Consider the following 72,089-nt stretch of genomic DNA (forward strand, 5'->3'; position numbering starts at 1 on the left):
GACATTGACGAACCCCTATCACAATATCCCGATGTGTTCAGTGGGATGGGCACGCTGCCCTACCGCGCCAAAATCTTACTCAGGCCTGATGCCATGCCTGTGATCCATGCACCACGCCGGGTGCCGGCTCCTCTGAAGGACCATTTAAAGGCGCAGCTGCGGGAGCTCCAAGACCAGGGTATAATCTCTAAAGTAACGGAACCGACTGACTGGGTCAGGTCTGTGTGAAGAAGCCCTCTGGAGAAGTGCACATATGTATAGATCCCAAGGATCTTAACCGAAACATAATGTGGGAACACTACCCGATCCCAAAGCGGGAGGAGCTAACCAGTGAGATAGCACATGCCAAATTATTCATGAAGCTAGATACATCGCGTGGCTTCTGGCAGATACAACTGGACGAGTCCAGCAGGAAGCTCTGCATGTTGAATACACCTTTCAGAAGGTACTGTTACAACCGCATGCCGTTTGGTATTGTTTCAGCCTCTGAAATCTTTCACAGGATAATGGAACAGATGTGAGAGGGCATTGAGGGTGTACGGGTTTATGTTGATGATGTCATTATATGGTCCACGACCCCAGAGGAACACATATCTCGTCTCCAACAAGTCTTTAGACGCATACATGCCAACGGCCTCAAGTTGAACAAGGCCAAATGCTCCTTTGGCATGTCATCAATCAAGTTTTTGGGTGATCAAATATCCCAGCAAGGTGTGCAACCGAACGCGGACAAAGTCAAGGCCATCAACACCATGAAGACCCCGGAAGACAAAAAGGCAGTACTCCGCTTCCTGGGTATGGTCAGCTTCTTGGGAAAGTTCATTCCCAACCTCGCATCACACACCACAGCTCTCAGGCATCTGTGGAAGAAGTCCACCACCTTCCAGTGGCTACCCACACATCAAGCAGAGTGGCTCGAGTTAAAGGCAAAGCTCACCACTGCTCCGGTATTAGGGTGTTTTGACCCAGAGCGTGAGACAGAAATCTCCATGGACGCCAGCTAGGACGGCATTGGTGTGGTGCTCCTCCAGAAGGATGACTCCTTGTCCTGAGCTCCAGTGGTCTATGCGTCTAGGGCCATGACTCCTATTGAGCAGAGGCATGCTCAGATAGAGAAAGAGTGCCTGGGCCCCCTCACTGGCATTGTAAAGTTCCATGACTACATCTACAATCTACCAACCTTCACAGCAGAGACTGACCACAGACCCCTCGTCCATATCATTCATAAGGACTTGAATGACATGACACCCAGGCTTTAGCGCATTCTCCTTCGACTCTGCAGGTATGATTTTGAATTGGTCTGCACACTGGGAAAGGGGCTAATCATTGCGGATGCCCTGTCTCGCGCCATCACCTCGCCCTGTAAACAGGTTAACTTCATCCGCCAAATTGAGGCACAGGTGCAGCTGTGTGCCAGCAACCACCCGGCCTCAGATGAACGACTCGTCAACATTCGAGAAGAGACCGTCAAGAACCCTCTTCTGCAGCGGGTCATACATCACCTTGCAAATGGTTGGCAGAAAGGGCAATGCCCCCAGTTATCTAATGTCAAGGATGACCTAACAGTTGTCGAGGGGATGCTCCTCAAGCTGGATCGTATCGTTATTCCTCGCAGCCTCCAGATCTTAGTGCTCAAACAGATCCACGAGGGACATCTCGGTATCGAGAAATGCAGGTGCAGGGCCCGACAGGCTGTCTATTGGCCTGGCATCAACCAGGACATATCCAACATGGTCCTCAATTGTGCGACTTGCCAGCGCTTCCACCCTGCTCAGCCCAAAGAAACACTCCAGCAACACGAGATTGTGACCTCTCCGTTGTCAAAGGTGGGAATCGACCTTTTTCATGCCAATGGGCGTGACTATGTGCTTATAATTGACTACTTCTCGAGTTACCCCAAAGTGGTGAAACTGTCCGACCTCACATCAAGGACTGCCATCAAGGCCTGCCATCAAGGACTGTCATCAAGGCCTGTCATCAAGACCTGTCATCAAGGACTGTCATCAAGGCCTGTCATCAAGGCCTGTCATCAAGGACTGCCATCAAGGCCTGTCATCAAGGACTGTCATCAAGGCCTGTCATCAAGGACTGCCATCAAGGACTGCCATCAAGGACTGTCATCAAGGACTGTCATCAAGGCCTGTCATCAAGGCCTGTCATCAAGGACTGTCATCAAGGCCTGCAAGGAGACATTTGCCAGACATGGTATTCCGCTCACAGGCATGAGCAAAAACGGTCCCTGCTTCTACAGCCAAGAGAGGTCCAACTTCGCAAAGCTATACCAGTTCTAGCACATTACCTTGAGCCTGCTTTACCTGCAATCTAATATGGAGGTCGAGAAAGGGGTCCATATCGTGAAGCAACTGCTCTGCAAGGCTGCGGACTCAGCTTCTGACTTTAACCTTGCTCTCCTGGTGTACAGGGCAACCCGTCTGTCCACCGGTATGTCTCCGGCACAACTCCTTATGAATCGTGACCTGCGGACGACTGTTCCGGCCATTCATTTACCAGACCTGGATCACCGCCCAGTGCTGCAAAAGGTGCAGCAACTCAGAAACCGGTAAAAGCTGGCCTACGATGCTCATGCTACTGATTTGCCTGTGCTCTCTCTGGAAGATGCTGTTCGCATCAAGTTGCCTGGTGGAGGCTGGTCAGCTCCAGATGTTGTTGTTTGACGGCTGCTCCCAGGTCGTTCGTGGTTTGCATGGCTGATGGATCCATTGTCAGGTGCAACAGAAGGGCACTGTGCAGACTGTCTGCCCACCCCCGGATCACACGTTCCCAGCTGTCGTTATGCCTTTTCCGGACACCGCACTCCATGAGGCCACCAATCTGGCTGCCATCCCGCCTGTCAAGGCACCATCGTCCCCACCTCCACCTCTCAGGCGGTCGACAAGGATTCAACGCCAACCCCAGAGATTGGACTTATAAATACTTCCTTTGTACATATTGTTCTGTATCTGCACGCTAGACACCTTATATGTACATATGCATTCACTCACCATTTGCTGTAAATAGTTATATCTGTAAATATGTCGTATGTGCTCTAAGCAACTGACAATTCTTTTTAAAAAAGGGGGTATGTCATAATATGCACCCATGCACATCATGAGGTAAAAACAGGTAGTGACAGACATCCAGGTTAGCCAATCAACATACAGAACAGAACACAACCAATCACCAGACAGGCCAGTGGGGGGCTTCCAACTATAAAACACACGAGGCATCAGCACTCTACCTCTTTCCACTGGTGACAACTGTAGTGACAGTCAGGGTGTATATATCAGTCAGCACCTTCTACACATGGATCAGAGCTAGTCTGGTCTAGTTAGTTAGAGTTGGTACACATCGAGTAGTAGAGAGTCAACCCACAGGCAGCTGTGTGCATTGTTACAGAAGTTCAATAAATCGTATTGAACCAACGCCTATGTTTGGTGTACGTTTTACAGTTCATCTGCATCCTGTTGCAGTCCGTGTTACCCCAGGGTGAATAACACAACATACACCTTGTGCACGTGTGAAAAGTATGAGAATTCATGTTCTCCCAAGTGCAGGACAGCCCCCACCTGTTCCATAAAAACTCCTAGTTCCCTAGCCATGCCAGTCTTTTTCCCTGCTCTGGTGTTCGATCGATTGGTGAGTGGGTCCTGCACTCAGTTAAAGTCGCCCTCCATAATCAGTCAGAGTGTGTTAATGTCAGGGATTTCCGCCACGGTCTTCTTTATGAATTCTGTGTCATCCCAGTTGGGAGCGTTGTTGCACGTTTTACTTGAGTGTATCACGCGTTTATTGGAGTGTATTAACACGCCTCCGTTTAAAGGCCGTGTGCTTAACACTGCTACAGCTCTGTGTGTGTAATTTCAGCTCGGAGTCGCCAGGTGTCGTATATAGACACCTCACAAGTATCTCAAGGTCAGGTTCAAAGTAATAAAACTATACACCGATTAGTAAGTTTCAACGATCAATATTTATTATACAAATATAATAAATACGCATGCACACGCTAAAGGCTAATACCTATTTCTACTATTAAACGACTAAATACTTATCTAAGTGGGAACCAGCGAGGTCAGGGGACAAGGCCTTTGTTCCTTTCTGGGCTACACCTTCTGTTCGTTACTAGTCGAATACTGTATAAGTAATGCTGGGTTCACGTAGCGAGCGTCGTTTTGGGACTTACTGAACGGTGGCTGGTGCTCAACGGCTGGTGATGGAAGACAGGATCAATGGCTGGAGTCGGAGTCAGGATACAACAGCAGATCTGGGTCGAAGTCAAAACAGCAGTCCAAGCCGGAGCACAAAAACAGACAGAACCATGTGCGGGGTCTACCTTTATAGGTCCTCCAATGTCCGTGCCTTTTCGGGGCGGTCTTTACCTGCCATGTATCGATTGGATCATTTCCCAATCGATGTCTCACAAATCCCCCAATCTGAGGGTCTCTTCTCGATGGGTGAGGCGGTCTCTAGGGTCTTTTGTGATGGATACTTCTGGTGCCGTTTCGTCTGGGCGTCCCCTCAAAGTATCCATTCAAACCCAAATGTTGCTATTGTGTGTGCCCAGATCTGGATTGCCTCATTACTATGCAAAGCGTTTTGCTATTTACACCTTTGGTTGAGATCTTCCACCTGGCCATAAACTAGTTTTGCTACGTGCAGAATGCTAATTAGCTTTTGCAGACTGCTTGTCCTGGCTAAACTGTTTTCTCCATTTTGTTAGCCCAGTGTCCATCTTAGGTGGCTACAGCGTGCACATTTACCAGTACGACCAGTGCCCCTTCCATAACACCGCTGACCATGGTGTATCCTCCCCTTGGGTCCATAACTGTCTTCGTTTCTGTAAACCTCGTCCTCTTGCTAATTAATATTGTTACTCCCCTTGCCTTCGCTCTGTGACATGAATGGTACGTCTGTCCCACCCAGCCCTTCCTTACCAGCAGTCGACCCGTCTCCCTCAGGTACGTCTCTTGCAAGCAGATTATGTCGGCTTTTAAGCTTCTTAAGTGGGCGAAGACCCTGGATATTTTCACCAGGCCGTTGAGACCCCTTACGTTCCTGGTAATAATCCTGGTGGGGGGGGGGGGGTTTGACCCCCGGTCCTGCGGGATAACCTATACTTACCTGATGGATGCATACCTGCCCTCCGGGGTTTCCCTTTATTAGGGGGACGTCCAAAATGGCCGCGGTCGCGGCTCTCACCATGAGGTCAGGGCCCAGTGCTCCGAGGTTTCCCTTTGTCCAGGGGGCACCCAACATGGCCGACAATTATTTATATGCCACATGGATGTGCCCCTGCACTCAGGGGTCTCCCTTCGCCCTGATGCCCTCCCAAGTGGCTGTTTGTGGTGCCATCTTGGTTCCTCGCCCTGCTCCATGCCTGCCGAGGCCTGCGTCCATTCTGGTTTCTCTACCTCAACCTTTCTTTTGCTTTTTTTTGTTCTGCGCTCCCCCGACTCCTCTCCCTCCCCCTAGCCCCGGTCCCTCTTTCCCCCCACAGGTTCTTCCCTCCCTTCTGTCCCGTCCCCATCCCCTCTTTGTGCCAGGGTCTCCCTCTCCCCTGAGAGGTGCGCCGCGGCCCTCCTTTCTTTCTGCCCTCCCATGTTGGCCGTCCTCACTAGTACGCTGGTTACACTCCCAACACTTACCTGGCTCTGGCCCAGCTTCATCCTCCTCCTTATCTCGCCCTCCTGTCTGCTTTTCTCACTCTCGCTCCCCTTGCTCTGATCCCCCTCATCACATTGAGGGAAGGGAAGAGCCCAGAAACGAGGCAGGACAATCCTGGGTAAAACAAAAACATATGCAAACAGTTTGTGATATTATTGTCTTTGTTTGCAGTCTGACCTCCGCTCTTTGTTTCAATCCATTTTTCCACCCCTGCAGCTTTCATCATTGTTGCGATTGTTCCTCCCCCAATGTGTTCGATTTAACAAACTCATCAGCCTCCGCTGGGGTGTTAAAGTACAGTTCCTTTCCGTTGAATGTTACCCAGAGTCTTGCCGGGAATAACATCCCAAATCGCAGCCCACTTTTGTAGAGTGCTGATTTTGCTCTGTTGAACTCAGCCCTCTTTTTTGCCAGATTGCCCCAGTGCCCTAGTACACCCTTATCGCATTCCCTTCCACATGGACGATTTTGGCTGATGGGCCCATCTTAAGATTTTTTTCCTGTCCTGGAAACGATGCAGCTTCACGATAATCGCTCTGGCTGCTCCCCGGCTTTGGGCTTGGGTCGAAGCGACCTATGCACACTGTCCATTTCTGGGGGGGGTTAGAAAGCCCTTCCTCCCCACTAGCTTGCCCAGCATTTGGGCAGGCCCACTATTCTGACGTTCTACCATCTGGACCTGTTTTCCTGGTCCTCTACTTTCCCTCTTAGGCTCCCCTGGGTTGCCACCAACCTTCTCACCTCAGTTTCCAGAGCAACAATCCTGTCACTCTGGTCTGAGACGGCCTTCTCCAACTCCAGGATTGTTTTCTCCTGCGCCTCTACCTTCCTTCCCAGGCCTTCTATGGTTCGCTGCGCTTTGTACGTCGCCTCCAACATCACCTCCTTCATCATCGTGTAGAGCTCCGTCCTGATCGCTTCCTTCATGGCATTTAATTCCCTTTCCAGCACGCTTCTCCATTCTTTCCCCGGCGCAGGCGTGGGGGGAGATGGTCGCCGCGTCCTGTTCCTGCTCCGCTATTCAGTTCGCCAGCTTTTCCCCTTCCTGGTTCGCCTGAACCTATGTCTCGTGTCGTGTGGCTGCCTGTCTGCGCGCCCGCAGCTCGTGCTCCTTTCCTGCGCTGCTGCTCCTAATATCTGTCCGTAGCCTCTGTTTATTATTACCAGGCATATTCCTTTTATGTGTCTTTCGCCTTTAGCTAGATTTTGGTGGGCTTTTTAAGCTGAAATTCTCAATAAATTGCCTCTGTTGGGATTGTTTGGGAGGCGAGCCACTCGGTGTGCGCCCGCTCAGCACATCGCCGCCACCGGAAGTCCTTTATCCCTATCCTTGCAACTTTTTCTTATGCAGCTGTTTACCCAACTCCCTTTTGAATCTGCTTCTGCCACCTTTATGATGCCTTCAACAATCGAATAATCTTATACGCTGATAATAAAAATTATGTTCCAGTGTCATACCAAATTGTGCTATCACCAACTTAGCCAATAGGGCGCCATAAGGACAGGACTGTCAACAATCTTGTGTCAGAAAAACATCATTAGGCCAGTTGCCCGTTTTGTCGTTACTGTTTGTTAGCAGGATGTGGACTGACTGAGGGACATAAAGTGCCCCTCTTGAGGTGCCCAAGAAAGTAGTAGTGGGCGTTCTCCCATAACTACTGCTGTTGCTTTGTGGTGTCTATTAGCATGTTAGTCTGCTTCCTTAAGAGCAAAACAGGTAGTGAGGGACTAGGGACAGACTGCATTAGGATGACTGAAGGACATAATGTATAAGATTAAATGTCTGCAGGTGGGGTGAGGGACTTATCGAATAATTATTTGTGGATGTAAGTGAACCAGTTGGAGTTTAGCTTAATCCACGGTCGTTTTTATTTGGTTAACAACCCTCCTGTCAGTGGAAACAGTTTCCCCTTTACTGTGTCAAAACTCTTCATAATTTTGAACACCTCCTAGTGAATCTCCCCTTCTCATTTTTAAGCTCCATCCCAGTCTCTTTGGTTTCACCACCTAAACAAGGCCATGTATTTGGGCGGAAATTTGTTGAAGCCCAGGCTTCAGGCATGAACAGTTGTGACATGAACGTAAGGCAAGCCCGAACAGTGAAAATCAAGGTGGCCTTAATTTGAACCTTGGGCCTCATCTACATAATCTGGATGACCTGTCAGCTCTTGTCAACACTTCCTCATGCAGAGCATCCATTTTTGCTTGAAGCTTGCAAGCCAGTAGGGGAGATCTTTGTCAGGTGACCAAAAGCTTAGACGAAGATGTACATTTTAAGGTGTATCTTAAAATAGGAGAGAGAGGCGGAGAAGGCGAGAGAGGGAATTTCAGAGCATAGGGCCGAGGCAGCCGAAGATATGGAGCAATGAAAATCCTCAAGATATCTTGAAGGATTGTAAACTGCCACGGGGGCTGAAATTGCTGATCTCAGCGAAGGTGCTGGCGAGATTAAAGAGCCAATGTTGACGAAACTAATGGGAGGTATGTGAGGGGTATACCTGGAAAAATGTATCAATAGTTAACTTGTCGCTACAACTTAGTCTTATCTATAGAGTGTCTGTATTACACTAGCTAAATATTTAACCAACAAATAAATCTCCCCAGCCCTCAGTCTCTGCTATTTAAGGTAGTTGAGGGGAAGTCTGACGACAGACTGGGGCATGGTCTAGGACGCACAAACAGTGATTTTATTTGTGTGTTGCTTGTTGATCATTTATACTTCAGGCTAAGTAGGTCAGAACAGCAGATTTATTCTCCGAAGAGTAAAACAGTGTTCGCCACATGTTGAAAAACCTGAATCACACCATGGTATTTAGTTAAAGCAGAAACGTTAATGTTAAAACATCACGCAAGGAAGAGATCCCTTCTCCTAAAGTGTTTGCATATGGTTGGAGTTAGAAAAGAGAAAGACTGCCAGGGGAATGGTGAGGGCTGAGAAATGAGCTTCAAGGGATTAGGTTACTGATTGAATATGGGTCACAATTTGCTACAGGGCAGGATTGAAAGGCATATTAAGTAAACATGACTCATTGCTCCCCTAGTGGCATGCTCCATAAGTGCACGCTCCATTGTGGTACACAGCTCTGGTGAATAGAAACACAGAGTCATATAGAACAGTGGAACAAAAAGAGGCTATTGGGTCCGTCAAATCTGTACTGGCTCTTTTCAAAAGCAATCCAATTAGTTCTACTTCACAGCTCTTTACCACAAACTCTGCAAGTTTTCTCCTTTAAGTTTTTATCTAGTTTGCTTTTTAAAGCTACGGGGCGGGATGCTCCGGGCGGGATTCTCTCAGCCCGCGCCGGTTGGCAGAATCCCCGTTCCCGCCGGTTTTTGGCACGATGCCAGTCCGACGCAATTTCACGATTCTCCGAGGAAGCCAAAACGGCACGGTCGTGATCGGCGGCGCGCAGCCCAGAGGGGGTCCGTTTAGGGATTCTCCGGGGCCCCGGCGATTCTACGGCCAGGATGGGCCGAAGTCCAGACGGCATTACCCCAGGTCACGCCGCCGCCGTTCTAATCTGCTTTTAAAAATCGTGAGCGAGTCGTGCTGGCTCATGCTCCTAAGGCAGAAGGTGAGGGGGTCGGTGTGGGGAGACCTACGGGTGGCGGGACAGGCACGGCTGTGGCTGGGGGCAAGGGTGTGACGGGGGGAGGGGGAGGCCTCCAGGTTCGGGGGGGGGGGCGCGTGGGGAGGACAGCCCCGCTGGCCGGTAATGGCCCGCTATGGCAGCTCACTGCCTAAGCCACGCCCGCCATTACGGCGGCCTGGCTGATGGGCACCGACCCTGGGTGCTGGCTGAGGGCGAGCCCCCGGCCATGTGTGTGGGTTCCAGAATCCCACCCTACAGGGGGGTGGGGGGGGGGGCGGGCCACCTAGCTGGTGGCATCCACCGTTGGGTAGGTATAGGGCCACACCCATGGCATCCCCCAGTGAGGGCACTGCCATCCATCAGTGGCGCTATCAGGAGGGATGGGCAACAGGAGTCGGGGCACAGAGGGTGCGGCCAGGGTGGGTGTGCATGCATGTGGGTGGCGGAAGCATCGCACAACTGGCCAACCAGAGCGGGCATGAAGCCCATGTCATAGGGTTGTCGAGGGGGCCATGCACCATGGTTAAACCCATTGTCTACCCCCCTCACCCCCTGCAGATCACAATGTTTGGGCACCAGCCAGCAATGTTGGCAGCCATAGTGGGGGCCACTGCCCTGCATGCAGCCCTGGGGCAGAGTCGGCGCAGGCGGCTCAGAGAGGTGGCGGCTGCAGCAGAGGGACAGGCTGCAGGGGGACAGGTGGCAACCGCTCAGGCTGCAGGGCCGCCCGCCCGACAGGCGCAGGAGGAGGAGGAAGACAACAACGAGGGCGAGGCACAGGATGAGGATACCGATGTGGATGGGAGGGGGACGAGGAGGAAGAGGAGGAGGATGTGGAGGAGGAGGTGCCACGGCGCCGGAGGCGGCCAACGAGGCCTCGTGTCTACCGGCATCGCATGTCCTTCAAGGACCTACCGGACAGGGCATGCAGGAGGAGACTCTGGATGAGCTGGGAGACCGCCGCCCATATCAGCCACCTAATGGCACACTTGGCATCGCATGGAACAGGGGGAGGACATGCTATCCTGGTGGCTGTCAAGGTTACGGTGACACTGAACCTCTATGCACGGGGTCGTTCACGTCGCTGAGTGGGGACCTGTCCGGCATCTCCCAGGCATCGGTGAACCGGTGCATCCGTGCAGTGACTGATGCCCTGTTTGACATCGCGGCCCATTACATCCAGTTCCCTGTGGACCGGGCCCACTAGAATGCCGGGCAGCGGGATTCACAGCCTTGGCCAGGATACCCATGGTCCAGGGGGCGATCAATGGGGTGCACGTCGCCATACGGCCACCAGCGGAGAACAGGGATGTGTTCATGAACAGGAAGCGGACCTACTCCATGAACATTCAGGTGGTCTGCGACCACCAGATGAAGATCATGCACGTCTGCGCGCGGTACCCGGGCAGTGTATCCTGGCACAATCGTTCATCCCCACCATGTTTGAGGGACACCCCCCCCCGGCTGAGGGGCTGGTTGCTGGGCGACGAGGGTTACCCGTTGCGGTCATGGCTGATGATGCCCATACGGAGACCACAGACCGACGCGGAGACCCGCTACAATGAGTACCATGCAGTGACCAGGGATGTGGTTCAGAGGTGCTTTGGGCTGCTGAAGATGCGCTTCAGGTGCCTGGACCCTCCAGTACCCGTCGGAGCGGGTCGGCCGCATCGTTGTGGTCTGCTGCATCCTGGGCGGCAGCTGGTTGCTGGGGTTGGGCTGCCCTCCGACCGTCCGGCCCCTCGGCTACTCCTACCTCCACCTGCTGTACCGGTTCGGTTGTGTGGTACGCACCAGTGAGTGTACCAGAAGCCTCATCACTAAAGTGCCCAAGCGAGGTGACATTCTCTGCAATGGTGGAGGGTGTGGGTGACATCAGTGCCGAGAAGTCAAGGTCGTCGTCGGAGCCAAAGTCCAGGGTGTCCCGCATCGACCCCTGGCCGGATGGGCCCTGATTCGCCCCCGTCTGCGTTTCACTGTCCGGTCTGTCAGTCCTCTGGGTTGCCGTCTTCTGTGTGTTGATCCTCTGTGTGACCATCCTCAGTGAGTCAGTGTCCTGGGTGCCAATCCTCTGTATGTCCGTCCTCTGTGTGCCCGTCCCCTGTGTGTCCGTCCTCTGTGTTCCTGTCCTCTGTGTGTCCGTCCCCTGTGTGTCCGTCCTCTGTGTTCCTGTCCTCTGTGTGTCCGTCCTCTGTGTGTCCGTCCTCTGTGTGTCCGTCCTCTATGTGTCCGTCCTCTGTGTGTCCATCCTCCGTGTGTCCGTCCTCTGTGTTCCTGTCCTCTGTGTGTCCATCCCCTGTGTGTCCGTCCTCCGTGTGTTTGTCCTCTGTGTGTCCGTCCTCTGTGTTCCTGTCCTCTGTGTGTCCGTCCTCTGTGTGTCCGTCCTCTGTGTTCCTGTCCTCTGTGTGTCCATCCCCTGTGTGTCCGTCCTCTGTGTTCCTGTCCTCTGTGTGTCCGTCCTCTGTGTTCCTGTCCTCTGTGTGTCCATCCCCTGTGTGTCCGTCCTCTGTGTTCCTGTCCTCTGTGTGTCCGTCCTCTGTGTGTCCGTCCTCTGTGTGTCCGTCCTCTGTGCTCCTGTCCTCTGTGTGTCCGTCCTCTGTGTTCCTGTCCTCCGTGTGTCCGTCCTCTGTGTGTCCGTCCTCTGTGTTCCTGTCCTCCGTGTGTCCGTCCTCTGTGTGTCCGTCCTCTGTGTGTCCGTCCTCTGTGTGTCCGTCCTCTGTGTTCCTGTCCTCCGTGTGTCCGTCCTCTGTGTGTCCGTCCTCTGTGTGTCCGTCCTCTGTGTGTCCGTCCTCTGTGTGTCCGTCCTCTGTGTGTCCGTCCTCTGTGTTCCTGTCCTCTGTGTGTCCGTCCTCTGTGTGTCCGTCCTCTGTGTTCCTGTCCTCTGTGTGTCCGTCCCCTGTGTTCCTGTCCTCTGTGTGTCCGTCCTCTGTGTGTCCGTCCTCTGTGTGTCCGTCCTCTGTGTGTCCGTCCTCTGTGTGTCCGTCCTCTGTGTGTCCGTCCTCTGTGTGTCCGTCCTCTGTATGTCCGTCCTCTGTGTGTCCGTCCTCTGTATGTCCGTCCTCTGTGTGTCCATCCCCTGTGTGTCCGTCCTCTGTGTTCCTGTCCTCTGTGTGTCCGTCCTCTGTGTTCCTGTCCTCTGTATGTCCGTCCTCTGTGTGTCCATCCCCTGTGTGTCCGTCCTCTGTGTGTCCGTCCTCTGTGTGTCCATCCTCTGTGTGTCCGTCCTCTGTGTTCCTGTCCTCTGTGTGTCCGTCCTCTGTGTTCCTGTCCTCTGTATGTCCGTCCTCTGTGTGTCCGTCCCCTGTGTGTCCGTCCTCTGTGTGTCTGTCCCCTGTGTGTCCGTCCTCTGTGTGTCCATCCCCTGTGTGTCCGTCCCCTGTGTGTCCGTCCTCTGTGTGTCCGTCCTCTGTGTGTCCGTCCTCTGTGTGTCTGTCCTCTGTGTGTCCGTCCTCTGTGTTCCTGTCCTCTGTATGTCCGTCCTCTGTGTGTCCGTCCCCTGTGTGTCCGTCCTCTGTGTTCCTGTCCTCTGTGTGTCCGTCCTCTGTGTGTCCGTCCTCTGTGTGTCCGTCCTCTGTGTGTCCGTCCTCTGTGTGTCCGTCCCCTGTGTGTCCGTCCTCTGTGTGTCTGTCCTCTGTGTGTCCGTCCTCTGTGTGTCCGTCCTCTGTGTGTCCGTCCTCCGTGTGTCCGTCCTCTGTGTGTCCGTCCTCTGTGTTCCTGTCCTCTGTGTGTCCGTCCTCTGTGTTCCTGTCCTCTGTGTGTCCGTCCTCTGTGTTCCTGTCCTCTGTGTCTCCGTCCTCTGTGTGTCCGTCCTCTGTGTTCCTGTCCTCTGTGTGTCCGTCCTCTGTGTTCCTGTCCTCTGTGTGTCCGTCCTCTGTGTGTCCGTCCTCTGTGTGTCCGTCCTCTGTGTTCCTGTCCTCTGTGTGTCCGTCCTCTGTGTGTCCGTCCTCTGTGTGTCCGTCCTCTGTGTGTCCGTCCTCTGTGTGTCCGTCCTCTGTGTTCCTGTCCTCTGTGTTCCTGTGCTCTGTGTGTCCGTCCTCTGTGTGTCCGTCCTCTGTGTGTCCACTTCCTGGGTTTCAGTCCTCTCTGTATCAGTGTCCTTGGTGTCGTGTACATCTGGCTCCTGGGTGTCTGTCTCCTGGCTTTCGGTGTCCTGAGTATTTGTTGTCTGTGTCTCTGTCTCCTGGGTCTCAGTGTCAGTGGAAGGGCTTCCATGGCGTCTGGCCTCCCTTTCACATGTGTGGGTGGTATGTGGGGCTGGTGCCTGGGGCACATCACTGTGTATTCACCCTGCCTGCCCTCGTCAGGTCGTGCATCTTCTTCCGGCACTGGTCGCCGGTACGTGTGGTGTGCCCCACGGCACTGACGGCATTGCCCACCTCCCTCCACAAACGGCAGACGGTGCTGTCCACATCTGGGGCACAGTACCGCCTTCCTCTCCTCGACCGCGTCCAGCAGTATGTTCAGGTCGTGGTCCCTGAACCTCGGGGCGGCATGGTGGGCGGCGGCCATCTTGCGGTTCTCGGGACTGAGCGCCTCTTGCGCATCTTTAGCGATGCGCTCCAGCGTCATTGACACGTCGCGCCTATCCAGCGCCGGTCTGGGACCGCTCCCACCCCCTTCCTGCTGTGCCCGTCCTAGCCCCTTTTGCGGGCCAGAATCGCTACTGACAGCGGCCTGTTCATACCGTCGTAAAACTCTGGGTTTTACGATGGCGTCAACACTTGGCCGCTGGATCAGAGAATCCCGTCCTCCATTTCTGAGACTAAGGGCTGGATTCTCCGTTTCTGAGGCTAAGTGCCGACACCGACGCAGAACTCGTGGACTTTCACGACAGCAAAACTGCCGCCAAACGTGGACCGATTCAGCGACTATGGAGAGGCTAGTATCGGCGCCACGTGGAACACAATCGATTCCAATGAAAAATGGTGCGAGATTTGCCATGTCCGTGATTGACACTCGGGAGGCTGACAAGCTGCAGCTGTACATACACATTGCAATGCCCACACACACTCATCCCAACCAACAAGTTGGCACTGGTTCTGCTAAAGCGGACCCCTACAGCTGATGGATCGGCTGAGCCAGAGGACACCTGGGGGGGGGGGGGGGGGGGGGGGGGGGGGGGGCCTGGGGGCGGCATCTGTACCACCCATGGCCCTAAGTTCACAGTGTGCTGTTAGCGGTGTGCACAGCTGCATGGCTGCCTTCCCGGCTGCGACAATGATGTTCCATCCCCCTCCATCCCAACCCCACAGCCCACCTGCTGGTCACCCCCCGCTACTCTCCCCGGCCCTGGCAGAGTCCCCGCGGCCAGTGCACAACTGTCAGCAAACTATGGCGATGGTGGACACTTTCCGTATCCCCCCTCTCTCCCTCAGCAGCCATGACACTGGTTTTAGAAGCACAAGTGAACCGCGCCATCGGGAACTCAGCCCATCGGAGGCGGAGCATCGCGGAGGCCCCGGAAAATACCAGGTGGGGCCCGCTAATGACATGCAAACGGTGTTTACTGTACGTGCATTCTGGGCCACATTGATGCCGTTGTCGAGGTGACGGATAATTGCGATTTGGCGTCAAATCGGCACCCGCTGCAATGGAACCTATTCTCCGTCCAATCACGTTTCAGGATTTCAGCGTCAGCCAACAGGGAATCTATTTCCACCACCCGATCAGGTAGTGAACTCCTAATCCTAACCACTTCTTATGTGTAAATGCTATTCTTTATTTTGTCATTTACCTTATGCTGTGCACTTTTATCATGTGATGCAAAATATGAAGCTTAACGGGGGAAGAGACACAAAGTCAATATGGTAGCAGCCCCTTTAAGAGAAGGGCTCACACAGGGTCATGTGACCCGTTCTGCCAATCAGACACAAGTGCACGAAACCTGGAGCTGAGCGCAGGTTTTCCCTGGCAGTTTGGAGTCTAGAGCTGTGGGGCGGGATTCTCCCGTAATTGGCGGGATGGCCCGACGCTGGCGCCAAGAACAACGCGAACCACTCCGGCGTCGGGCCAACCGGAAGTTGCGGAATCTTCTGCACTTCCGGGGGCTAGGCCGGCGCCGGAGGGGTTGGCGCCGCATCAACCGGCGGCGAAGAGCCGGCGTGGTTCCGTGCATGCGCAGACCGGTCAGCGTGTTTCCTGCACATGCGCAGGGGGGTTCTTCTCCGCGCCGGTCATGGCGGAGCCCTACAGAGGCCGGCATGGAAGGAAGGAGTGCCCCCATGGTACAGGCTCCCCCGCAGATCGGTGGGCCCCGATCGTGGGCCAGGCCACCGTGGGGCCCCCCCCCCGGGGCCAGATCGCCCTGCGGCCCCCCCAAGGACTTCAGAAGCCGGCCTACAAGCCAGGTCCCACCGTGATGGACCATGTCCATTTCACGCCGGCAAGATTGGCCAGGAACCGGCGGCCGCTCGGCCCATTGGGGCCCGGAGAATTGCCGGGGGAGCCGCTGCCAAGGCCCCTGACCGGTGCGGCGTGATCCGCGCCCCCACCTGAAAACCAGCGCCGGAGAATACGGCAACTGGCTTCGGAGCGGCAGGGCGGGATTCACGGCACCCCCCCCCCGGGATTCTCCGACCCGGTGAGGGGTCAGAGAATCCCGCCCGTTGTATATGGTAGTCTTCATCTCACTCTCTGTAAATAGTTACTTACCTTAATAAACCGTTTATTCATGAACTATTTTGTGGTTGCCAGTCTTACAGGACATTTGGCGACAAGGATCAGTCAGAGTGCCTTCCTACTGCTACAGAAATCAAGAGATCAGGCCGTATGTGGAAACCTATTTTGAAGAAAACTCATTCAGTAGTCTGTGTGAAACCTGAGCCATTCAACTCTGACATGGTGCAGTACGTCCTATATGTTAAACGCCTGCCCTTTTTTTTTACGGCCAATTAAATAGGGGGGGAAGAGGAACAGCAGGTAATCCTATTAAAGCTTGTGGGGTCTTGACCGATCACCTGATAAAGACTCTGACTTCCCCAGACTCCCCTGACTCCAAAACGTTTGAGGAGCTTGTGGAATTAGTCAAGGTACACTATCACCCAAACCTTCAGTTATAATGCAATGATACAATCTTAATTCAATGACAAGAGCTCCAGAGGAAACAATAGCAGTGTTCGTGGCGCGCGCCTAAGACAAATGATTGAACAATGCGAGTTCGGGTCTGCACTTAATGACATTTTGAAAGACAGATTAGTCTGTGGTGTTAATGACACAGGCACAAAAAATTAATTATTAGCAGAGACAGAGATTACCTTAAAGAAGGCATTAGAGATTGCCTAGGCTACAGTAAGTGCCGAAAACGGGGGAGGGTGATGGAACTATGGAACTGCAAAGCATGCAAGCAGGCAAGGTCCATCAAGTTGGAGGGGAAGCTGCTAGTAGGCGTGGGTGCAGAAAGACATGAGCAAAGAGCTTGGAGCAAAAGAGAATGCAGAGGAATAGAGAATTTGGTCCACTGACCAGGAACAATGAAGGTTGCTACCAGTGCGGGGATATCACCCTGAGGAGAGATGTAAATTCAGGGAAGCTGTATGTATGCCAGCAATAGGAGGGGGCACATTGGGAGCAAGTGCAAGGCTAAGTAGAGCCTATGAGGGGGCCAAAAGAAAATTCTGATTCCAGTGCACATTGTTGAGAATAACCCTGAAAACGGATCTGAGGTGCACAGGTTAAACAACGTTATGTTGGAAAAGATGGCCATAATCACGATTATGTTGAAGGTAAGCAAACAGTCACTCAGAATGGAGGCGGACGCGGTTGCCTCCATTATAGTTGTAGGAGAACAAAAGTATTGTTAAGCCCCTGAAGTTAAGAAGCATGACGACCAGGCTAGCCATGTAGACTGGGAAGTTTTAAGGATCCTAGGAACCAACAACAATGCCCACAAGCTACCATCACCACTCAGCTCAACTGCCTCTAATAGTAGTGGGTGGCCAAGTGCCAAATTTGATGGGCCAAGATTGGCTTTGCCAAATTAGATTAAATTGGCTAGAAATCTTCAAATTAATGAAGGAGATTTTCATGACTTCTTAAAAAAAACCAGGAGGAACTCCAGGATGAGTTAGGCAAGATACAGAACCTAAAACAAAGGTTTACGTGGAACCTGGGGCCACGCCCAGGTTTTACAGGGCCCAATTCATGCCCTCTGCCAAACATGAGAAGATTGACTCAACTCAAACGGTTGGAAGAATTAGGTGTCATCAAAGCTGTACAGTTTTCAGAATGGCGGCTCCCATCGTGCCAGTGGTTAAGTCACATTGAAGCATTAGGTTATGTGGGGGACTGTAAATTAACTGAATCAGGCAGAAAAATTGGACCAATACCCAACATCAATAATTGAAGATTTAGACGCTAAATTAGCAGGAGGTTTAACTTACATTAAACTTTATATGAGTCATGGGTACCTAAAATTAGAATTAGACGAGGTAGCTAGAGAATCTTTTACTATAAATGCCTGCAAAGGTTTATACCGATATACCCGGCTACCTTCTGGAGTCTCATTGACACGATTTTCCAGCACACGATGGAAATCTCGTTACAACCTTAAATGGTTGTCTATTTAAAAGATATACTGATTACAGAAGTGCCTAAAGAGGAGCAGCTAGTAAATCTCAAAAGAATCTTTCTAAGTTTTAAGAAGGTTGGAGTAAGGCTAAAAAGGGAAATGTACACATTCCCGGCTCATGAATTGATGTGCTTGGGTATTAGAGTGGACACCCAAGGGCTGCACCCTGTGGAGGAGAAGAGAACAGCAATTAAGGAAGCACCGGCCCCCAAATATGGGTCAGAATTGAAATATTTTTTAGGAATGGTGAATTATTACAGAAGATTTATTCCCTTTTTAAAATAAATTTTGAGTACCCAATTTTTTTTTTCCAATTAAGGGGCAATTTAGCGTGGCCAATTCACCTACCCTGCACATCTTTAGGTTGTGAGGATGAGACCCACGCAAACATGGGGAGAACGTGCAAATTACACACGGACAGTGACCCAGGGCCGGGATCAAATCCGGGTCCTCAGCGCCGCGAAGCAGCAGTGCTAATCACTGCTTCACCATTACGTCCCGGAAGATTTATTCCTAATTTTTCTACAATGTTGACACTCCAACACATACTGTTCAAGAAGCACCACACGTGGTATTGGAGAGAGCATCAGAAAAAAGCCTTCGAATAGGTTAAACTAGCTTTGCAGTCATTCAGTCTCTTAGTTCACTTTGACCCCTCAAAAGAGATTATTCTGACCTGTGACGGGCCTCACAGAATTGAAGTGATCCTATCACAAAAAATGGTATATGGTGCAGAAAGACCTATGCCTCGAGGACTCTGACCGATGCTGACAAAGCTTATTCTCAAATCGAACAAGAAGGACTAGCTGTAATCTTTAGAGCAAAGAAGTTCCATCAATACGTTTATAATAATAATAATCGCTTATTGTCACAAGTAGGCTTCAATAAAGTTACTGTGAATAGCTCCTAGTCACCACATTCCAGCACCTGTTCGGGGAGGCCGGTACGGGAATTGAACCTGCACTGCTGGCATTGTAAGCCAGCTATTTAGCCCACTGTGCTAAACCAACCCCATATGGATGGCCCTTCATAGTAGTTACTGATCACAAACCCCTGTTAGGCTTATAAGGCCCTTCTTTCCATAGCTTCAGTTAGGGTCTAATGCTGGGCTCTATTGTAAGTAGCCTACGAATATATTTTTCAGAATAGGCCGTGCACACACATATCAAACGTGGATGCTTTAAGAGCCTTCCCCAACCAAAACGCATACCGCCTCCGCCAGTACCACAGGAAATTGTTCTTGCTCTGAACTTTCCTGATACATTATATAATAATAGCTTATTGTCACAAGTAGTTTTCAGTGACGTTACTGTGAAAAGCCCCTAGTCGCCACATTCCGGCGCCTGTTCGGGGAGGCCAGTACGGGAATTGAACCCGCGCTGCTGGCCTTATTCTGCATTACAAGTCAGCTCTTTAGCCCACTGTGCTAAACAAGCCCCGCGTGCTAAACCATTACCCATGTCAGCACGACAGATCAAATTTTTGGACTCCGAAGGACGCCAGTCAAATTTCCAGGAGATTGGTTCTCCTGCTTTCAGGGTATTGCTGTTTGTTGCCTTGGCTGCTTAGGAGACAGTGGTGTGTATGTCACTGAATTAGTAATCCAGAGACCCAGGCTAATGCTCTGGTGGTATGGGTTCAAATCTCACCATGGCAGCTGGTAGAATTAAAAATCAATTCCTATAACATGTGGAAATGATAGCCAGTCTCAATAATGATGACCATGCAACCATGGTTGATTGTTATAAAAAACCATCTGGTTTACGCCCTTTAGTAAAGGAAATCTGCCATCCTTACCTGGTCTGGCCTACATGCGACTCCAGACCCACAGCAATGTGATTGACCCTTAACTGCCCTCTGGATTGGCCTAGCAAGCCACTCAGTTCAAGAGCAATTGGGTATGGCCAACAAAATGCTGCCTTTGACAATGACATCCTCATTCCACGGAAGAATAAATGACTCACAACTGGTATGATGTCTGTTAGAACAGAACCTTGCTGTTGTTTAAAGCAAACAAAAAATATGACTGTCTCATCATGTGACTTATACAAGTTGAAAGTCCTTTTTAAAATGACGTGTGGTTCGGTCGATTATACATCCTGGGTTTTGAGAGTTTGAGAAAGTCCTACTCTGGGTCCTGATTGGTCACGCAAGCCAGATGGCCTTGACTTTGCTTGCCCTTAAAGGGACAATTAACACACACGATATCAGTGTCTATAATACTCAGAGAGCACAACGCAATGGTAACCTTACTGGATTTTATTTGTGCACAGGGAAAAAGAATTCAGCTAAAACTCTATTTCCAAACGACGGCGAATCCCACCAAAACCCAGCGGGGCTGATTTGAGTGTTGCTTATTTATATTTTCAATGTTGGAATCAAGGGTTCCTGATCCCAACACCCGACTAGAGTGGCCAATAGCATCAGACTATTCTTATCAATATATTGGGAAACCTGATCCTATCACACCATTGGGGTACATGATTCAGTGAAGGAGATATTTGAACAATTGACAAAAGGTTTGGCAGAAGAAGTAGCCTTAGAGGACAAGAGGCGGCGAACAGAAGTGGAGAGGTTCAGGGAAAGATTTCAAGAGCTTCTGGCCTAGACATCTAAAGGAGCGGCCGCAAATAGCAGGGCGATGAAAACCAGTAACGGAATGAAAAGAATAAAATAACTGCCATGTAATGGTTGAAAGTTGCAAAACCTCCTTGATTCAGTTTTTGGGAAGAGAAGAACAGATGATTCCCCAGCCTTTTTTGTGTAGCCGATGTTTTAATTTTATTCTTTGTTTGGATTCTATAAATAATGGTGTAATTAAAAGCCAATAACTGTGTTTTATGACAATAATACCTTTATTACTGCATCGTGTTTTGTGACATTTTCGTGACAAACGATGTAATTATAACAAATAATGATCAAATTAGAAAACACTCAAGACATATTGCAACAAAGGTATCCCTGTCATCGACATGCTAATTACAGGGGAATCTGCCCAAAATCTGTATTTATTTAAGAGATGTAAGTCACTATAACAAGGTGTGATAGGATATATTCAGATTCTTCATTTGACTGCCTTCCTGTGGCAGCAGCGCATGGATTCATGAGCTCCATTTATGCATCTCGCTGTCCAAACAGTTTCCAATGGGCGTGTCTCATGTAACCATCGGCATCACCAAATGAAGCTGACTGGATATGGAAAGAACTGCACATCACTCAAAGCTGGAGGTCAGATACAACAAAACATTAAACAGCTAATGGAATATTGACCATCATCTCGCAACAGCTGGAATGCAAAGGGGAGACATTTATGTTATTATATAAAACACTGGGGGCTGGTTTGCTCATTCGGCTTGATGGTCAGTGTGTGATTCAGAATAATGGCAACAGTGCAGGTTCAATTTCTGTCCTCACTGATGTACCCTTGGGTTCTGTCTCCTTGCCTTGCCCAATGCTTGATGCAGAGTGATGCCCCTCGAGCAATATAACCAATTGTCTCTCTCTAATAGAGGTAGGTGCCTACAGATCCTTGTGTACTATTGCTAATGACCTACCAACCGATGCAGCATAGTCAGATCTCATCTGGAGTACTGTGTTTTGGACACTGGAGATCAAGAAGGAAATGTTGCTCTTCGAATGGGTGCTGTGGAAATTCATTAGTGCGTAAAATTATGAGGACAGGTTATTTGAGTTTGGAAGATGAATTCCAATTCTCCCCCTGCATCTAGTGGTGCTCTACTGCAGACTTTTGTCTGTTTCCATGGCCAGTTATTCCTGGAATAGGCCGCTAACTTGTCACCAGAGGCTTATAAGCTTGAGCAACACCACTCCACATCACATCTGGTTGATGAGGAGTCTCTCCCATTCTTACCAGCTGTCATGGCTGTGTTGGATGATTTACAGGTTGACGCACTCAGCCTGTTTGACGGCGTTATGAAGGCACCTGAGCCGTGAACTCTTGGGGTGGGACTCAAACCCAGAGCTTCACTGTGCCTCAAGACCTCCATAGGAGATTAAGCGGTGACCTAATTAAGGTGGTTATGATGATTAAAGGAGTCGATGGGATAGATGGAGCTAACGGTTTCCTCTGGTGGGAGATTAGGGGTAGTGTTTTGAGATAGGGATAGAAAACTGGTTGGCAGACAAGAAACAAAGAGTAGGAATTAACAAGTCTTTTTCCAAATAGCAGGGAGTGACTAGCGGGGTGCCACAGGGATTACATAAGAACTAGGAGCAGGAGTAGGCCATCTGGCCCATCGAGCCTGCTCAGCTATCTTTGTTGGACTCAGCTCCACTTTCCCGCCAAACACTATGGGCGGAATTCTTCGCTCCCCACGTGGCGTGGGAGAATCGCGGGAGGGCCTCCCGACATTTTTTGCGCCCTACCTGGCGCTCCTGCGATTCTCCCCCCTCCCCCCCTCTCGGAAAAATCACCGCTCCCCGTTTTTCACGGCGAACGGCGATTCTCCGAGCCCGATGAGCCGAGCGGCCGGACCTTCACGCCCGTTTCACCACGGCAGCAACCACACCTGGTCGCTGCATTCGCGAAAGGGGCGCCGGATGCCTGTATGGGGCATCCAGGGGCCTGATTGGGACGGGAGCACCATGACTGTGCTCAGGAGGGGACAGGCCCGCGATCAGTGCCCACCGATCGTCGGGCCTGTGTCCAAAACGGACACACTCTTTCCCCTCCGCCACCCGGCAAGATCAAGCCGCCACGTCTTGCTGGGCGGCGGTGGAGAAAGACGGCACCACACATGCGTGGGTTCACGTCGTCTGCACGCTGATGTCATCCACGCATGCGCGGGTTCCTGCGCATGCGCGCATGACATCCGCGAAGCGCCGTTCGGACGCCATTTCCGGCGGCCGAGGTCGCGGCCGGGAACGACGGGGGCCCGCTCCTAGCCCCCCGGGTGGGGGTGAATTAGGTACAGGGAGCGCGCTCCGAGGCCGTCGTGAACCTCGGCCGAGTTCACGACGGCCTCCGCGGTTTTTGGAGCCGGCGGAGAATACCGCCCTATACCTTTATTCCTTTATTCTTCAAAAAACTATCTATCTTTGTCTTGAAAACATTTAATGAAGGAGCCTCAACTGCTTCACTGGGCAGGGAATTCCATAGATTCACAACCCTTTGGGTAAAGAAGTTCCTCCTAAACTTAGTCCTGAATCTACTTCCCCTTATTTAGAGGCCATGCCCCCTAGTTCTGCTTTCACCCGCTAGTGGAAACAACCTACCCGCATCTATCCTATCTATTCCCTTCATAATTTTATATGTTTCTGTAAGATCTCCCCCCCCCCCCCCCCCCCCCCCCCCCCCGGCACCTTCTAAATTCCAAAGAGTACAGTCCCAGTCTACTCAACCTCTCCTTGTAGTCCAAACCCCCTCAGCTCTGGGATTAACCTAGTGAATCTTCTCTGCACACCCTCCAGCGCCAGTACATCCTTTCTCAGGTAAGGAGACCAAAACTGAACACAATGCTCCAGGTGTGGCCTCACTAACACCTTACATTGCTGCAGCATAACCTCCCTAGTCTTAAACTCCATCCCTCTAGCAATGAAGGACAAATCTCCATTTGCCTTCTTAATCACCTGTTGCACCTGCAGACCAACTTTCTGCGACTCGTGCACTGGCACACCCAGGTCTCTCCGCACAGCAGCATGTTTTAATATTTTACCATTTAGACAATAATCCCTTTTGTTGTTATTCCTACCAAAATGGATAATCTCACATCTGTCAACATTGTATTCCATCTGCCAGCCCCTAGCCCATATACTTGAACTATCCAAATCCCTCTGCAGAATTCCAGTATCCTCTGCACTTTTTGCTTTACCACTCATCTTAGTGTCATCTGCAAACTTGGACACATTGCCCTTGGTCCCCAACTCCAAATCATCTGTGTAAATTGTGAACAATTGCGGGCCCAACATTGATCCCTGAGGGACACCTGATTGCTACTGATTGCCAACCAGAGAAACACCCATTAATCCCCACTCTTTGCTTTCTATTAATTAACCAATCCTCTATCCATGCTACTACTTTACCCTTAATGCAATGCATCTTTATATTATGCAGCAACCTTTTGATTGGCACCTTGTCAAATGCATTCTGGAAATACAGATATACCACATCCATTGGCTCCCCATTGTTTACCGTACTGGTAAAGTCTTCAAACAATTCCACTGAATTAGTTAGGCACAACCTGCCCTTTATGAACCCATGCTGTCTCTGTCAAATGGGACAATTTCCATCCAAATGCCTCGCTATTTCTTCCTTGATGTTAGATTCCAGCATCTTCCCTACTACTGAAGTTAAGCTAACTGTCCCATAATCACCCGCGTTCTGCATATCTCCTTTTTTAAACAGCGATGTCACGTTTGCTAATTTCCAATCCACCGGGACCACCCCAGAGTCCAGTGAATTTTGGTAAATTATCACTAGTGCATTTGCAATTTCCCTAGCCCACTTTTAGTACTCTGGGATGCATTTCATCAGGGCCAGGAGACTTGTCTACCTTTAGCCCCATTAGCTTGCCCATCACTACCTCCTTAGTGATAACAATCATCTCAAGGTCCTCACCTGTCATAGCCTCATTTCCATCAGTCACTGGCATGTAATTTGTGTCTTCCACTGTGAAGACCGACCCAAAAAACCCATTCAGTTCCTCAGCCATTTCCTCATCTCTCATTAAATCTCCCTTCTCATCCTCTAAAGGAGCAACTTAACTTAGCCACTCTTTTTTGTTTCATATGTTTTTAGAAACTTTTACTATCTGTTTTTATATGCTGAGCAAGTTTATTCTCATAATCTATTTTACTCTTCTTTATAGCTTTTTTAGTAGCTTTCTTGTGCCCCCTAAAGATTTCCCAATCCTCTCGTCTCCCACTAACCTTTGCCACTTTGTATGTTTTTTCCTTCAATTTGATACTCTCCCTTATTTCCTTAGATATCCATGGTTGATTTTCCCTCTTTCTGCTGTCCTTGCTTTTTGTTGATATAAACTTTTGCTGAGCACTGTGAAAAATCGCTTGGAAGGTTTTCCACTGTTCCTCAACTGTTTCACCATAATGTCTTTTCTCCCAGTCTACCTTAGCCAGCTCTTCTCTCATCCCATTGTAATCTCTTGTTTAAGCACAAAACACTAGTATTATATTTTACCTTCTCACCTTCATCTGTATTTTAAATTGCACCATATTGTGATCGCTCCTTCTGAGAGGATCCCTAACTATGAGGTCATTAATCAATCCTGTCTCATTACACAGGACCAGATCTAGGACCGCTTGTTCCCTCGTAGATTCCATTACATACTGTTCCCGAAAACTATCGCGGATATATTCGACAAGCCCCTTCTCAAGGCTGCCTTGACTGACCTGGTTAAACCAATCGACATGTAAATTAAAATCCCCCATGATAACTACTGCACCATTTCTACATGCATCAGTTATTTCTTTGTTTATTGCCCACCCCACCGTAATGTAACTATTTGGTGGCCTATAGACTACTCCCATCAGTGACTTTTGCGCCTTACTATTCCTGATTTCCACCCAAATGGATTCAACCTTATTCTCCCTAGCACCCATGTCATCCCTCACTACTGCCCCGATGTTATCCTTAAATAACAGAGCTACACCACCTCCCTTACTGTCCATTCTGTCCTTCTGAATAGTTTGATATCCTTGGATATTTAACTCCCAGTCGTGACCATCCTTTAGCCATGTTTCAGTTGGTGCTATTCACAATACATATTGATGGTTTGGATGAGGGAACAAAATGTAATATCTCCAAATTTGCAGCAAGGTTGGGTGGGAAGGTGAGCTGTGAGGAGGATGCCAAGATCCTTCAGTGTGATTTGGACAAGTTGAGTGAGTGGGTGCACAATCTGGTTGCCATACTACCGGAAGGATGTGGAGGCTTTGGAGAGGGTGCAGAGGACGTTTACCAGGATGTTGCCTGATCTGGATGCTGCTAGCTGTGTGGAGAGGCTGAATCGACTGGGACTGTTTTCATTAGAAAGACGGAGGTTGAGGGGTGACCTGATAGAGGTCTACAAGATTATGAGGGGCATGGATGGAGTGGATGGGCAGGCACTCTTTTCCAGGGTGGAGGGGACAGTCACCAGGGGACATAGATTTAAGGTCCGTGGGGCAAAGTTTAGAGGAGATGTGCGAGGCAGTTTTTTTGCGCAGAGGGTGGTGAGTGCCTGGAATGGGTTGCCAGGGGAGATTGTGGAAGCAGATACATTAACGGCATTCAAAAGGCATCTTGACAAACACATGGATAGGATGGGTATAGAGAGATACGGCACAAGGAAGTGCTGAGGTATTTAGCAAAGATTGGTATCATGACCGGTTCAGGCTTAGAGGGCTGAAGGGCCTGTTCCTGTGCTGTATTGATCTTTTTTCTTTGAGCAAATTAATTGCAGGCGCAATATAATTTGGAGAAATGCGAGGTTATCGACTTTGGTAGCAAAAACAGGAAGGCAGACTATTATCTGAATGGCCATAAATTAGGAGAGGGGAAAGTACAACAAGACCAGGGTGTCTTTGTACACCAGTCACTGAAGGTAAGCATGCAGGTGGAGCAGGCGGTAAAGAAGGCAAGTGGTATGTTGGCGTTCATAGGGAGAGGATTCAAGTGCAGGAGCAGGGATATCTTGGTGCAATTATACAGGGTCTTGGTGAGGCCACAACTGGAATACTATGTGCAGTTTTGGTCACCTTATCTGAGGAAAGATGTTCTTGCTCTAGAGGAATTGCAGCAAAGGTTTACCAGACTGAATCCTGGGATGGTAGGACGGACGCATGAGGAGCCATTGAGTTGGTTAGGATTGTATTCGCATGAGTTCAGAAAAATGAAGGGGGATCGCATAGAAACCTATAGAATTCTAATAGGACTAGACAGAATAGATGCAAGAAGGATCTTCGCGATGGTGGGGGTGTCCAGAACCAAGGGTCACAGAGTCTGAAGATACCGGGTGGATCATTTAGGACAGAGATAAGGAGAAATGTCTTCACACAGAGAGTGGTGAGCCTGTGGAATTCGCTACCACAAAAAGTAATTGAGGCCAAAACATATGTTTTAAAGAAGCAGTTAGATATAGCACTTGGGGCGCAGGGGATCAAAGGATATGGAGGAAGGTGGCATTACGCTATTGAGTTGGATGATCAGCCATGATCAAAGGGCTGAATGGCTTCTTCCTATTTTCTATGTTTCTATTAGAGAACAACAAGGAATAAATGTTAAATTAGAGCTCGGCTGTTCAGGCATGATGTCAGGAAGCACTTCTTCACACAAAGTTTGGTAGAAATCTGGAAATCTCTCCCCCAAATATAGTTCAGGCTGGGGGAGAGGGACGGTTAATGGGAAATTTCCAAACTGAGATTGGTAGATTACTATTGGGTCTGTGTATTAAAGCTAGCTAAGGTGCATACATTTCTGCACTTACTGGCCTTTCCGTGGCATGTTTTCTCGTGTCAAAGACAGCTCGCCATTGGCTGCCGGCAGTATGTCCTGGTCATGCTGATTCCTAGGGTTTTTGTGTGGGTCGCTCGTCCCGCCACCGGTAAACACACCTGGCTGGGGGGGAGGGGTTCACGTCACCTTTGGAGGAACCGAAAGATTCTGCCGGTGAGAATGGCCTGAAAATTCCGCCTGTTGATTTAATGCTGTGATCTAATCGAGAAGCTCGACGGCCTACGCATGTTCTCATATTCTTTTGGTATCTGACAGGGACAAGTCCAAAACTATCTCTACCATTGTCTAGGCTGACCTAATTCTACTCTCGCCTGTTCTGCTATGGCCAGAGAATCACCTGCAATGGCTTCTCTTCCCAGCCCCACAGTGACGTTTGTAGTTCCCCAAGGATCTGTTCTCCTATTTCCGAGCTACATGCTGTGTCTTGGCTGAATCATTCAGAAAAGCATTGGGCAGGATCATCCTGGGACTAACTCCCCAGGCATGGGTGAGATCGCGGAGCGTTTCCTGCTGTGGAGGCTGGCAGGAAACACAGCACATCTTCCAGCCCTGACCTAATTAACTTTGCAGCCAGGTGTTTTGCGCCATATTCTGTGGTGAGTCAGGCCTGATGACACATAGTCGGCCGCCGCATCAGACGCTTCATTAAAAATGCACCCAACACCCGCTGACCCATTATTGAAGAAAGGAGATGGATATCCAGCCAATACAGAGCCTGGGAAATAACAAAGATGACAAAAGGAAAGATGGAGAAATGGAAAAGTGGGGAGGGAGAGGGGCATTGGAGAATGAGACAATAAAATGATGGGTCCAAAGGAGATGCGAATTGCAAGGGGTTGGGGGGGGGGGGGGGGGGGCGGGGGGGAGAAAGGCTGGAAAATGTGGCAAAGCAGAGATGGCTCTGCTCTGCTCTCTTTAGACAAAACACTCCTCCAAACAGGCTGCATTAATCTATAATGTCCTATTTCCTTTTTAATGCTGGAATGATACGGCAGTAGTGCTGGGGATTGTTGACGGGGAGGGGGGTAGGGGGAGGGGGAGGTGGTCAGAGAACACTGATATCAGCTGCAATCCCTTTTGTGTACCCAAACACATTCTATCTCTGCAATTTCCAAACATCACTCCATTGACAATTGTTGATGACAAACACCTAATTTGTCTTTTTTTTTCTCCCAATTGCAGTGCCTGCAGCTGTGAGGACCAGGTGGCTCTGACAGAAAGAACAGGAAATTGTAAATACAGTGTTTGTAATGAGGTCGATGCTGGTTTCTAATTCTGTATTTTTTTTTTATTTAGGGTTGTGTGCAGGGGGAGTCACCATATCCCACCTAATATAGACTGAGTGAAAAGGGCCCGTGCTTTGTCCTGTTCTATTTAAAATATAAGACATTCGAAGAAAGAAAATAGCCCAGCAAACAACAGACAGTCTTTGGCGTTCAATATAAAGTACATCTGACAAAAAGCTGATCCGAGCTCAAAGTCCAGGGTTATTCTTTGCCATAGAGCTTTTCAGCTCGGACAGAGGCCTTTCCCAAATGATCTTTGGCGGTTTATGCTCCATATGAATCACCTCCCATCATACTTGCTTTGACCATATCGCCATATCCTTCAATTCCTTTCTCCCTGCTGTATTTACTTCGCTACCCCTGAAATTCATGCTATTTTCCTGAACTGCTCCATGTGGTAGTGAGTTCCATATTCTAACAATGTTCCGGGCAAAGTGGTTACTCCTAGGAAAGCAATTAAAGTCTCTAGTTTGCTGTCCTGTGTCCACCCCTATCCGCATCCTTCTCTCTCCAAAGGTGCTGAATTTTGTACTGGGCGGTGGATGGGTGTAGATTTCCCAGGCCTGTGATGCCCCACTCAAAAGCAGTCTGCCTTTGTTATTGAGTGTCAGGGAGTAATTTAATGATTGAATCTGACTCTCCCTGGTGGCTCACTGGATAGCCATCAGGAATCTGCTAAACTTTTGACAATCCGCCTCACACCCTGGGAGCTGTCACAACTAGAGAATCATTGAATCTACAGTGCAGAAGGAGGCCATTAGGCCCATTGAGTCTGCACAGCCCCTTACAAAGAGCACCTCACTCAAGCCCACCTCTCTCCCCTATCCCCGTAACCCAGTTACCCCCACTTAACCATTTTTTTTGGGACACTAAGGGCAATTTAGCATGGCCAATCCACCTAACCCGCACATCTTTGGAATGTGGGAGGAAAGTGGAGCACCCAGAGGAAACCCACGCAGACACGGGGAGAACGGGCAGACTCCACACAACAGCGACCCAGCCGGGAATCGAACCTGGGACCCTGGAGCTGTGAAGCAATTGTGTTAACCACTATGCTACCATGCTGCCCTCCAAAGCACCATCAACTGCTGCCTCTGTTAAGGGCAGCAAACCCGGGTCGGACTTGCTGAGAATCAACTCGACACCCCGATGCTTATGTGAATGACAAGTGCGTGTTATTTCAAAAAAAGACTGATTTGCATGGCTGAATGTAATCATTTGGTGTCTCTTGAATTCTGGTTCTGCTTATCAGTGACCCTCCAGGCTGTGTTGGAAAACATGTGATTAAAATAATCTCAAAGGCAGACACCCCTTACTCAGAAATACCAACAGGTGTGCTTCCATGGCTGTGGGTAAACAGATGCTTGACTATGGCCCAGAAATTTTGTTGAGACCGACAGTCAGCAGGGAGTGCATTCAATCTACAGTGTGATCTGATTTATCATAGAATCAGAGAATAACACAGTACAGAAGCAAGCTATACAGCTTATCATGCATATACCGTGTCTTGGAAGGAGCTATACAATTTATCCCACTCCCTCTGCTCTGTTCCTCTACATCTGAACATTCTTCCTTTATACCAGAGCTGAATGATCAAACTCATCTTCAGATCACAAAGTAGGTCAGATACAAGCCCTTTCACACTCTGTCACAGACCCCAGGTTTCGAAGAGGATCAGGAGAACTTTTCTCACAGTGTCCTGCCCAATATTTATTCCCAAACAGATATTGAAAATTTGCTCACTGCTGTTTGTGGGATCTTGCTCTGTACCCATTACCTGCAACGTTACAACAGTGACTGTTGTATTCATTAGTTCCAAAGTGTTTTGCGTTATCCTGAGATCACAGCAGCTGCTTTGGCAATGCAAGTCTGCCTTTTCTAACTTTTCTGGGTTGAACTCCGGCCAAAGCTCACGAAAAGAAACTTGCATCAGGAAATTTGCTCTGGGTAGGTACAACCCAATTCCTCGTGGGCATGAATGCCCAACACAGAACTGCCTCAGTGGTATCAGAATCACAGAATAATACAGTGCAGAAAGGCCCGTCAGCCCATCGAGTCTGCACTGACTCATGAAAAACCAGTCTACCTAATCCCATTTGCCAGCACTTGGCCCATTGCCTTGAATGTTTTGTAAAATATATTTAGAGTACCCAATCCTTTTTTTTCTTTTTTAGAATGACCAATTCATCTACCCTGCACATCGCTTTGGGTTGTGGGGGGTGGGACGTGCTGTTAGGTGAATTGGACATTCTGAATTCTCCCTCTGTGTATCCGAACAGGCGCCGGAGTGTGGCGACTGGGGGATTTTCACAGTAACTTCATTGCAGTGTTAATGCAAGCCTGCTTGTGACAATAATAAAGATGATCATTATTACAGAGTGGCATGTGGCGCAGTGGTTAGCATTGGGACTGCAGCGCTGAGGACCCGGGTTCAAATCCCGGCCCTGGGTCACTGTCCGTGTAGAGTTTGCACATTCTCCCCGTGTCTGCGTGGGTTTCACCTTAATTGGAAAAAATAATAATTGGGGACTAAACTGGGACTAATTTTAAAAAAATTATTATTATTCACCCTTGATTTCCCTCGATGAAAAACTTGCCTTCCTAAAAATCAACCATGGAAAACTTTTTAAAAAACATACATACTGCTCCACATTTCAATGTCCTCACTCTCCTCCCAGTCCATAGTCTCACATAAACTCCACTGCCTCATCTGGCATGCCAAAATAGTGCTCCCTTTTCTGGAATGTCACCCACAGGTGGGCCGAGTGCAATACTCCAACCTTCAACCCCTTTTTTAAGAGTTCTGCTCCCAGGTCCTGGTACACTCATTCCCTTCCCAGGCACATTTCCTGGTCTGCCTTGGCAATCGGAGAATCTTCTCCTTGTCCAGAAAGCGGTGCAATCACACAACCATCGCCCTCAGTGGCTCGCCCGCCTGCGGCCTCCTCATCAGCGCCCTGTGCACTCGGTCTACCTCCAGAGGCTAGTCAAAGGCCCCCCTCCCCCATCAGCTTCTCCAGCATCTCAGCCACGTACACGCTGACCTCTGCATCGTCAATGCCTTCAGGAATACCCATGATCCTGAGGTTTTGCCTTCTGGAGCGTACTCCAGATCCTCCACATTCTCCTTCAGCCTCTTTGGGTCTCCCGCTTCATCCCCATCTCAGCCATCAACTAGAACAACTGCTTCTCGTGCACCCCCACCCCTCCTCCACTTTCTGGATGGCCCAGCCCTGGACTCCAGCCTCTGCTCCACTTTCTCCATCCCCGACTGAAGCGGTTCCACCACCTTGGCTAGGTCTTCCAGGGCCTCTTTCCTCTGCTGGCAAAACTTTTCATTGAGGAACTCTATCAGCTGCTCCGTTGACCACTGGGCAGGCAGAGCAGTCCCCTTGCCCTCCGCCAACTTATCCTGTGGTGTACCAAGAAGACTCTCTTGTTCCAGCAGCTCTTTCCTTCTTGCTCTACTCTTAGTCCATGAATCCATCCACCAGCCACACCAGAGGAGTAAAACCTTCCCCAGGCACTCCTGCATTTCTTGCGCTCAAATGCTTCACCCTTCAGGCAGGGAAAAGACCAAAAAAGTCCACCTTGAGCGGGAGCCACCAGATGTGCGACCGCTCACTCCATGGTCACCACTCGAAGTCATCCTCACTGTTAACCACCCGGCCAATCTTTGTGTCATCCGCAAATTTATTGATCCTATCCCCCCACATAGTCATCTATGTTGTTTATATAAAAGAAAAACAATAGGGGACCCAGCACAGATCCCTGTGGACACTAATTTCCAGTCACTAAATCAGTAGTGTCATCTCCCTCTGCCTCCTGCAGTTAAACCAATTCTGAATCCATCTTATTAAGTTCACCGATCGTGTATTTGCCTTTTTTATGAGTCTTCTATGTGGAAGCTCGTAGGCTGATAAAACTTTCCTCATTTTTAAACTTCTATTCTTGATCTGAATGCATTCTGAAAAACTTTAAATCCATGAACCTTCTGCATGACACAATTCCTTATCTAAGGAGAGAACTTGCATTCATCCAGTGCCTTTCACAACCTTAGTGTAGTATAAGGATGTTTGGGCAGTGCAAGGGTTAATATGGGCCTGGAGAATGGTATCGCCTGTTATCTTCTATAAAATTCACTTTGACCAGTTTATTACTCAAACGTTTTATCCAGGTGCACTTAGTTGCCGGATGAAGCAAATTTCAACCAAGTTTACTGTTTAACACAGTAAAACAGTCACCGCCTTTAAATTATCCCCAAACACTCCCAAGCTTCTTAATACTACCATGCCAATGAACGTCGTCGAGCTATGGGTCCAATTCTCTGAGTCTCGAATTTCCTCAGGGCCTTCATCCATGAAGGTGGGCCTCACATGCTGGTCGGTCATCCAGTCTTCTCTGCTAACTCTGTGAATCTTTGCTGGGGAGGGTCCTGGTGGTCGATCTTTATACCCCTCTTCTCGCCTTGCCAGAATGTTCTCTGGTCCTCAGCCAATGGAGTCTCGGGGTGGGGGTCAGAATACCCAATGGTGTTTACCGATTACAACTCTGCACGTCACCAGGAACCCAGTCACAGGGGTCTATTCCTAGGTGTACTGTCCACACATAACTTTATTCAATATATGATCTAGGTGCCAGAAAGTCTGGTATCACCTGGGCAATCCAAAACAATTGATCCATATGAGTGGGACCAATTATCTCCTGATGTGTTGTTGACAGCACAGGTCCAGACATATCCTGGCAGTCTGCCTGTGTTGTGCGTTTGATCTTGGCCAAGTTCGAATTCCCAGCAGGCCTGCCTGGATCTGACTACGGGGGTTTAATTTAAAATATCCAATTCTTAATTTAGAGTGTTCAATTTTATTGGACCTAAAATTTGGGCCGCTGGAAAAAGTCTGGAAGAAGCCAGCATGGAGACAGCACCAATACAGGGCTGCAGCTTGAAGGTGTAGATAGTTAGGAGTTACCAATTGTTATAACCCCCTCGAGACCCACGGGTCAACTTGATCGATCTCCCCATGGGACCCGTGGAATACGAGCTTCCCGCTGAAGGACAGAGGCTCAGTTAATTCCACAAAATAAAAGTCGGCGCAAGAGGGAGCCGGCATCTCAGGATGGTCCCAGCTGGGACTTTGAATGTTGCGTAGTTGCTGCATTCCCTAACTGCAACTTACCTTTTTGGAGCTCCTCATTGACTACAATGGCAATGATCATCGATCATAGAAATTACAGTGCAGAATGAACAGATGATCTTCAACTATACAAGACTCCAGACCTCTTAATGAGGCAAAATAACCTCACAATACTTTGAACCTCTTAAAAAGGTATATAGCCAATAAATGGCTTATGAAATGCAGTCAACTGTTATAACATGGGAAAAGCAGTTGCTAATTTGCCCACGCCACCTCCCACAAACAGGAATGTGATGTTGAGTGATGTTGTTTGAGGGACGTATATTTGAACAGGACACTGCATTAAGCCTTTATATAACGTATATGGACCTTTTGAGAACTCTCCTTGCCCTTATGCTAGCTGCCTTTCTATTATTGTTCATGGGGCCATGCTGGTGCTGTGAGCTGCGACTGTACGCAACTGGTCAAATCGCCAAACTAAACTTGTTGGTAAATAACGTGTTTACTGGGCTTTAATTTGCTGCCGGAGTTACTAAATCCGGCAAGTTCACATTGGTAATGCTGCTGACACTGAGAGTGGCAGTGGCAGTTTATGTTCAGTCGACACGTTTCAGAGGCTGAGACTATCAGTGAGCTGCTTGGGTTGGAGATAAACAAACAGATTTACTAAGGGTGACTTGATTTATGTTTTCAGGATATTAAGGGAAATTGACACAGTGATTAGTTAGAAACTATTTCCACTGCTGGCGGAGTCTAGAGCGTAGCCTAATATTCAGAGCCAGACCTTGCAGGGATAAAGTTGGGAAACACCTATACATAGAAAGAGTGGCAGACGGTTGGAATTCTCTTTCACTAATGGTAATTTATGTTGGGTCAATTGTTAATTTTAGTGGTAGGCTTTTGTTAAGCAAGGGTATAAAGGAATTTGGCAATAAAGCACATATAGATTTGGGTCTCAGATCAATCTCGATCTCAATGGCTGGTGGAATAGTCAAGCTGTTCCAGTACTGGCATCTACCCGGCAATGTGGAAAATTGCCCAGATATGTCCAGTCCGCAAAATAAAAGGACAAGTCCAACCCGACCAATTAATACCCCTTCCGTCTACTCTCAATCACCAACAAAGTGATGGAAAGTGTCGTCAGCAGTGCTATCAAGTGGCACATATTCAGCAAAAATCTGCTCATTGATGATTCATCTGGGTTCCACCAGGGCCACTCAGCTGCTGACCTCATTACAGCCTTGGTTCACCCTCAGTTCTGAATTCTCCCTCAGTGCACCCAAACAGGCGACAGAGTGTGGCGACTAGGGGATTTTCACAGTAACGTCACTGCAGTGTTAATGTAAGCCCACTTGTGACAATAATAAAGACTGACTATGACAAAAGAGCTGAGCTCAAGAGGTGAGTTGAGAGTGACTACCCTTGACATCAAGGCCCTATTTGACCGAATGTGGTGTCAAGAAGCTCTGAAGTCAATGGGGATTAGGGGGTAAACTATCGACCCGTTGGAGTCATACCTGGCACAAAGGAAGATGGTTATAGAGGTTGGAGGTCAGTCATCTTAGCTGCCGGAATATCACTGCAGGAGTTCCTCAGGATAGTGTTCTAGGCCCAACCATCTTCAGCTGTTTCATCAATGACCTGCCTTCCATCATAACAAAAGAAGTCGGGATGTTCGCTGCACAATGTTCATAATTTTTCAAATTTCACCATCTGCCATGGGACCCTGGAGAATTACCCAGTCTCTGGATTCTTCGTCCAGCGACAATACCACTCTGCCACTGCCACTGCCCCCCTCAACTCCACTTTCCAGCACCATGGTGATCTCAAACCCGAATATACTTAATTACTGACCATCATAAACCCTCAGGAGTAGAGAATTCCACAGAATCACAACCTTCTGAGTGAAGAAAGTTCTCCTCATCGCAATTCTAAATGGCCAAACTTTTATCTTGAGACTATGACACCTAGTTCCAGACTCTCCAGCCAGAGGAAACAATTTCTCAACACATTGCTCACCAAAGCCTCTGAGAAATGTCATGGATATAACTGGGAGTATAGTGAGCACCCAATGTATGTGTCAATGTTCCTTCCATAAGGACAGTTGCCAGCCACATCTTATTACAGATTTCCCCTGTGGTTTGAAAGGCATATGCGATGAGGTCTTCCAGCTGGCCAAAATCAACTATGTTCCAATTTGGCCTTTGTTGAACAGTGGCAACCGGTAGCAAAAACATCCCACAATGCTTCACAGGAGCCTAATCAAACAAAATCTGGCATTGAGCCACATGAGGAGATGTGACAACATTTAGTCAAAAGTTCAGTCATAGATGCCTATTTTTCAAGGACAAGAGAAAGGTGGAGAGGTCTCGAGAAGGTTCCAGAAACTAAGACCTATGCAGCTAAAGCACAGCCACTGTTGGTGAAATAATGAAAATTGGAGATGTAGAAAACGCCAGGATTGAAGGGCACAATTAGAAGAGGTACTAACACGACTGAGAAAACAAGAAGATGAATAACAACTTGCATTTAGACAGTGCCTTTAACTGGCAAAACAGCTAAAGGTGCTTCCCAGAAGCATTGTCAAATCAGGGACAATGCTGGAAAATCTCAGCAGGTCTGGCAGCATCTGTAGGGAGAGAAAAGAGCTAATGTTTCGAGTCCGATGACTTTGTCAAAGCTTCGACAAAGAGTCATCGGACTCGAAACGTTAGCTCTTTTCTCTCCCTACAGATGCTGTCAGACCTGCTGAGATTTTCCAGCATTCTCCCTTTCGTTTCAGATTCCAGCATCCGCAATAATTTGCTTTTATCCATTGTCAAATCAGATTGGGAATCGAGACTTAAGGAGATGTCAGAGCATGTACAATAAAGAAAGACAGTTTAACAGGAAACAAGTTGATATTAAATCCATTTTTTGAATGCTCCCATTTACTATAATCTTTGAGGAACACGAAACTCTGAAATTGTCATAAAAATTCAAGAGCCTCAATTAAGTGGAGAGAGCATCTTTGGCAAACAATGAAATAGAATGATGTGAGGTGGCAGTATCTGGGAGCACAGATGTTAATTTGTTTGCAAGGCAAAGTGAATAAAGATTATCAGCAGCCTGAATCTTGCCGAACTTCAAATGGGCTTGCAGCTTAGTGTGACAATACCATTGCTACTATTTTTGAGCGCTTTGCTTTCAGTGCATTTGTAGCTTGAAAGTTAACCACATCCTTTCACCTAAACCTCCCCGAGCGGTGATTCAGTCCACACTCGATTGAGAAAAACTCGACAGTGCTTTTACTTTGGCCCACTATTTAGCGCGAGAGGCTAATTAAAAGGTGGGACTGCTTTCTGCAATGGCTCAGGGTCACGGGACTGGAATGACCGCCACAGGCCAAGGAGATCTCACATCTTTATTTATACACCTTCATGTGCCCGCAGGTCAGATTAGAGATTAGACAGGGGAGTGAAGTTTCCATGATGAGCTTCCTTCCTCCTCCACCACCCAATGCAAGTTCCCCCTGTTGATTCAGACGGCTTCCCTGTAGGGTTTGCCAATCCTACTGGAGTGAAAGATTAATCTCCTGCCAGCAAGCCAGGAGAAAAATCATCAGGTTTCCTCTGCCTTCTTCAACTCACGTGACTTGGAACAAACAAGCAGAGTCCCAACACTCTGAGGGCTGTGGAAACCTGGAACACTTTCCCCAAAACGGGCAGCACGGCAGCATTGTGGATAGCACAATTGCTTCACAGCTCCAGGGTCCCAAGTTCGATTCCGACTTGGGTCACTGTGCGGAGTCTGCACATCCTCCTTGTGTGTGCGTGGGTTTCCTCCGGGTGCTCCAGTTTCCTCCCACAGTCCAAAGATGTGCAGGTTAGGTGGATTGGCCATGATAAATTGCCCTTAGTGTCCAAAAATGGGGATAGGGTGGAGGTGTTGACCTTGGGTAGTGTGCTCTTTCCAAGAGCCGGTGCAGACTCGATGGGCCAAACTGCACTGTAAATTCTATGATAAAAAAAAGAGGCTGGGAATCAATTGGAAATTTGAAAACTGGAAGTGATTAAGCTTTTTTGTTATGGCAAGTGTAGTAAGGTTATGGAAGTAAAGTGGGGGAATAGAATGAAGTTACAAATCAGTCGTGGTCTATTTGAATGGGATGGAACAGACTCGATGGGCTGAATGGCTTATTCCTGTTTCAGTGTTGCTATGCAATGTAGCTCGATGCATGAACATTCCAGAAAGAAACCATGATTACAATCATATTTGGGAGGAAGGGAGGAAAAAGGGGTGCCGGGAGAGATTGGGTGCAACTTTGCGGTCTGTAAACCCAGAAGAACGAATTTAACAGTTGGACTTGAATTATCATTTTCGTCTCTGCTTTCTGAATAGAATCAGCCAGACTGAGAGGCTGTGGCTGACTGGTGGCTCAGCCTTCAGTACCAGATGATAACTGGGGCACAAAGTGGAGGGACGGAGGAATGGGAATGGCCAGAGATAATGGGGGAGGAGAATCTTGGAGGTCAGAGAAGGATGTGGAGGCTGGGTAGGGGAGGAAGACCAGTGTGCAGAACAGAGGGGAGGCTGGAAAGATTGGGAGGGAAATGAGAAAGGCGGGGGGAGATGTGAAGGTCCATTGCAGGGGCAATCAGATGTGTTGGGCAATGTCCAATTGGAGGGATGTTTGAAGAATTAAAAAGATCCGACAGTTAAGTGGAAAAACATTACCTCCTGGATCCAGCAACCCCACCTCCCTTTAGCTGTTGGGCCCAGAGGAGGTTCACAAGAATGATCCCTGGAATTATGAGGAACAGTTGAGGACTCTGGATCTATACTCGTTGGAGTTCAGAAGGATGAGGGGTGATCTTATTGAAACTTACAGGATACTGCGAGGCCTGGAAAGAATGGACGTGGAGAGAATGTTTCCACTTGTAGGAAAAACTAGAAGCAGAGGACGCAATCTCAGACTAAAGGGTTGGTCCTATAATCAGAGATGAGGAGGAATCTCTTCAGCCAGAGGGTGGTGAATCTGTAGAACTCTTTGCCGCAGAAGGCTGTGGAGGCCAAATCACTGAGTTTCTTTAAGACAGAGATAGATAGGTTTTTGATCAATAAGGGGATCAGGGGTTATGAGGAGAAGGCAGGAGAATGCGGATGATAAAAATATGGCGGAGCAGACTCAATGGGCCGAGTGGCCTAATTCTTATAGTCTTATGGGTTACATTTAAAATGTTGATTAATTCTGAGGCACACAGCCTGGTTACAATATTCAAATTACCAGTTCACTTTCTGGGAGCACTTTGATAAATCAGTGTCCGATAATCTCATACACGCCCGCCACTGCCCCACAGACCCCCAAACCCTACCCCCCACCCCCATGCTGTCTCCCTTAAACCTGGAATGCTTTAATACCAGGGGGCAACATGTATACAGTTAATACGGCATGATTGTGGTAAACAATCACCGGGGGCCCATAGCTCAGCATCTGTACATACGTTGGGCATGATTTAACTAAAGTCCCATAGCTAGCGCATTTAGCCATGTGTTTCCTGGCATTCCTAGCGCCGAGGAACACAACACTATTAAACGGCACTTGGATTCAATAAGAGGCCTCAACAGGGAACGTGCGGCTGAGGCTGCACATAGCTCTATTTTTTGTACTGAAGAGCTCCACTCGCTGGAACTCCTCAATGTAGCGAGAGAGAACCCCGACCCTCTCCCCCCCTCCCCCCACGCACTCTGGGAGGGTCCCCTCCCTACCTCACCTTCCCCCCCCATACACCCCCAACACCAATGGAGGGCACCCCCGGTCTGATTGCCACTGCATGAAAAATGCCAGCTTGTTGCCCTGGCAGTACCACCAGGGCACAAGCACTAAGTGAATTTCAATCCCTCAAGCATGTGATTTCACTGCACTTACCTCTCTTTGATGTGGTCAATGTTTACAAACATTAGGGTTTCACCATTTAGGCCACTGAACTGTGAAGGGATATGAATGGATCAAAGCTGCAGATGGTTTGTAGAAGCTCTCAATTACAAATGACTACTAGAAAGCCATGAGTGGCTTGCAGCTGATGGATCTGTGGGAACCAGACAAGCAGGCACAGCTGATCTCCTTCCAGGAGTATGTGAAGCTGCAAGGTGAGTATTACAGCTATAATGCTTCCCACTGCCCCTTTCTGGACTGTTCTCTAGTTCCAGACAGGGTTTTCTGGGGTTGGAGGTGTCAGTGTGAGGGGGTCTGTGTGTTTTGGGGGTGTGTGTGGGGTGTGTGTGTGTGGGGGGGGGGTCCCTCTAGGCTGGGGTCCCTGTGGGGGGTTCCCTAGTACAGGAGCCCCAGTGGGAGGTCCCCTAATACAGGAGTCCCTGTGGGAAGTCCCCCAATACAGGAATCCCTGTGGGTCTCCCAATACAGTGTTCCCTGGGGGGGGGGGGGGGGGTCCACTAATTACAGGGCCCCTGGGGGAAGTCAGGTCACCCAGTATTTGGGGTAGTGGGGCACCCAAGCAATCCAAGGGGCTGCTGTGCAGCGGGGTGGGGGTCAGGTTGCTTTGCTGTGGGAGGAAGTGGTAGCCGGCTGTGGGACCTCGCTTTCAGGCTGCCCAATAAAGAGATTTCCTCGTGCTCCGTGCCATGTATAAATATGCATGGTGTGGAGCACTGAATTGCATTCTGCTTTACAATCGCAAGGGGATCGTAAAACTGGTGCAATTCAGCTCTGGTGGTAGAACATGGGCTGGATTCACTGTTTTGGAGGCTAAGTGCTGACGCTGACGTGGGAACTGTAGTGTTTTACGATGGAAAATTCAGCGCCGATCCCTCACCGATCCTGCGTCTGTGCCACCCTGTCCCCTGTCCTGCGTGGTGGCCACTGTCGCAGGGACTGTTCTGGGTTGGAACTCAATGCCGCCTCTTCCCGATTGGTGCCCATCAGGCCCTGGGGTTCACCTCGGGATGGAGGGGCAGCTGGTTCGGGCTCCGGCTGCCCCTGCATCATCTGGCTCTGCCAGCCCTGGCGGTTCCCCATGGTCCACACCATCATGTCGATGCCCTCAGCGATGCTCCTCCATGACTGGGACAAACTCTGCAGCACCTCGGTTATGCCCATCTGAGAGTGGGACATGTCCCTCAGAATCTCATCAAGATCGGCCTGGTGCTGGGTGACATCCCCCAGCGAGGCAGACATTCTGCCGAGACCCTCAGCCATGGCCGGCACTGACAACACAAGGCCTTGGACACCTTCACTCATGGTGCTGACATCATGCACCAGGCTCTCCACTGCGGCCGCCCCTCTAGCAGTGTTAGCCTCAGTGGAACTCATTGCCGGCACCATCTCCTGCGCCCATAGCCTCTGGGACTCCTCCAATCGTCCATGGATTTGCTGGAGTAAGGCTGACATATCCCTCTGAACATTGCGGTCTCTCCCTATCGTCTCCATCTGGGTAACCCACTTCCAGAGGCTCAGCATTTTGCTGGGACCCAGCAGCCCAACGACTCTGTCTCACCTGGGGCTTCCAGCCTCCACCTGATGTGCATCATCAGCTGTGTGGTGCTCACCAGATTGTGCCCCAGGAGCCTGTCCACTAACATGTCCCACCGAGGTGCGTGTATCTGTTCTGGCTCAGGGTGACAGCTGTGCCGCGACACTGGTTGCATCCTCAGAGCTCTCCTGGGAGTCAGGAGAGCGGCCGCCCGGGGTGGGTCGGTGCCATCGGCTGGAGGACCTGCGGGAGAATGGCCATATGGTCAATGGGAGGGATGGGTCAGTCAGTCAGGCAATCACTACTCACGTTTGACAGATCCCCCGGTTGGAGTCCGGTGGTTCCTCACCTCTGCAGTGTCTTTTTTTTAAATAAATTTAGATTACCCAATTATTTTTTCCAATTAAGGGGCAATTTAGCGTGGCCAATCCACCTACTCTGCACATTTTTGGGTTGTGGGGGCGAAACCCACGCAGACACGGGGAGAATGTGCAAACTCCACACGGACAGTGACCCAGAGCCGGGATCGAACCTGGGACCTCAGCTAAGTGAGGCGGTTGTGCTAACCACTAGGCCACCGTGCTGCCCTACCTCTGCAGTGTCTGCCAGCCCTGCTTGGGTGGCAAATCTGTCCTCGGCCACACAAGTCACCCCCAGGGCCCGCTCCTCGAAGGAGGTGAGGATTCTTATGTCTGCCACCCCTCTGTCAGTCTGGGCCCTCTCCCACTGATTGTGAGAGAGCTTTTACTGCGGAGACACAGAGAGAGCTTGTTAGCCACACGTCTGGTTCAGTGGCGGGAGAGGGGGTATGAAGATGGGGTTGGGGGGGGGGGGGGGAGGAAGAGGGAGGGCTGGGGGTCACTTGGTGAGTTGGGTGGTGGATTCTCCCGTGGGGGCGGTTGTTGGCCTTCCTGCACTGGAGGCCAGTCCTCTTAGTCATACTGTTCGAACTAACAGCTGCCGCCACTTTATCCCAGGCTGCATTGGCTGCCCTGTGGCTCACCTCCGGGACCCTCGGAGGAACAGGACATCCCTCCTGGTCTCCACTGCATCCAGGAGCCTCCCCAGGCCATTATTGTGAGCTGGCTGGTGCTCACTGAGGAAGGCAGATTAAGTGCTGCTCGACCTTGTGGGGAGTCCCCCTATCAGAGGGGCCACTCTGGGGGTCTCGGTATCACAGGGCTCCCTACGGCAGGACTCCCTATCACAAAGGTCCCAGGGTGGGGGAGGGGTGACCTCCCTATTACAGGGGTCCCTGGGGTCACCACCATATTTGGGACTGGGGGACATCCAAGCAATTCAGGAGTTGGGGGCTGCAGTGGTGTAGGGAGGGTCAGGGCCGATGCGTGGTGCGGGGGGAGTGGGGTTGAACCTCAGATGGGCTCAGCTGATATCCTCCCTGACCACGGACTTGACCGATCCAATTTTGTCTCAGTAACAGTATTTAAACCCCGCCCCCCCATTATCAGCCAGTGTGAGGCCTAGTCCGGGATCTTCCTCAGCACCCGCCTCATGAATTCAACATCGTCCCAATTTGGGGCATAAACGTTCACCAGGACCACCGGCATCCTCTCCAATTTCACAACCACCATTACGAACTTTCCCTAAGACCATAAGACGTAGGAGCAGAATTAGGCCACTCGGCCCATCGAGTCTGCTCCGCCATTCAATCATGACTGATATTTTCTCATCCCCATTCTCCTGTCTTCTTCCCATAACCCCATATCTCCTTATTGATCAAGAACCTATCTATCTCTGTCTTAAAGACACTCAGTGATTTGGCCTCCACAGCCTTCTGCGGCAAAGAGTTCCACAGCTTCATCACCCTCTGGCTGAAGAAATTCCTCCTCATCTCTGCTTTAAAGGATTGTCTCTTGAGTCTGAGATGGTGTCCTCTGCTTCTAGTTTTTCCTACAAGTGGAAATATCTTCTCCACGTCCACTCTATCCAGACCTCGCAGTATCTTGTAAGTTTCAATAAGATCCCCTCTCATCCTCCTAAACTCCAACAAGTACAGACCCAGAGTCCTCATAGGACAAGCTGTTCATTCCAGGGATCATTCTTGTGAACCTCCTCTGGACCTTTCCAAGGCCAGAACATCCTTAGATACGGGGCCCAAAACTGCTCACAATACTCCAAATGGGGTCTGATCAGAACCTTATACAGCCTCAGAAGCACATCCCTGGTCTTGTATTCTAGCCTCCTTGACATGAATGCTAACATTACATTTGCCTTCTTAACTGCCGACTGAACCTGCACGTTAACCTTAAGAGAATCGTGAACAGGAACTCCCAAGTCCCTTTGTGCTTCTGCTTTTTAAGCATCTTCCCCATTTAGAAAATAGTCTATGCCTAAATTCCTCCTTCCAAAGTGCATAATCCACACTTATCCACATTGTATTTCATTTGCCACTTCATTGCCCATTCTCCTAGCTTGTCCAAATCCTTCTGCAGCCCCCTTGCTTCCTCAATATTACCTGTCCCTCTACAGATCTTTGTATCATCTGCAAACTTAGCAACAGTGCCTTCAATTCCTTCTTCCAGATCATTAACGTATATTGTAAAAAGTTGTGGGGCTGTGGGACAGTCCGTGACCCACGGCAGCCTTCACGCCCACTTCCGGGGCCGATTCTACCCCCCGGGCGAGCCGCATGCCAAGCGTCGTGCCGGCTGACGCGGCCGATGACCTCAGCCGCGCATGCGCAGTTGGCGTCTTTTTCCTCAGCCGCCCTGCAAGACATGGCGGCTTGATCTTGCGGGATGGCGGAGGGAAAAGAGTGCGTCCGTTACGGATGCACGGCCCGTGATCGGTGGGCACCGATCGCGGGCCTATGCCCCCCTTGGCACGGCCGTGGTACTGCCATGCCAATCGGGCCCCCAGATAACACAAACGGGCATCTGGTGCCTGTTTCACGACGGCAGCAAGCAGGTGTGTTTGCTGCCGTGTTGAAACGGGCGTGAAGGCCCGGCCGCTCGGCCCATCGGCCTCGGAGAATCGTCGCTCGCCATAAAAAACGTCGAGCGGCGATTCGTGGCGTGGGTCGGGCGTAGGGGGGGAGAATAGCGAGAGAGCGTGAAAAATGTCAGGAGGTCCTCCCACTATTCTCCCACCCGGCGTGGGGGGGGGGGGGCGGAGAATTACGCCCGTGGTCCCAGCACAGACCCCTGAGGCACACCACTAGTCACCGGCTGCCATCCTGAAAAAGACCCCTTTATCCCTACTCTCTGCCTTCTGCCAGTCAGCCAATCCTCTATCCATGCCAGAATCTTACTCTTAACACCATGGGCTCTTAACTTATTTGACAGTCTCCTATGTAGCACCTTGTCAAAGGCTTTCTGGAAATCTAAATAAATCACGTCCACTGGTTCTCGTTTGTCTAACTTCCTTGTTACCTCCTCAAATAACACTAACAGATTTGTCAGACATGGCCTCCCCTTGACAAAGCCGTGCTGACTCAGTCCTATTTTACCATGCACTGCCAAGTACTTCATGATCTTACCAATGACCGAAGTCAGGCTAACCAGCCTATAATTTCCCATCTTCTGTCTCCCTCCCTTCTTGAACTGCGGTGTTACATTCGCCACTTCGAGTTCTCTGGGACCCTCCCTGCCTCCAGTGATTCCTGAAAATCAGCACCAATGCCTCCACAATTTCCTCAGCTATCTTGTTTAGGACCCTGGGGTGTAGACCATCAGGTCTAGGTGATTTATCCACCTTCAGACCTTTCAGTTTCTCCAGAACCTTCTCCTTAGTGATGGCCACTGCACTCACCTCTGCCCCATATTCTCCTGGAGCTCTGGCATCCCACTGGTGTCTTCCACCATGAAGACTGATGCAAAGTAACTATTCAGTTCGTCTGCCATTTCTTTGTTTCCTATTATTACTTCTCCAGCCACATTTTCCAGTTGTCCAATGTCTATTTTTGCCTCTCTCTTACCTTTTATATATTTAAAGAAACTCTTTCTATCTTCTTTTATATTACTCGCTAACTTGCAGTCATATTTCATCTTCTCTCCCCTTATTGCTTTTTTAGTTGTCCTCTGCTCGCTTTTAAATGATTCCCAATCCTCTGGCTTTCCACTAATCCTTGCCACTTTGTATGCTTTTTCTTTTGCTTTTATGCTGTCCTCGACATCCCTCGTCAACCATGGATGCCTTGTCCTCCCCTTAACATGTTTCCTCCTCCTTGGGTTGAATTTCTGCTGCGCCTCCCAAATAACCCCCAAAAACTCCTGCCATTGCTGTTCCACTGTCTTCCCTGCTAGGCTTCTTCTCCAATCAACTCTGGCCAGCTCCTCCCTCAGGTCTTTGTAGTTACCCTTATTTAATTGTAATACCGTTACATCTGACTCCAGTTTCTCCATCTCAAACTGCAGAGTAAATTCTATCATATTGTGGTCACCGCTTAAGTTCCCTAATCAAGTCTGCCTCATTACACATCACCAAATCCAGAATTTCCTGTTCCCTTGTGGGCTCTACCACAAGCTGCTCCAAAAAAACATCTCTTAAACATTCCACAAATTCCTTTTCTTGGAATCCACTACCAACCTGATTTTCCCAGACCACCTGCATATTGAAGTCCCCCATGATAATTGTGATATTGCCTTTTTTACATGCTTTCTCTATCTCCTGATTTATTTTCTGCTCTACATCTTGACTACTGCTAGGGGGCCTGTACATAACTCCCATCAGGGCCTTTTTACCTTTGCGATTCCTCAACTCTACCCACATGCCTTCTGATTCTATATTGCTCCTTGATATCGATTTAACTTCATTCCTTACTAACAATGCAACCTTTTCCCATCTGTCTACCCTTTCGATAAGCCACATATCCTTGTATATTTAGATCCCAGCCCTGATCCCCTTGCATCCATGTCTCTGTGATGCCCACAACATCGTAGCGGCCAATTTCAATGTGCGCAACAAGCTCATTTACCTTGTTCCGTATACTGCGCGCATTAGGGTACAATACCCTCAGTTCTGCATTGATCACCTCCCTTCTGCATTGACCACCTCCCACACTTGTCACCCCTTATGACACCTTCTAAACTAGCGCTCTGGTTCCCTCCCCCTTCCGGATATCCTGTGTTCATTCAGAGACATCCCTGACCCTGGCACCGGGGAGGCATCATCCTGGAGTCTGTTTCACTTCCACAGAAGTGCCTATCTGTGCCCCTTACTCGAGAGTCCCCTGTAATTATCGCTCTCCTGCACTTTGCCCTCCCCTGCTGAGCAACAGAGTCAGTTGTGGTGCCACTGTTCTCGCTGCTGTTGTTTTCCACCTAAGTCTGCCACTATATTAGTCACCTCAAAAGCTACCCGCTTAGTTCTTAGGACCGCCACACCCCGCGTCTTCATACCAAATCCTGAGTGGAAGATCTGACCTACCAGCACTTACATTGTGGATCACCCAGAGGCGACTGGGTACAACATCCCGAACCTGACCCAACTCTTAAAGAGGACAGACTTAACTCGGTTGAAACCTGCTGTCCTCTTGTCCAGTTCCGCACCCAGGTCCTGGTATACCCGGAGCTCATTACCCTCCCAGGTACATCTCCTTGTCTGCCTGGCCCACCTCAAGATTCTTTCCTTATCAAGGAATGGTATAACGTCACCACCATCACCCACGGCGGCTGGTTCACCTGCAGCTTCCTCATCAGCGTCCTATGCAACCGATCCACCTACAGGCTCCGGTCGTAGGCCCCTCCCCCAACAGCTTCTCCAGCATTTTGGCTACATAAGAGTGAGCGTCCGCTCCCTCGATGCCCTCTGGCAACCCCACAATCCGCAAATTCTGTCTCCGGGAGCAGTTGTCCAGATTCTCCATTTTCTCCTTGAGCTGCTTCTAGGTGTCCCTCAACACCCCAATTTCGGCAGCCAACAAAGTAAGCTGCTCCTCATGCTCCCCACTGTCTCCTCAACCTTCTGGATCACCCAACTTTGGGTCTCCAACCTCAACTCTACCCGGTCAATCCCCGCTTTCAGCAGGTCTACTGCTTTGCCAAATCCTCCACAGCTTCCCTCCTCTGCTGGCTGAACTTTTCATTCAGAAAATCCATCAGCTGCTCCATCGACCACTGGGCTGGTAGGGCCGACCCATTGCTCTCTGGCATCTTGCCCTGTGTCGCAGGAAGAGTTTCTTGCTCCAGCTAAACACACTTCTGGGGTGAAATCCTCCGACCCCAAGTAGGGTCGGAGAATCGCCCGGGGCCGCCGAAAATCCTGCCCCCGTCGTGGCAGAAATTCTCCGCCACCCGGGAATTGGCGGGGGCGGGAACCGCGCCACGTGGAGCGGCGAACCCCCTGCGCCGATTCTCCGGCCCGCGATCGTCCGAAGTCCCGCCGCTGGGAGGCCTCTCCCGCCGCCGAGGTTTGAACCACCTCTGGTGGCGGCGGGATCGGCGGCGCGAGCGGGCCCCCGGGGTCCTGGGGGGGCGCGAGGCAATCGGACCCCGGGGGGTGCCCCCACAGTGGCTAGACCCGCGATCGGGGCCCACCGTTCGACGGGCAGGCCAGTGCCGTGGGGGCACTCTTTCTCTTCCGCCGCCACACGGCCTACACCATGGTGGCGGCGGAAGAGAATCCTCCAGCGTGTATGCGCCGGTGGTGACGTCAGCGGCAGCCGGGCGGCGGGCGTCAAAGGCCGTTGGTGCCGGTTTTGGCGCCAGTCAACGTGGTACCAACCGCTCTGGCGCGGGCCTAGTCCCCAAAGCTGCGGAATTCTCCGCACCTTTGGGGAGGCCCGACGCCGGAGTGGTTGGCGCCACTCTGCTACGCCGGGACCCCCCGCCCCGCCGTGTAGTGGAGAATCCCGCCCCGATCCGCAAATCCATTGACCGGTAGAGTATAGTCTTCCTCCACCACTCCTGCACCTTTTTCCTTTAAAACATCCACCTATTAATCGGGGAAAAGGACCAAAATAACCGCCTCGAGCGGGAGCTGCCAAATGTGTGACCACTCAAACCATGGTCACCACCGGAAGTCCTTTTTATGCTAGGTTAATGTAAAGTGAATGTAACGCCAGTGTGATCTTCATGATTATTAAGATTTATTTCTGCCAAAGATGGCGGTGTTAGGAAAACAAAGGTACTTTTCATGGATTTGCATGAGTAAACATTAGAAATAAGGTAAAGTTTTAAGTGTGTTTAATTTAATGTTTCTGTGCCTGGAAGGGTATACCTATACAGTAGTTAAATTCATGCTGTACACATGTATTTGTGTGTGTGGGGGTTGGTGTCAATTCCAACTGTGATTCTATTGTATTTAGAGATGGCTGTGGTATGAAGAGTAAATAAACCAGCAGTGGTTGCTTAGCAATTGGGGTCTTGTAAGGTGGAGAAGCTTTTTAAGTTTCAGTTTAGCTAATTTGAATGCTGTTGGACACTGTTTTTCAAACTTTTTTGCCCGACAGCTATTTTCACCAACCAGCCATCCTTCAGAACCCACAACAGCCGTCCTTTGCGACCTATGCTGGCTGACCTTTGTGGCCCGTGCCATCCAACCTTCATGACCCACCATTTCCATTTACCTTTCATGTGACAGGCGACCTCTTGGTCCTCACGATCTCACTTGCTTTGTTCTTCAACGTTACATTTCTGATAATGACTTCCTCTCATGATTTAAGATTTCACTGCATCCGCTGAAAAAAATAAAGAGGTTTGTCCTCAAACTCGCCATGTTTAGTCTTCAAGTGGCTTTGAAATTTTGAGGGTTTTAAACTATCATTTGCCAGAACTTCCCTGCACATAACAAATATTAACTTTGAATCCTTATTTGCAGTGGAAAAATTAATAACCCATACCTCAAGTTATCATCTTTATGCTGCTTAGGTCCTGTTTTCAGCTTCTCCTTCATGGGTTGTTCACCAGAAGCTCAGGAGTTCTCACCAGCACTGCTGGCAGCTACAAAATGGAGGAATCTCTCACACGCCCAGAACACGTGGGCCGGGCTTCTCCAAGCCTCTATGCTGCAACCGCGCTCGGCGCCAGGGGAGAATGGGCGTCAGACCCAAGAATCGCTGCCAATCACACGTGCGCGATCGGCGTGGTGCCATTCGGGGGCCAGTGAAAGAAGCCCCCACGGCAATTCTCCGTCAACACTGGTCGAGTTCCCGCCGGCGTGGTTCACTTATGTGGTTCCACCCTGCGGGAGCTCGGAGAGGCCTCTGCGGACTCAGTCCGCGGCCGCCTGGTTGGGCGGCGATCCATCACCGGGGGTGGGGGGGCTTCCAGGACGGCCAGGCGCGCGATCGGGGGCCACCGATCAGCGGGCAGGGGTGATCTCGGGGGGGGGGGGGGGCTATATTGTTGGGGTCTGCCCACAGTGTGGGTCCGCCATGTTGCATGGGGCCACCGCCACTGGCGGCCACCGCGTGCATGCGCGGACCCACGGCCAGAAGTACAGGGCCCCTAGCAGAAGCACTCCGGGGCCCTGCTTGTCCCCTGCAAAACAGAGAATCACTCTGGACTTTCTCCAGGAAGTCCAGAATGATTCACGCCTGCTTCTTCGCGGGGGTGGGGACATAGCCCCATTATCAGAGAATTCCGCCCCTGACGTCTGCGAATGGGGCGCATGACCTGTTCTCCATCGTTGCTTCTAGGAATACTCCATCATTTTCTGAAAAGAACTGGCCTGGACAGCACGCTGACATCAGGAGCAGGTCCACCAGGCAGTGTTCCGGGCCTGCGCACTGCTTGATCCAGCACACATGCGCAGAATGGCCAGCAATCACAAAAGTCCGTCGTTGCTGGCATTTTTAAAAGCTGATCATAGACGTTGTGCGTTCCTCCCGCAATTGAAAACACCAGCACAGCCCCAGGGCAGTCTCTTCAATCTGTCCAACAGCGAGACCTCAGCCCCAGGGGAGTATCTTCAATATGCCTCAGCCCCAGTACAGCACCTTCAATATTCCCAAGACTGCATGGCTTCAGCTCCAGGCCAGTATCATAGAATCATAGAATTTACAGTCCAGAAGGAGGCCATTCAGCCCATCGAGTATGCACCGGCTCTTGGAAAGAGCACCCTACCCAAGCCCACACCACTACCCTATCCCCATAACCCAGCAAACCCACTCAACACTAAGGGCAATTTTGGACACTAAGGGCAATTTATCATGGCCAATCCACCTAACCTGCACATCTTTGGACTGTGGGAGGAAACCGGAGCACCCGGAGGAAACCCACGCACGCACGGGGAGAATGTACAGACTCCGCACAGAGAGTGACCAAAGCCGGGAATCGAACCTGGCACCTTGGAACTGTAAAGCAACTGTGCTAACCACAATGCTACCGTGCTGCCCCGACAGTGTGGCCTCAGCCCATGGGGCAGCACAGTAGCACAGTGGGTTGCACTGTTGCTTCACAGATCCAGGGTCCCCCAGGTTCAATTCCCGGCTTGGGTCACTGTCTGTGTGGAGTCTTCACGTTCTCCTCGTGTCTGCATGGTTTTCCGCCGGGTGCTCCGGTTTCCTCCCACAAGTTGCGAATGACATGCTGTTCGGTCATTTGGACATTATGAATTCTCCCTCTGTGTACCCGAACGGGCAGCAGAATATGGCGACTAGGAACTTGTCACAGTAACTTCATTGCAGTGTGAATGTAAGCTTACCTGTGACAATAAAGATTATTATTAGGACAGTATCTTCAATATGCCCCCAACAGTGTGGTCTCAGACCCAGGACAGTATCCTCAATATGCCCCCAACAGTGTGGTCTCAGTCCCAGGACAGTATCCTCAATATGTCCCCAACAGTGTGGTCTCAGTCCCAGGACAGTATCTTCAATATGCCCCCAACAGTGTGGCTTCAGCCCCAGGACAGTATCCGCAATATGCCCCCAACAGTGTGGCTTCAGCCCCAGGACAGTATCTTCAATATGCCCCCAACAGTGTAGTCTCAGTCCCAGGACAGTATCCTCAATATGCCCCCAACAGTGTGGCTTCAGCCCCAGGACAGTATCTTCAATATGCCCCCAACAGTGTGGCTTCAGCCCCAGGACAGTATCTTCAATATGCCCCCAACAGTGTGGCCTCAGTCCCAGGACAGTATCCTCAATATGCCCCCAACAGTGTGGCTTCAGCCCCAGGACAGTATCCTCAATATGCCCCCAACAGTGTGGCTTCAGCCCCAGGACAGTATCTTCAATATGCCCCCAACAGTGTGGTCTCATCCCCAGGACAGTATCTTCAATATGCCCCCAACAGTGTGGCTTCAGCCCCAGGACAGTATCTTCAATATGCCCCCAACAGTGTGGCTTCAGCCCCAGGACAGTATCTTCAATATGCCCCCAACAGTGTGGCCTCAGTCCCAGGACAGTATCCGCAATATGCCCCCAACAGTGTGGTCTCAGCCCCAGGACAGTATCCTCAATATGCCCCCAACAGTGTGGCCTCATCCCCAGGACAGTATTCTCAATATGCCCCCAACAGTGTGGCTTCAGCCCCAGGACAGTATCTTCAATATGCCCCCAACAGTGTGGCTTCAGACCCAGGACAGTATCCTCAATATGCCCCCAACAGTGTGGCTTCAGCCCCAGGACAGTATCCTCAATATGTCCCCAACAGTGTGGCCTCAGCCCCAGGACAGTATCTTCAATATGCCCCCAACAGTGTGGCCTCAGTCCCAGGACAGTATCCTCAATATGCCCCCAACAGTGTGGCTTCAGCCCCAGGACAGTATCCGCAATATGCCCCCAACAGTGTGGCTTCAGCCCCAGGACAGTATCTTCAATATGCCCCCAACAGTGTAGTCTCAGTCCCAGGACAGTATTCTCAATATGCCCCCAACAGTGTGGCTTCAGCCCCAGGACAGTATCTTCAATATGCCCCCAACAGTGTGGCTTCAGCCCCAGGACAGTATCTTCAATATGCCCCCAACAGTGTGGCTTCAGCCCCAGGACAGTATCTTCAATATGCCCCCAACAGTGTGGCCTCAGTCCCAGGACAGTATCCTCAATATGCCCCCAACAGTGTGGCTTCAGCCCCAGGACAGTATCCTCAATATGCCCCCAACAGTGTGGCTTCAGCCCCAGGACAGTATCTTCAATATGCCCCCAACAGTGTGGTCTCAGTCCCAGGACAGTATCCGCAATATGCCCCCAACAGTGTGGTCTCAGCCCCAGGACAGTATCCTCAATATGCCCCCAACAGTGTGGCCTCAGTCCCAGGACAGTATCTTCAATATGCCCCCAACAGTGTGGCTTCAGCCCCAGGACAGTATCCTCAATATGCCCCCAACAGTGTGGCCTCAGTCCCAGGACAGTATCTTCAATATGCCCCCAACAGTGTGGTCTCAGTCCCAGGACAGTATCTTCAATATGCTCCCAACAGTGTGGTCTCAGTCCCAGGACAGTATCTTCAATATGCCCCCAACAGTGTGGCTTCAGCCCCAGGACAGTATCTTCAATATGCCCCCAACAGTGTGGCCTCAGCCCCAGGACAGTATCTTCAATATGCCCCCAACAGTGTGGCTTCAGCCCCAGGACAGTATCTTCAATATGCCCCCAACAGTGTGGCCTCAGCCCCAGGACAGTATCTTCAATATGCCCCCAACAGTGTGGTCTCAGTCCCAGGACACTATCCTCAATATGCCCCCAACAGTGTGGTCTCAGCCCCAGGACAGTATCCTCAATATGCCCCCAACAGTGTGGCTTCAGCCCCAGGACAGTATCTTCAATATGCCCCCAACAGTGTGGCTTCAGCCCCAGGACAGTATCTTCAATATGCCCCCAACAGTGTGGCTTCAGCCCCAGGACAGTATCCTCAATATGTCCCCAACAGTGTGGCCTCAGTCCCAGGACAGTATCTTCAATATGCCCCCAACAGTGTGGTTTCAGCCCCAGGACAGTATCCGCAATATGCCCCCAACAGTGTGGCCTCATCCCCAGGACAGTATCCTCAATATGCCCCCAACAGTATGGTCTCAGTCCCAGGACAGTATCTTCAATATGCCCCCAGCGGTGTGACCTCAGCCACAGGACAGTCTCTGACTCCTCATTGGACAGTCTTATTACCCTTGCCCGAGGAGAGTCTTTCATCATTCCACTCTGTTCCTTTAACATCTCTTAGTCCTGCCTCTGTTTCCCCACGATACTTAGCACAGAGGGCTGAACAAGGCAGCAACATGGGTTCAATTCCCATACCGTCCTCCCTGAACAGGCGCGGAATGTTGCCGCTCGGGGCTTTTCACTGTAACTTCATTGAAGCCTACTTGTGACAATAAGCGATTATTATTTTTATTATTATTATTATCGGTGCGGATTAGGTGCGAATCAAGTGGACTGCTTTGACCCGGATGGTGTTGAGCTTCTTGCATGTTGTTAGAGCTGCAGTGATCCAAGCAAGTGGAGAGAATATTCTATAACCCTCTTGACTTGTGCCTTTGAAATGGTGGACAGGCTCTGATGAGTCAGGAGGTGAGTTACTCGCTGCTGAATTCCGTCTCTGACTTGCTCATGTAGCCATTGTATTTAGGCAACTGGTCCAATTCCGGTTCTGATCAATGATAACTCCCAGGTTGTTGATGGTGAGGGATTTAGCAAACATAATATAAAACGAGAGTCGGAGGATCTGTATATATAGGTTTGACATATTGTGTTATATTTTTTAAATTGTTTTTGAAAAATTTCCAATGAAAGGGCAATTTAGAGTGGCCAATTCACCTCCCTGCACATCTTTGGGTAGTGGGGGTGGGACCCAATCAGACACAGGGAGAATGTGCAAACTCCACAACGACGGTGACCCGGGGCCGGGATCGAACACAGGTCCTCTGCGTCGTGAAGCAGCAGTGCTAACAACTGCGCCGCCCTGCTGCCCCAGATTTGACATATTTAGTTGATGGGTCTGTATGTGCAGAAAGAATTGGTGGTTCTGTGTTTACAGAGAGTATCAATGGGCCTGTACATAGTGAGATTCTGTGTTTGTAAATACAGAAGGAGCTTGTGGATAAGAGCATTCGATTGCCTGTATCAAGTACTGAAATAATACTCAAATGCTGAAAACCTGGAGCTCACAATCACTTTAGTCCAAGTCTCGTGATTCAGTCAAATGAGACCGTGCCAGTTGCCTTCCGCCATAACACCCACGGTTAAGAATACAACAAAAGTTTGAGCAGAAATATAACCGCCCTCTCCCTGTGAACTGAGCCTCTGTCATAAAGGGAACTGTTAGTTAGAGCACAGTCTCAGGATGTAACACATCAGGGGATCAGATGGCACTGGATTGATAATTACTTAAGCTTCCCTTTCATGAACCCCTCAGTGTTACTGCCTAATAACACCCTCCAGCTTGTGTGTTAACCTGTACATAACCCCAAACTGGCAATTTATATGGAAAAAAAACTGTTTCATGCTGCTCTCAATGATTTGGAGTTCAGTTTACGTTTTGTCTTTGTTTTGCCCTTTTGGCCTTTTGCTAATTTTCTCTTCTCTGCTGAAGCAAACAATTTCTTTCAGGGATTAGCTTCCTCAAGCCCTACTTCCCTCAGTCTTCATGTGAAGTTCTGACCAGTAGCTATAACTTTGTGAGCTGGTGCTTCCTGCAAGGAGTGTCACAAGCTGGGACTCTGCCTCCCAAGATTGGACTGGGCGGCTCCCGATTTTCTGCTGATGGCCCAAAATGCACTCAGTCCAAGTCTCCTTTGGTACCCAGGGGCTTCTGGTACTGGACCAGCAATCCAGAGGCTAAGTGCTCAAATCCTACCTTTGAAATTGAGCCCATTTAATTTGGTGGGCCCAATTCCATTAGAGGGAAAGGAATAGCATCCAAAATTGTAAATTGTGATTGTCCCATTTTGTTCTACAGTTCAACCCATATGGCCTTATTTTATGGTTCTTCTACCATACCATCCCTCCCCACAGTGGGCCAGTTTCGCTCAGTTGGCTGGACAACTGATTCATAATGCCGAGCAACGCCAACAATTTCCCATACCAGCTGAGGTTATTTGTGAAGGCCCCACCTTCTCAACCTTGTCCCTCGCCTGAGGTATGGTGATCCTCAGATTAAATCACCACCAGTCAGCTCTCCCCCTCAAATGGGAAAGCCGACTATGGTCATCTGGGATTATGGCTACTTTATTTTTGGTTCTTTAATTATCATTGTTTACTCTTATTTTTTAAAATATTTGATTGGAGGTATTTTGGAGGGGCTGGTTTAGCTCACTGGGCTAAATCGCTGGCTTTTAAAGCAGACCAAGCAGGCCAGCAGCATGGTTCAATTCCCGTACCAGCCTCCCCGGACAGGCGCCGGAATGTGGCGACTAGGGGCTTTTCACAGTAACTTCATTGAAGCCTACTCGTGACAATAAGCGATTTTCATTTCATTTTCAAATATATACAGAACAGAAACAGGCAAACAACAACAGCAACAATTAACCATGTACAATTGCCCCTATATCCCCTTCCTTTTGCACCCAGCTCCACCAAAACCCAAACAAAACACAACCCCCCTACCCCACCCTACCAACTGATGTGCTACTGTCCCTTAAAGAAGTCAATGAACAGCCTCCACCTTGTGGAGAACCCCTCCTCGCACCTCTTATGACAAACTTGATTTTTTTTCTAAGCCGCTGACCCATTTCACGGCTTTTGGCGGCTCCGAGTCCCACCAGCACAACAAGATCCATCTCCAGGCTATCCGGGAGGTAAGGGCTACCACGTCAGCCTCTCTCCCTACCTGCACTCCTGGTCCATCTGACACCTGAAATATCACCATCCACGGGCTCAGCACCACCTCCACTCCCAATACCTTCGACATTACATTTGCAAATTCTTTCCCGAACTCCTCCAACTTTGGACATGCCCAACACACATGAACATGGTTCGCTAGACTCCCTGAACACTGTCCAAACCTATCTTCCACCCCTAGAAAAACCGACTCATCCTAGGCCCTGTCCTATGAGCCCTGTGCATCATCTTAAACTGTATGAGACTCAGTCTTGCACACGACAAAGACAAGTTATCCCCCACAGCGCATCACTCCACACCCTGGCTTGCATAGCCCCTCCCAACTCCTCCTCCGAGCCTCCTTCACCAGAGACCCCCCTCTGTCCATCGTCTGTCCAACTGCTCCCAGCCCTGAAACCCCGCATCCAGCACCACCAGTAGTGCTTGCTACAAATCGGCACCCACGGGGACTTGCCTTCCACCCTACAGTGCTGCCGACATTGATACCACACCTCAACCTCCCCCCCGCCTTCGCCTATACCTTTCCAGGTCCGGGGAAGCACACCCACCCACACAAACCCCAGTATCATGTTATTCGCCCTATTAAAAAAGACTTCCACACGAAAATCGGAAGATTCTGAAACATGAAGAAATACCTCAGGAGCACAGTAATCTTTACCGTCTGGATCCTTTCAGTCAAAGGCAAAAGCAACACATCTCACCTCGTAAAGTTCTCCTGTCATCCTTCACTCCCTCCATTAGTTTTACCAGATACAACCTGTGCAGCTGGGCTCAGTTCTGCACCACATGTATCCCAAGATAACGAAAGCTCACCCCCACCAACCAAAACGGCAACCTTCCTAAACTCCTCTCCTGTCCCCGGGCATTGATTGGCAATACCTCACTTTTCTCCATGTTGAGCTTATACCTCGAAAAAAGACCGAACTCCCCAAGATCCCCATAATCCTATCAAAACTTTCAACCGGGTTCATAACAGATAACAAGAGTTCATCAGCATCTAAAGAGACTCAGCGCTCCCCCCTCTCCCCAATGCCCCTCCATCCCCTCAAAGCCCTTATTGCCATTGCCAACGGTTCAATCGCTAGGGCAAAGAGCAAAGGGGAGAGCGGAAACCCCTGATTCATCCCTCGATGCAACCCAAAATACTCCAAATTGACATTATCGGTCCGCATACTCACCTTAGGGAGTCCTAGACAACAATCTCATCCAGTGACAAATCCTTGCCCAAACCCGAACCGCCCCAAATAAGTACGGCTCCACACAATAAAACGCCTTCTCCAGATCCATAGACGCAACCACCTCCACCTGCCGGCCCATCGAGAGCATCATTATCACATTCAATAAATTTCGAACATTGACCGATAGCTGCTGCCCCTTCACAAACTCTGTCTGGTCCTCCCCTATCGCCCCCAGCACGCAATTCTCCAACCGCACCGCCAGCACCTTCCAGCCAATAGCTTTGCATCCACATTTAACAATGATATCAAGTAGCATGACCCCTGCACCTCGCCTCATCTGCAGAGCTCTCTGTCATCTTTCCTTCTTCCGCACTCCTTGAAAGCCCCTGGTCTGACTTGCCCCTAGCAGTTACATTCCTTATTTGATAAGGCTGAGACATTCCCACCAGAAGGAGAATTCTTAGCACTGTCTGTTGCTGTACTTTGTACCAGCAAATATCCTGTAAACGGGTAACAAGGACCAAAACATTCTGCCGCCAGCAGGAGCCACCAAATGTGCGATCGCTCACTCCATGGTTGCCGCCGGAAGTCTACTCATTCCTGTCCATTTTTACTCCTATCCCTATTTCTCCTGACAAGCTTGTAACCAGGAATGTTAAGTTGCTATTCCAATCCTTCATTTAGTCATGTGTCAGTAATAGCATGCCCCCACGTGGCAATCTCAGCTCAGGTGTCTTATTCCCTCGGCTTCATGCATTGCAGTACACATCATTTAGCGCTGCTCCCTTATTGCCTATTTGTTTGCTCCACTTTGCAAACATGCTTACTCAGTTCCACCTTTTCTTTCCTCCCTTCTGAATCCACGGTCCGGTTCCCATCTCCCTGCCAAGATGGTTTAAATCCAGTCCAACAGCAAATCCACTCCAACCAGCAAAACCCTCTCTGCGAGGACTGGCCCCAACCCCCTTGATAAAGTTGTTGTAGAAGCATATACCTTGGATACCTTGGTTTTCTAAAAAAAAATGCAAGTGTACAAACGTAACAAGGTATGATAAACCATTACCTATGGCTGGTTTGACCTCAGCGAGTGTTTTGTGTGCATTTTGAGCACAAAAATCTCAGATTGATGCCAAGACTTTGGAGAATGTGTCAGAGGTTCACCTGAAAGGGGGCAGGGATGAAGGATTGCAGTTACATGGAGAGTCAGGAGAAACTGGGATAGTTTGCTTGCACCAGTCATGGGGTGATGAAAATCAGGGACACACAGGAGGGCAGAATTGGAGGAGCACAGAGATCCAGTGCAACGTATGAGGAAGCGAGCAGAGAGGGGATCAAACCTACATCTTACCCTGTAACTCTGTAGCTCCAAATATTTTGACACTCAATACCACTCCTGTTAAGGAAACTAGATTGACTCAAAGCAAATCAACCCCCCCCCCCCCCCTCCCATCACCTTCATATAGATTTTAGGTCAATTGTATTTAAGATTGTCAGTGTTAAATGGTGATTGCTGTGTCTGACATGGTTTTTGTCCTTGCACATGTCCCCTCACTGTGGGCACTGCTGTCTCAGTCGCCATGAAGAGATGAGGACATTTGATAGCGGTTACGAATGGTCAGTTGGCCGGTGCAGTGTGAAACTGACTGAAACCAACGAAGCACTTGTGGTTGATGCAGCAACTGCCAGGCTCCCAGCTCTTTGAAACTATGACAGCTACATTGCAGAAGTCAGAGCTGCAGAGCGGAGCCATTGAGAAGACATTTCCTTTGTTTCCTTTTTACAGACAATAATATAAAGAGTGTGCGGGCCACTGCAAGTTATTGTTTTAGACATCCTGGCTGCATCCATAAAACGGGCCCCATGAATTTAGCAGTGCAGCTAACACTGCCGCAAATCGATTGCCCTACCCTTGTTTTACAGCCAAGAAATAGGCACAGCCCAAATTGATTTGTACCGCAGGTTTCACGTACTGCCTAACATTTAGCTATCCTCCATCTTTATGCCTCGATACATTGAAATTTCAGCACAACTTCAGCATCGATTCTGTACTGCTTAAATTAGCGCAAGTCTTATCAGACTGTCCCTGTGCAAGGCTCTCTGTTCTAAGGTGGAAGAGTTCCCATCTGTTCTGATAATGATAAGATTCTATTTTTGTAGGTGGCTGAGAACAAGTCTCGAGCCTATTACTTTTTGCAGCATCTGTTATGTATTCAAAGAATGTGTCCAAGAGTATAATGGAAGTTCTGGCTGAATTTTCTCTCCAGGGGTGGTAGAGGTCAGGGAATGCTGGGGTGATGGGTAGTGGGATGGAGGAGCGGGGTGGTTGCTGGTGGTTGGCGGGGAGTGCTGCAGTGAAGGGGGAGGGGGGGGGGGTTCCCAGCACAAGTTGGCCTGTGCCTGCTTTTGCACAGACAGGCAGAGGTGGCCTCTAAGCCTATCTGGAGGGCGAGACAGCCCCTGACCTGCCGCCTGGAGGCCACCTCTGGGCAACTCAACTGAGAATCTGGAGGCTGACTGTGGAATTCTCCTTTAATTGGCATCTCCTGGTTCTTCATGAGCCACGTCATTTATCCACTGTGTGCGGGTCGATATCCCTGCCATTCCTCAATCCTGCCTCAGCAGAATTGGTCCAGATGCTTGATGGAGCCAGGGAATTGGCATGGCAGCCAGTGAGGCATTTCTGAGCTCCAGCCTGTTTCGGCTTCCAGCCCAACAGCCCCTGTCTGCTCCCTCAGGTGGATGTAAAAGATCCTCAGCACTATTTCAATAAGAGCAGGAGTTCTCCTTGGTTCCCTGGTCAATAGCAACCAACTTCAATAAAACTGATTATCTGGCATTTATCACATTGTTGCTTGTGGGAGATTTTGGTGCCCTCTCCCATTCTGTATTCAAGACCCATTCCAGGGCTTGGGTACAAAAATCAAAGCTGACGCTCCGACACGGTACTGAAGGAGTGCTGCACTGTCTTTGGGTGCATCATTAAACTGAGGCCCCATCTTACTGCTCGGAACAATCTTACAGTACTATTTCAAACATGAGCAGGGGTGTCCTATTTATTCATCAACGGAATTCACACAATGAAAACATATTGGCTGGTCATTGCTTGCCGGAGCTTGCTGTGATAAAATTGGCTGCCGCATTTCCTGCCTTACAACAGGGGCTACACTTCAAAAAACATCCTTCATTGACGATAAAGAGCTTTGTGACGTCCTGTGGTTGGGAAAAGAGTGAGATGAGTGCAAGTTATTTCTTTATATAAATGCAAGTTTATTCTTTCAATTAGAACAGTGAAGTTTTTAAAAATAAATTTAGAGTACCCAATTATTTACATTTTTCCAATTGAGGGGCAATTTAGCATGGCCAATCCACCTAACCGGTGGATTCTTTGGGTTGTGGGGGTGAGACCCACGCAAACATGGGGAGAATGTGCAAACTCTACATGGACAGTGACCCAGGGCTGGGATCGAACCCGGGTCCTCCACGTCTTAGGCAGCAGTGCTAACCACAGAACAGTGAAGTTAATGTAGTTAATGGTGAGAGAACCAATCTTGCTTATATAAAGAGCAATACGGGGCATGTGTGGTTTGAATGTACAATGGTGGTCTCAAGATCTGTGCTGAAACATTAATCTGTTTTTAGTCATCCAGATGTTGACAAACCTGCTTGTATTTTTGGTACTTTTGACTTTAATTACTAGCCCACAAGCCAGTTGGGTTTGAACCCACAACCATCAGATGGCAGGTGACAGACAGACCAATCGAGCTCAGCTTACAAAACAATGTTTTCATGCAGTTTGTATGCTTGTATTGTAAGTTTATTCCACAACGACAGTGGCCTCTTTGAATGCACTGAGCCGAATGAATGAAAACCCAAAACTGTCCTTTAACAGCTGTGCTTTGTTTTGAGTGAATTAAGGTAGAAGGAGAATGAAAACGGCTGCAATATTCTACTTTAAAAAAAAATCATTGTCCTCTTTATTTGGCTTTCCCATTGAATCTTAGGATCATACAGCACAGAAAAGGCCTTTTGGCTTTAAGGCCAAAGGACAGCACGGTGGCACAGTACCAGGTACCCGAGTTCGATTCCAGCCTGGGTGACTCTCTGGGCGCGTTCCACCGGCCACGTTGCGCTCTTGCTCGGTCCCACAAGGTATCCGAGTCAGACTCCCACCCACAAGTGGCGGGACAAAACGGCGCGCACCGAAACCGGTATTAAACAAACTTTGGTGAACTTACCCGACATCTACTGGCATCACGGGATCCACTGGCCTCCCCAGCAAAACCACAGCCAGGCGCTCTTCAGCCCTGGTCCACACAAAAGTGGACCAGGCAGAACAGTACCTGGGGAGCCTCCCGGAGACCCCTGGGTGGTGAGGGACAGTGCAGGGTGGCTCCCTGGCCCTCCCCCTGGAACGTAGGCACCTTGGCACTGCCACTCGGGCATTGTCAAGGTGCCTGGATGGCACTGCCAAGGGCCAAGGGGTGAGGGGGGGCATACCAATGAAAAGAGGGGGGGGGGGGTTTGAAGGATGGGGGTCCTGAAAGGGAGGGGGTGCTGTAGGGGGTTTTGGGGGGCCTGAAGAGGTGGACATCCTCAGGGATCCAATAGTGGGATGTCCTCACTTGAGAGGTGTTGTTAATGCCCATGTGTGTGGGGATAACATTGCCTATGGGTTGGGGCTGTGGAGGACCAACTTAGAGATCGGAGAACCCTTTTATAATGGTGGCCCAATCTCGGAGTTCAGTTCCCCAGTGCTAAAAAAATTCTCAATGTGGGCTTAACTGGTGAGAAACTCCCCAGGCCCCAAAAAAGTGACTTAGAGTCATTGAATAGCTGTGGAGAACTTGCTGGCAGAGATAAATCCGCCACAAATTAACTTAGAAATCTTTTGGGAGACTCACATGGTGTTCATAACTTCTCTCTGTGACTGTGTGGGTTTCCTCCAGGTGCCCAGGTTTCCTCCCAGAGCCCAAAGATGTGCAGGTTTGGTGAATTGGCCATGATAAATTGTCCCTTAGTGTCCAAGGATATGTAGGTTGGGGGTTTTACAGGGATAGTGTGGGTGAATGGGCCTAGCTGGGGTTGGTGCAGACGTCATGGGCCAAATGGCCTCCTTCTGCACTGTAGGAATTCTATGGTTCTATGGCTTATCGAGTCTTTGCCAGCTCTCTGAAAGAACTATCTTCAATTCTTTTCCTTTTCAAGTATATATCCATTTCTCTTTGGAAAGTGACTATTCAAAGAGCTTGTAGCTAATCTCACACTCGTAACCATGAATCTTTATCAAGAGATATTTCTCCAAGTCATCTCCAGTGATTCATAGTCAGTCGCCTTCACAAATATTTTACCAAAGAGAAAGGTAGAAAATGCATGGTTCTTCAAAGTAAAGCTAATAAGCAGGATTCTTCATTTGCCGACGGCAAAACCGCGAAATGCGATTGGGCGGAGAATAGGTTCTGATGGCAAAATCGCAAAGGGTGTCGATTTGACACCAAATTGCGATTCTCCGTCACTTCGCCAACAGCACCAACGCATACCGGAATGCATGTAGAATAAACACCATTTGCATGTCATTAGTGGGCCTGGCCCGGTATTTTTTGGGGCCTCCTCGATTCTCCTCCTCCGATGGGCCGAGTTCCAGTCGGCACAGTTCACTTGTGCTTTCAAAAATCAAACCGACGTGGTGGCTGCTGAGGGAGAGAGAGAAGAGGTAGGACACAGAGAGGAGAGACTGCGGGTTGTCGGGCCGGATAGTGGCCGAGCTGGCTGGAGCTGCCAGGGCTGGGGAAGGAGGGGAACGGCGGAAACAGGGCTGAGTGGCCAGGATGACCAGCAATAGTGGCCTTCCTGCTAGTTGCCACAACCCTAGGGGACGCTCTGTGGCTGTTAGAGCTGCTTGAGGAGTAGGAAGCTGCTGCAGCAGAGCGTGCAGCAGCGGAGCAGGAGGCAGCCGCTGAAGATAAAGGGCCGGTCGCCCAGCAGGCCAAGGAGGAGGAGGAGGTGAAAAAGAGGCACCTCATGAGGCCTCACCTGTACTGGCACCGCTTATCATTTGAGGACCTTCCGGACCGGGCATGCCGTCGAAGAATCTGGCTGAGCATGGAGACAGTGCGACATATCTGCCGGATCATGGCACACCTGGCACCGCAGGGATATGGGGGAGGACTCCTGCACTCGATAGTTGTCAATGTTTCAGTTGCCCTGAACTTTTCCGCCACAAGATCCTTCCAGGAGCTGAGTGGGGACCAGTCCGGGATCTCACAAACAGGTGCATACACGCCATCACGGAGGCCCTATATGCACAGTCGGCACAATACATCCATTTCAATTTGGATCGAGCCCACTAGGATGTCCGGGCAGCAGGGACATGCCCCAGGTCAAGGGGGTGATCGACGGGATGCATGTCACCCTCCGAGCACCTGCAGTTGACAGGCCGCTCTACACAAACCGAAAGGGATTTCACTCAAAGAATGTGTAGCTGATATGTGACCATCAGCTGCACATCATACACATCTGCGCCTGAAATCCGGGCAAAGTGCACAACGTCTTCATCCTGGCACACTCAGCTATTCCTGGCATCTTTGAGGCACACCCCAGCTGCGACTGTACCAGCACTTTCTTGGTCTGTACCACATCACCCTGGCTCCAGGGTGACAGGGGTTATCCACTGCGGTCGTGGCTGATGATGCCTATCCAGAGGACACAGACCGATGCTGAGACCTGTTACAACGACTGCCCAAGCAGCGTCCAGGGGTGTGATCAAACGGTGCTTCGGCCTCCTGAAGGTGCGGTGCAGGTCATTCGACCGCCCTGGAAGGGCACTCCAGCATTACGCTGAGAGGATCGCCCGCATTGTGGCAGTCTGCTGTGTCTTCCACAACATTGCACAGCAGAGGGGCGACATGCCAGAGGACGAGGAGGAACACCAGGCCTCGTCTGATCAGGAGGATGCTGAGGAGGGGAAGGATGGGCAGGACATGGGGCCCAGGCAAGCATGGGAGGCCACAAGACAGGTGTGCCAGGGCCAACACTCTGATCGCCTCCACGTTCACCGAGTAGGGTGGGGGGATTGGCCAGACGCACCCAATCCCACACCTGCTGCTCGGGTGTCCCAGGTGGCATGATGCCACCCTGTTCTGCCCGCTGCCCAGCAGATGCACCAGAGACAGAAAGGGGGGAGTTCAAGGTGCTGCAGTGTTCCGACACCTCCCCTGTGGGAGTCACAGCACTGGCCCTATCACCTCCTCCTCCCTCGCAATGCCGAATGACCCCTGGGCTACTCCATAGAACGGGGGTGTGAGTGGAGCTATCCCCTGAAGCACCCCCACAACTTGGAGCTGCCAGTCCTGGAGGCCCGCTCTGGTCTCGATCTGGGTCTGCATGCTCATGGCATTGGAGCACATCCTCGTCTGGGACTGCGCCGCATCACACTGCGACTGTACCACCACTTTCTTGGTCTGTACCACATCAGCCAGTGACTGAGCCATCTCCCTCTGGGACTGGGCCACCTCCCTTGTGTCATCTCGGCCAGTGCCTTGGCAATGCCACCGACATTCTCAGCCATGGCCTGCTGTGACTGGGCCACACTCAGGAGCGCCGCTGCAATGTCCAGGTGGCTCTGGCACATGGCTGCCTATGAGTGGGTAGTCCTGTCTTGGGCTTCAGCCAGCGTCTGTATGGATTGCCCCAGGCCTCGGACATGCTGATCCTTTGCCAAAACCCTCGACCCCAAGGCCTCCAGCGTGGACGCCACCCATGCGGTGTTTACCAGTGACTGCGGCATCTCCCTCTGGGACTGGGCCACCTCTGCATCTTTGCCACGTTGGCAAGCACCTGGGCAATGACGCCCGCTGTGAGTGGGCCACGCTCAGGAACACCTGATTTCCAGGTGGCATTGGCACATGGCTGCGTGTGAGGCGGCAACATTGTCCTGGACTTCGGCCACCGCCTGCACAGAGTGCCCCAGGCCTTGGACATGATAATCCATAGTCAAAACCGTCGTGCCCAAGGCCTCCACCGTGAACGCTGCCCGTGCGGTGTTGGCCTGGGTGACACACATTATCAGCACCGCCTCCTGCTGCTGCACACTGGTGGAATCCTCCAGCTGCACCTGCAGGTACATGATGCAGGATGCTCGCCGACAACACCTCATGTATCCCTGGCTCTGCGACTGCTTCTCCACAATCAATGGGACTGTCCATTCCAGAAGCCAGTCTGGATGCAGCTAGTCCTTGGGGTTAGCCCTCTGACAGTCCATCCCCTCAGGAGTTCCTACCTCCACCTGATGTACCGGACCAGCTGTGTGGTGCGCACCAGAGAGTGTCCCAGGAGCCTCTTCGCTGAAGTGCCCAACCGAGGATGGTGGAGAGTGTTGGAGACAGCTATGATGGAAAGTCAGTGTCATCCTCCGATTCGACCTCCGGGGTCTCCTGAGTCTCGGGTGGGGAGCTACCATCCGAGTTGCTATCCTTGTCGCTGCTCGGCTCATAGGGGGGGTTCCAGCTGTGACACTGGCTGTGGGCGGGGGGCACCGAATGGACCAGCCCATCTCCAGCTGCTCCTGCAAGACACAAGACAAGATGCATGATTAGAACGCGGGCCAAGGGTGATAGGGATGAGCGTCTAGGTGGGGGAGTGGTGAGGGTCGGGGTGGTGTGGGTGAGGGTGGTCTAGGGGTGAGGGTTGTGTGGGGGTGAGGGTGGGGGTGAGGTGGTGTTGGAGAGGGCAGATTCACACACGTGTCACGGGACACTGCAACTCAGCAGGGTCTCACTTCCTCTGGGCCGCTGACCACATCCAGGGCCCTCTGCTTTGCCATGGTTAGGGGCCCCAGGTCCGGCAGTCTCCCACCTCTCTTCTCCCACTTCTAGGTAGCTGTAGGTGGCCTTCTCTTTAGGGTGGGGGGGGGGACAGAAAACAACAGTGCTATACCGTCCGACGCATGCAGCCCAGGGGTGTGTAGCTGGTGACCTCAGTGACCATGTCAATGGGTATGGATGCCGGCATGTGGTGCAGGGTGGGAGTTTGGCCGCCCTCTGGATGGAAGGGGTGTCGGGTTATGGGTGTGTGGGATGGGTTTGGTGTCGAGGCACAGTGCTGTTTACTCACTCTGACCGCCCTGAGGAGGTTGTGCAGTTTTATTCGGCACTGCAGGCTGGTACGGATATGTTGCCCGTGGTGCCTCTGGCCTCTGTCACTTACGGCCAGGCACGCAAATAGCGGCTGGCAGTCTCCTTCCCGGGCCCGGGGTACAGGGTCATCCGCCTCAACTCCATAGCTTCCAGGAGGGCCTCAAGCTATGCGTCCGCGAAATGTTGGACCGTGCATCTCCCTGTCATCTTGTTGGATGGGATGGCGTGTGTGGGGAGTGAAGTGTGTCCATGCGGCTGCAGCTTGTCAGCCTCCTGAATGTCAATGGTGAAACCGGCACCATTTCTCTTGTGTTCCATGTGGTGCCGATGCTAGCCCCTTAATAGTAGCTGAATCTGTCCAGGTGCGGTGCCAGTTTTGCTGTCATGGAAGTCCACGAATTCTGCATCTGCGTCAATACTTAGTCTCAGAAGCAGAGAACCCAGCCCATAGCTCAGTGGGCTGTTTAAACATTTTGAATTTGGACAGTGGACAGCAGCATCCCAATTCAAACTGAGAGATTACGTTGCTTCACAATGCCAGGGACCCGGGATTGATTCCTGGTTTGCGTCACTGTCTGTGCGGAGTCTGCACGTGAGAACATAGAACATACAGTACAGAAAGAGGCCATTCGGCCCATCGAGTCTGCACCGACCCACTTAAGCCCTCACTTCCACCCTATCCCCGTAACCCAATAACCCCATCTAACCTTTTTGGTCACTAAGGCCAATTTATCATGGCCAATCCACCTAACCTGCACGTCTTTGGACTGTGGGAGGAAACCGGAGCACCCAGAGGAAACCCACGCACACACGGGGAGAACATGGAGACTCCGCACAGACTGTGACCCAGCGAGGAATTGAACCTGGGACCCTGGAGCTGTGAAGCCACAATGCTATCCACTTGAGTTACCATGCTGCCGTTCTCTCTGTGTCTGTGTGGGTTTCCTCCGGGTGCTCCGGTTTGTTTCTTCGCACAAATCCTGAAAGACGTGTTGTTAGGTGAATTGGACATTCTGAATTCTCCCTCAGTGTACCCGAACAGGTGCCGGGGTGTGACGACTCGGGGATTCTCACAGTAACTTCATTGCAGTGTAAGCCTACTTGTGGCACTAATAAAGGTTATTATTATTACATTCTCGCTATTACCCACTGAGCTAACGCAATGCTGATCCTCTCAACGTGCTGTCCCCCACTCACGTTGCTGACAGGCTATGTGCTCCAATCTCACCAGAAGGGATCCATCTGCTTACCAGCTCTTTACTTGAGCTCTACCTCGGCACTGTTTCTCCAAAGGTTTTATTCACAGTCACTGCATTGAATCATCACTCCTCATGTTCCTATCTTTTAGAGGTCTGCCCAATATGTCAAGGATCTTCTCATGGCATATAGCACAATCTCGGACTGTTCATCATGTCATACCTGTATTAATCTTGCTGCTACGGTGTTTCACCATCGTTGATCACCATGTCATGTTATCATAATGATGCAATACCTTGGGCTGATTGACGGTGCAACACACAAGGCATCAATCACTCATAAGAGATTGCTGAAACTCGCAGTCTCATGGCGCCGAGGTCCCAGGTTCGATCCCGGCTCTGGGTCACTGCCGTGTGGAGTTTGCACATTCTCCCGTGTTTGCGTGGGTTTCGCCCCCACAACCCAAAGATGTGCAAGGTAGGTGGATTGAACACGCTAAATTGCCCCTTAATTGGAAAAAATGAATTGGGTATTATACATAGAAATAAAACTTGAAGGCATCAGAACTGTGTGTGTGTGCTCTGCTCAAACTAAAAGTGAAACTAAGAGTGGATCACATGACACATTTCTGTTCTAGTGATGTCATTCCAATATCCCTTAATAGTAGATTACAACAGAATCCTCAATCTTGTCTATGGCACTGACTGTAAGTTAGGCACATTCCCAGAATGAAGAAGACCAACCTGGAGCTATGGTACCATGAATCTACTCACAGCTACACCAACTCGCACCCAGTGTTTATATGACATTGATAGAATCTGGACAGATCTCCTGTCCAATTAACTTCCCAGCCACTGAGTATTAGAGCTGCAATGCTGAAACTGGAAAGAAAATTAAGTAAAGGGGCGCAGTGGAACCATGCAAATCCCACCATCAGAAACTCAAAGTAAAAGGGCACAAAAGTGGATATCTTGAGAGTGTGCTTTTCCTATCCAGAATCATAGAATTTACAGTGCAGAAGGAGGCCATTCGGCCCATCGAGTCTGCACCGGCTCTTGAAAAGAGCACCCTACTTTAGCCCATGCCTCCACCCTATCCCCGTAACCCAATCTCACCTTTTATGGACACGAAGGGCAATTTATCATGGCCAATCCACCCAACCTGCACATCTTTGGACTGTGGGAGGAAACCAGAGCACCCGGAGGAAACCCACGCAGACACGGAGAGAACATGCAGACAGCACACAGACAGGGACCCAAGCCGGGAATCGAACCTAGGACCCTGGAGCTGTGAAGCAACAGGGCTAACCACTGTGCTACAGTGCTGCCTGTAGTTTCCATATGTTGCACCCGAATAGCTGTTCCCATTGCACAACAACTACTTGCTCCTATATGTGCCTTTCACATACTAAAATATCCCCAGGTGCTTCACGGGACTGTTAGAGAACCAGGTTTGACACAGAACACTTACGGAGATACTGGCGCTGTTAGCAAATGCTTGGTCAGAGAGATAGGTTTTAAGGAAAGTCTTACAGGAAGAAAATAAAGTTGAGAGGTGGGCTGGTATAGGAAGGGAATTTTAGAGTTTAGGGTCTCAGTTGTTGAAGGTATGGTCACCAATGTTGAATGATTAAAATAGGGGGTGCTCAAGAGACCAAATATAAAGGTGTTCAGAACCTCGGAGGGTTGTGATACTTGAGGAGAGCTGTTCAGTAATAGCTCAGATCAGGTCAATCACCAGACTGATCAACAGGATGACTGACAAATAACTTTGGACAGTCACCTTGATGTAATTCATTGTTGGGATGTCGGCATCACTGACAAGGTTGGCATTTGTTTCCCATCTCACAATTGCCCTGAGAAGTTGGGTTGAGCCGCCTTCGTGAACCACTGCAACTGAACTGAGTATCCTGCTAGGCTATTTCAAAGGGCACCAGAGTTTAGGTTGGTGTGTTCTTTGTGGTCTGTAAATGACCAGACACTTCCACCAGTTTTAGCAATTAGCAAAAAGTTTTATCAAAAAGGTGTCTTTACTTATGAGACGAACAAAGGACAAAACAGGTTCACGATTTAACCCAATTTTATTCACAATTCTCACACTCACACAAAATATGACTCAGACTCACCGCTGGGCTCTAGGCATTACCCACACTTAGTAAAGGAGGCTGGCCAGACTACGATCATTCAACATGGACATCTTCTCTGGGCTCAGAACCTAGGGTCCTTTCTTCTTGCAATGGTTGTACCTGGGGACTCCCAGGTTATCGCTGATTATCTGTTCTGATGTTCCTTCTTCCATACTGGTTCTGCTAGCACTGAGTCATAGGTATAGACCCACACCTGGCCTCAGTTCTATTGTCCCATCCATACTTAAACTCATTAATAGGAATAAACAGGATATTCCTGTTCAGCCAGGATGATTCAATCAAGGTCCATTGTCCTTTGAACCACTCTTGTCTGAACAGCTATTAACACCCTATGGAGTCTGATGGCTTTTTTGTTTGTCATTTGTCCTGCCACAAAGTTTATCACCTGTGTCTGGAGTTAGTTACATATTGATAGCATGTTGTTGTTCTTTAGTGTAAATGTGAATGAGTAATTACAAAGTCCATATCGCAATAATCAGTTAGAACAGTACAGCACAGAACAGGCCCTTCGGCCCTCGATGTTGTGCCGAGGAATGATCACCCTACTTAAACCCACGTAACCCGTATACCCGTAACCCAACAATCCCCCCATTAACCTTACACTACGGGCAATTTAGCATGGCCAATCCACCTAACCCGCACATCTTTGGACTGTGGGAGGAAACCAGAGCACCCGGAGGAAACCCACGCACACACGGGGAGGACGTGCAGACTCCACACAGACAGTGACCCAGCCGGGAATCGAACCTGGGACCCTGGAGCTGTGAAGCATTGATGCTAACCACCATGCTACCGTGAGGCTCCGACTTCTTGTGTTGACTTGAGTGCTCTTGCAGATGGCCAGTATCGATTCCAGCCAGGGCCTCATTTGGTAGTTTCAGCTCAGGGCCTTTGTGTCTTGTTAGCCTGTTTCCAGTGCCACAACTGGAATCATACACAGACCAGACTGGACGGCCCATTTCCTGTCAGGTCAATATCAGTAATCCCATATCACTCTCTGAAAAAGAACAAGGAGTGTAGACCTCAGCATCCTGATGTTAATAACAGAGTGAGCGAGGGATGATATGTGAAAGGTTTTGAGAATTCTGTATTCAGTACAGGGAAAGAACTTTAAGAAATTGTATAAAATGCCAGGTTGTCCAGAGGAAAGTACAGCTTTAAAGGCAATAAGAGTTGGTCAGGAGTGGCCCCCATTTGGAATTGCAATGCTAGTACTAGAGAGATAAAGATAGACTGAAATTTAGGGTAGAATTTTCCTAGCCCTGGAAAGGCAGGGGCCAAGGTATAGGGGCTGCGATGAGGGTGCAAAAACATGAAGCCACACTGGAATGTCTCACTCCATTGGGGAAATTTCCTGGAGACTGTAGAGTGTCAGGCAGCCAATCAACATATTTAAGACCCTAATTAGGGGCCATTTTGAGTGGTCGCCAAACATTTGACATCAGAGTGGCCACCCCATCACCACATTCGGAGGCAACCAGCTTATTGGAGGTAGTTTGGGGGAACCATCAGAGCTTGAACAAAGACTCAATGGGCATCGCGATGGCACAGCGGTTAGCACTGCTGCCTCACAGCTCCAAGGATCCGGGTTCAATTCCTACCTCGGGTCACCGTGTGGTGTTTGCATTTTTTGCCCGTGTCCGTGTGGGTTTCCTCTGGGTGCTCCGGTTTCCTCCCACAATCCAAAGATGTACAGGTTAGGAGGATTGGCCATGCTTAATTACCCTTTAGTGTTCAAAAGGTTAGTTGGGGTTACTGGGTTACAGGGATAGGTGGGGACTTGGGCTTAAATAGGGTGCTGTTTCCAAGGGCTGGTGCAAACTTGATGGGCCAAATGGCCTTGATCTGCACTGTAGGGATTACTATGACCATTAATTGTGACTCTTCCAGAGTGCCTCCATTTTGAGACACCCTTGTGTTTTCCTATGCTGTCAGGAACTGCCGGCATGTGATTGGGCCAGCAGAACCAGGAGCCTCGAATGGATATATTATCTTGGAGGCAGCCAATAGGGAGGCTGCCTGCAGGAAAATAACTCCCTGGTCTGACTCCTGACAAATTTGAGCTCAGGATTCCCATTTGTTCCTGAAGCCCATGGAAAAATCCTGCCCTAGTTTTGTGAGGGCCACGAAGAATCCAGCATGAGTTTTCAGGATGCAAAGAAATAACATTTATTTACAAATTAACATATATATACACAACAGCAGCAATAACTTCTCTTGCAGCTAACTCCTCTCTCCCTGGTTCCAAACTGGCCAGCTCTATTTATGCAGGGAGTCTGCTAATAATTTCTCCGCCCCCCTCATTGGGGAAGCTCATACTCCCACAGGATTGTGGGATTGTCATTAGTCCACAGCCAATGGTAAGCAGGCAGGTTATAACATCCCTCCCCCCCAAAGTCCAAGGAATCCACCGAAGACCCTGGCGAAGGAGGGCGTCGGACTCGTTTTGCCGCAGGCCGAACACCATTTGCACAAGGCGCTGGATCAGGCGGCGTGTAACGAGATGGAGACCGCCGCTTCCGTGATGAACGACGTAACGGTTGTACGTCCACGGCCCGTCGGCCCGAGGATTCCCCCT

This window comes from Scyliorhinus canicula, chromosome 1, assembly GCF_902713615.1.
Source record: "Scyliorhinus canicula chromosome 1, sScyCan1.1, whole genome shotgun sequence".
Lineage (NCBI taxonomy): Eukaryota > Metazoa > Chordata > Chondrichthyes > Carcharhiniformes > Scyliorhinidae > Scyliorhinus > Scyliorhinus canicula.